General features: G+C 43.7%; 2 protein-coding genes and 1 long non-coding RNA gene across 5 annotated transcripts in view; 2 read left to right on the top strand and 1 right to left on the bottom strand.

Annotated features, from left to right (window-relative positions):
* Window positions 1–4,589: 4,589 nt before the first annotated feature.
* On the bottom strand, window positions 4,590–16,053 carry TWF1 (twinfilin actin binding protein 1). Of its 2 annotated transcripts, none has more exons than XM_084750172.1 (9): window positions 15,898–16,053; window positions 14,381–14,458; window positions 12,343–12,521; window positions 11,426–11,521; window positions 10,344–10,448; window positions 8,663–8,788; window positions 7,867–8,017; window positions 7,616–7,737; window positions 4,590–6,590 (listed from the first exon to the last, which is right to left on the bottom strand). In XM_084750172.1, the coding sequence occupies exons 1-9, from the start codon at window positions 15,920–15,922 to the stop codon at window positions 6,420–6,422; spliced, it is 1,053 nt and encodes a 350-aa protein (XP_084606298.1). In that variant the 5' UTR covers window positions 15,923–16,053; the 3' UTR covers window positions 4,590–6,419. The 2 variants fall into 2 exon arrangements, with proteins under 2 accessions (XP_084606298.1, XP_084606297.1); XM_084750171.1 differs by lacking the exon at window positions 15,898–16,053 and adding an exon at window positions 15,816–15,837.
* A 113-nt stretch (window positions 16,054–16,166) lies between these two features.
* Window positions 16,167–27,475, top strand: LOC311579317. Its single transcript, XR_014773121.1, has 3 exons — window positions 16,167–16,391; window positions 25,644–25,889; window positions 26,163–27,475. It is a non-coding gene; the product is annotated as an uncharacterized lncRNA (long non-coding RNA).
* A 19,573-nt stretch (window positions 27,476–47,048) lies between these two features.
* The window catches only part of TMEM117 (transmembrane protein 117), a 415,577-nt gene continuing 397,365 nt past the window's right edge, over window positions 47,049–65,260 (top strand). Inside the window, exons 1-2 of one of the 2 annotated variants that reach the window (XM_084749248.1) lie at window positions 47,049–47,378; window positions 55,424–55,726. In XM_084749248.1, coding sequence (XP_084605374.1) covers window positions 55,450–55,726 — 277 coding nt within the window. In that variant the 5' untranslated portion in view covers window positions 47,049–47,378; window positions 55,424–55,449. The remainder of the gene's footprint in view (window positions 47,379–55,423; window positions 55,727–65,260) is intronic. The other variant, XM_084749249.1, reaches the window with a different exon arrangement.

Here is a 65,260-nt window from a genome sequence, read left to right as displayed (position 1 = left end):
GATAAGTATAAAAACAAAGCTGAACAGAACCCCAGAGAACTGTGGGGCACAGAGGCACTTGCCAGTAAGTACCACTAGAGTGGAAGGTCCATAGGAGAGACAAGAAAGATGCAAAAACACTGACTGAAGAACTCCCCACAGAGAATTAAAACAGAGCAATAGAAACGGTTCATGAAAAACAACCCACACAGTCCAGAGCCTAACTGTAAGGAGAAGAAACTCCCAGAAACCCACATCTAGGCTTGCTAGCAACCCAGGTGGCTGAACAGGTACCAGTGACCCTCACTCAGTAGGGAGAGCTACTTCTCATCAAAAACTCAGAACTCCTACGTCTGGCATCCCTCAAGTGATGGAAGAACGTCAACTCCAGCAAAGCTTCCTTCAAGACTGAGAAGGAAATAACTACAGTCCCAGATTGATGTTTAAATGGGAAATTTGCAAGGAATAAATCTTCCTGATTGGAAAGCATCATCAGGCTAAAGTAGAAGGACACTGCACAGTGTTCAGAGGTACAGAAAGGAGGCAGCGCTAAGAGAATTGCACCTGCAAGGCACAGGCAATGCTAATGTTTGCTTTTAGCGCCTATTTTATTTGAAGCTTGCACAAAATACTGTATATCTGTGTTACGGGGCACAAAACGTAGAAAATTTCAATTTGTATGATGGCATTGGAACAAAGGACATTTAAGTTAATATCACTCCAAGATTGTCTTATATATCGAGTCACTTTTTTAAAAAAGCATGACCAAGAAAACCAAGGAACCACAAAATTAAAATAATATGATAAAATGTATATTTCAGGGCAGAGATGTGGTTCAGTAGGGGGAGTGCACACAACCCAAGGGTCAGCGTGCAGCACTACATAGCCTAGATGTAGTGTGTAATCACAAATCATAAAGGAATTTTAAACAGCCTAGGATTAAATGAAAATGAAAATACAACATACCAACGACTTACGGTTTTTAAGCCCAATGAATGCAGCACTGAGAGAGAGAGTTTCATAGGGGCAAATGCATATATTTAAAAAGTCAGGACAAGCACTTTCTCTCACGTTTTTCAATCACTTCCCCATGACGAGGCTCCCTTACCAGGCCACCGGTATCAAAACCAGACAAAGGAACAGCAACAAAAAGTTACAGCTGACGGGGCTGGAGAGATGGCTCAGAGGTTAAGAGCACTGATTGCTATTCCAGAGGTCCTGAGTTCAATACCCAGCAACCACATGGTGACTCATAACCATCTATAATGTGATCTGGTGCCCTCTTCTGGCCTGCGCGTGTATATGCAGCCAGAGCACTGTATTCATAAAAAGTAAATAAGTAAATAAATAAGTAAATAAATAAATAAATAAAATTACAGCTGAATGTCCTTGGCAAACACTGATGCAAAATCCTTAGGGTTAATGAGAGCTTTGCTGAAAAAATGCACTTACTACTGAGGCTAAGAACCTAGGTCTGATTCCTGGTATCCACATAGTGGAAGGCGACAAGCTCTCTTGGGTTACACACACACACACACACACACACACACATCTAAGGAACTAAATAGGTAGTTCCTGAAAAGAAGACAGATGGCTAATAACTTTTAAAAACATGTTCAACATCCTTAGTCATCAGGGAAATGAAAATTAAGACTACTTTCTGGTTACAGGAATATGGTGAGGAGTTACAGAGTAGAAATGACTCAAAGAGAGCTGCATCCCCAAAGCTCACCCCCACCCCCGCATAGATGACAGCTCACAAAAGCTGGGAACCTGGAGCAAGCACACTGCACAGCCTGCAGGCAGCTCAACAGGTTGCAGGGTGTCCCTTCCAAGTGACTCAGCTGGTCTAAACCTCTTCCAGGCAGTCTCTGGTCTCAAAGTCTTCTTTGCAGCTTGGCTTTGTCTGAAAGTGACTCTGAATTGTCTTTATTGTTTACTCTTGGGAAGGAATGGGGGGGCTGGGGTCTAGTGATTCTGGTCAATTTCAGGGACTTCCTGAAGATATTTTGAGTGGCTTGCAGGTGTGAGCATGCATTGGTGCATGTGTGGAAGGCAGGGTATTTCAAGAATGGGTCCTTATTTTCAACCTCATTGAGGCAGCTGACACTTGGACTTCTGGGTGATTCTCCTCTCTCTCTCTCTCTCCCATCTTGCCATTGGAGAACCAGAATTACAAATGAGTGCAGCCACATCTGCCTTTTTAGGAGGGTTCCAGCAATTGCACTCAACGTTGCCAGGCTTGTGTGGCTGACTCCTTTGCCTGCTGAGCCATCTCCCAGCCCAGGAACTCTCTTGAACTCATAGCAGGTGTGATTATCTGCAGACAGATGTCCCGCGTAAGAACAGGTCTGTCTACATCATCATGGAAGACACATGGACTCACAGGATCCTACCTCTCCCTAAGAACATAGGATCAGTTAATGGTAACAGAGGGGGCAGGATGCCAAGGCCCCACCTTTTCTAGCCACAGGTAGGGGATTGGGGGAGAAACATCTTTAGTGCTGTAGCCACTGGTAAGGAGCCACTCAAGAACGGGTTTGATCTTAGCTTGGGCTTTACGAGGCTTTGTTACAAAATCAAACTCCCTTCACTTTACTCCCAGCTACGGTGAGGTAAATAACTGGACCATGTGACAAAGGCTGTAGTGTCCTGCCTCTCAAGCTCAGCAACAATGAAGCCTAGTGACTATGGACCAAATACTTTGAAACCCTGAGCTAAAATAAATCTTTTGTAGGGTAACAGGCCAGTGGAAAACTACCCTGTCCCTGGCCTCCCCACAGTTCTGAGACTTGGCAATCACCACCCCTATGACTCAGCCTTAGGGGCCAAACAGTGTTTCAGAGTTAACTGTCAAGCAATATGTCTGGCTGCACTGTACTTTTCCACTAGCTCCCTGCCCACGTTCCACTAGGTCACTGCGCATGCTCCAAAGACCCTATAAAAGCCCATCCCTCTGCCCAACCCTCCGCTGTCTCTTCCCATTCTGAGACAGTCACCGTTCTGCTCTTCTCTCCAGTCAAGCTGTGAGGATTGTTGCATGGTATGCCTCTGTGGTATTCCTGTGCTCTCAACTGCCAGCATACTCTTGTGCCAGAAAAACAAAAACAAAATTTTATCTTTCCCCACTCTTCATCTGTCTCCGATATTTCATTACAAGGACACAACCCTGACTGACACATTCACTGCCTACACAACCCTGACTGACACACTCACTGCCTACACAACCCTGACTGACACACTCACTGCCTACACAACCCTGACTGACACTCACTGCCTAGGTACTATGAGAAAAAAAAAAAAAGGCAAGAAGTAGTCAAGACACACAAACTAGAGGCCAGGGGACACTGAACATGAAGTGAGCCGCACTCGATGAGGAAAAAGGCTCTCACATCTAACAGGTTAGAGTTATCCAGGGAGAGGACAGTCCTGAGGTCATGTGACAGCTGGGAGCCGCCAAGGAGCCAGAGTAGACTGGTAAAGGGAAATAGGACATCTTGAGCCACGTAATGCAGAAGGTACTAGGCAACAGAGACTTAGTTGAGGTCTCGCCACGATCACCACTGTATACTGCCACACAGCTTGTTAGCCACGATGCCATTTAAGGCAGAGTGTTCCCAGCTGTCAATCACACGTGGAGCTCTTTGCTCGCTCCGCCCATTCACTACAGAACCTCGGGATAGAAACCCAGGAGAGAAAGTGAACCCACCACCCTCACACTCACTTCAAAGGAAATGAGTACCTACACTCGGTGCATGCTGTGGGCCAAGTGCCTTAGTTCTCCAAATTTAAAAAAAAAAAGTTCTGCAGGACTTGTTTTAACTGTATTACATTTACTGTGTGGGCATCCATATTGCAGTGTACAAATGCGCGTCAGGGACCACTTGGAACTCTTTCCACATTGTGGGTCCCACAGAGCCAATCTCGTTGGGTTTGGTGGAAAGTGCATTTACCTGCTGAACCATGGAAAGTGCATTTACCTGCTGAACCATCTCACTGGCCTCTTTCTAAATTGGCTCTTTAACCATCTTCCCCCTTTATTTTTGAAATTGCTACCGAAACCATGTAACATGTCCCCGTGTCACACTTTATGAAAAAAAAAAAAGGATTTCATACTGAAGTGCAGAGTGACAGTGTCCCAGTCACTTCCACACAAAGAGCACTGTTGCCAGCTTGGTCTTGACCTTCTAGCCTCCTCTAGAACTGGAAAATAAGCATTTCTTTATGAACCACACCAAGCACGTTGGACACCTGTTGTCCTGGCATGGGGGTGACACAGGGTCTGTGTAGCTAAAGCTGCTCTGGAATGCGCTGGAAGTTTAGGGATGCTCTTGAAGTTTGGGCATGCACCACCCTCAAGGCACTGCTTTTTTAGGGAGGGAACTCAGCAACTTGATGCAGTCTCATTCTTGCTCCATTTCTGCAGGGCATTCTTAATCTCCATTAAGCACTGTCTCCTCATAGCTGTTCTTGCCTAGGTTTCCAAGTACTTAAAAATTGCCGTTGAATTTAAGCAGGCTAATGAAACGATCACACAAGGGTTACCAGGTATTATACTGTGCAAAATTAACCAAACACTTAAAATGTATTATAAAACCACCATACGCGACTCAAAGAGAAAAAATTTTATTGATATAAAATGCACTTATAAAATGTCCACAGAAGACGTAATTTTTCACTGCTATATAAATTTATTGGGAATGTTATTCACATCTATTATCACCTAAGACATACTGTAAACAATGAGTTATGCCCTAAAACAAATGCGTGATTCTCAGCAATCATTGGTTTACTCATTAGTAAGGGTACACAATCACATCTATATGCTGGGATGTGCAATGACGCTGATGTAGTGTAATATTACAAATTCAGAGCAGAACCGCACACGGATGTCTCAGACGTCACCAGTGCTTCTGGATCCGACAGGTAGTGCTCCTCTGTTGGAACATGGCAGCCCCAGGACTCCCCGCAGCACTCTGTGGGCACGTACGTGTGTCTCCGTGTGCTCACGCAGAACTAACGTTTACGTCTAGTAAACAACTGCAATATTACTGTCAATTGTTCTGCATATTTAAATAGGAAAGTCTAAGTATTTGTAAACAAACAAAACACACAAATACTCAAAGCTATTTTTAAAAATCTCCCTAGCCCATAATTCCTGTCATATGGCCTATGTGTGCACACACTGAGTTTCTGAAAGGCGCGTGCATCACCGTAGGTGATAAGGCTTTGCAATGAGTGCTTCAAATTGGATGTCATGAAATGTGCATTACTGACACTTATCTTACGCAGCGTGAAGTTCAGGTCAAGGACTTCCAAACCCTGGGTACCACAGTCCATTCCAAAACTTCCCAGAGGTAAGGCTCTGCAGCAGGGTTAGCAGATTAAATACGAAGTGTTCTACCTCCTCTATTTCAAGTATTAAAAAACTCCGAGGCTCAAAAATCTCTAGTTTGTAACTGAAAATACAAAGCTTCAGAAAACACATATTTTGAGGGAACTTATTAACTGAACCAAGATCCTTAAGCTGAGTAATATCAGAGTTGGCCACCTCCTAAGCACTAGGAGTGGATAATTTTAGATCTGAGTACTTGCTCCCGAATGATAAGACAATTTGCTTTAAGATACATGGTTTCAAAGGGAGGGAATGGAGAAAAGCCTTAGAACTTCTATCACTTTTCTCCTTAGCTGTGTTTCCTTTTAAATGATACTTGCATTTTGTGATTTAAATGATACTAAACATGAACATCTGGCTTCACAGTACTTACAATGAGGGCGACACTTTGGAAACTGACATATCGGGATCTCTGCAAAGACCTTACAAGACTGCGCAGCCTTCCAGGGCCATTAGAAACCCTGCAATCTCTGGTACCTTTAAAGTTTCACAATAAACTGATATTCTGAGATTGCAATGCTTTTAAGAACAAAAGGTCACATAGGAAGCACTGCTGCACAAGCGCCGCTCTTCAGCGCTGCAGACTGTCCCAGGCTGAGCACAGCTCTCAGAGCGAGCAGCCTGCCACCCTTCCCTGGCTCTGTAGCACACTCATCAAGTGTGAGTTGTCCAGGGTTGCTCCACTTCCCTTCAGAGGGAAACTCAGACCTCACACGGAGTACTAAAGCAAGTCCTTAGGCTTTGTGGAACTGGCCCACCTATGTAAAATATTGAAGATTATCTGAAGTGTGGAATCAACACGCTAAGAAAACTGTGTGACAAAACCAAACATTACTATGTTGAAACCTTGTCTAGCTTTAACTAAAAAATAGAAATCATGAGTCTTCTATAGCATTAATTTAAAAAATACATAGAAGTGAAAAGTGCTATTTTCAAAAAGTACAATTTTCCTCCCAACTATATCAACATGGAATGATTTCAGTTCTCCTGTACTAAAAGCTGAAAAATTTTACAAAACTATATTGCAGCATTTAATAAAACACTTTTAATCAGTAGTGGCTTCCGCTTCCGCTGGACCCCTAATCAGTCTTCGGATTCCTCTCTTCCCTGCAGGACCTTTAGGTTTAGCAAAACTCTGCTTATGAGCATGCTGCTTGGGATGCACTTCATCATAAAGAAAATCTGCAGTCAGCTCGTCCCCGTTGTCGATCTCAATCTGCAAAGGAGGACGTCAACAGCGTGAAACAACATAACCAGGGACCAGTCAAAACCTAACACAAGCAGTAAGCCTGAGCGCAGGCACGGCCGCCTACACACAATGTGCCACACGCCTTCTCTCCAAGAGAACGAGCAAAGACCGTGTCTGTGGTGTCTCTTCTGTCCCTTTCAGGGAGACTCTGAAGCAGTTGTTTAAACCCAGTCAGCCAGAGCCACCTTCTAGTTGGCTGCCTCTCGCTGCTTCTAGCTGACGTTTACAAGCAGGAGTGAGCATCACGTCCTCGAGCTGCTCTGCTTCCTAGACTCAAGCACCACACCGGCTCTTTCATCCCCAGGCCACTTGGAATCACTCTAAAACAGGTGTGGGCCAACAACAGCCTACAGGACAAATCTCTAGCCCATCTTAAGAATACTTAACACTTTAAGAGGCTATCAAAGCAACTAAAACATGTGAAGGAGACTCATGTGGCCTGGCAGAACCTAAGACATTGCTGTCTGACGTCTGCAGTGTCGGCTGATCCTCTGTGAAAGGTCCTAGCATGGAGTGAGCGAGCACAGGATTTGGAGTTGCTCTGGGCTCGGACCCAGCACCAGCAGCTGGTAAGAAAATGTCTGTCCTTGTGCTCCTCCTGCATTTAAGAACGCACATGGAGGTCTCACAGCACACCCCACTGTGCAAACCGACAGAAGTGTTCTGTGTGTGCTGCACTCGTAATGTTACACACGGCCATGCACTATTCTCAGTGCTATTAAGAAACTGAATTTTACCTTTTATTCAAGTTTACACTAAAATAACCACATGTGGCTTTTAGCTACCATACTAGACACAGCACAGAGCTACAAGATCTGCCAAGATGGAGCCATGACAGTTCATCCCCAGGCACTCAGCAGGTTCAAAGGACTTAGGATGAGAACAAGAAAATTAAGTATTTTCATTTGTAAACCAAAGAAACTGGAAATGTATCACACACTGTACTGTGTGGATCTTGCAAGACGTTACCCTCGTCAAGCAGCCAAGTCTACCTTTCTGATCACGTCCATCTGCAGCTGTCTTTCCACAATCTCGAGCAGAGGGCTCTTGCAGCTGGAGTACAGCATCCGCTCTCTTATGCTGCACGTGTACCCAGGCATCGAATAAATAAAAACTGTAAGTGAAAACATGAACCATTAGAAGTATCGATTACAGCACGTCTGTAAGACTACCAACCACTCACCTAAACCCCTGGCAAGAGACACATGAACAACTACAGTGCTGAAGACGGTGTGTCACACACCTATGGACTCTAAGTAGTCTCCTTCATGGGAATGCTTATACAGAAAGAAGTGGTAACGCGCTGAGTCCTTGGGAATCCTCTTTGGCAAATCTTTTAGTTCTGTATTTGTTGTGCTGGCCAAAATTATTGTTTCATTTTTTATATCTATCTCCTATTTAAAAAAAAGAAAGAAACAATATTTATTAAACAAGTAAAACAGAAATTAACTTAAACAAGAAATAAGGATAACATACACAGCTGAGGATTATCTGACTTTTTCACAAGTACTTTGCAGTTTAAAAAAGTGAATAAGCTGGCTGGAGAGATGGCTCAGCAGTTAAGAGCACTGGCTGCTCTTCCGAGATCCCGAGTTCAATTCCCAGCAACGACATGGTGGCTCATAACCATCTGTAATGTGATCTGGCGCCCTCCTCTGGCCTGCAGGAGCACATGCAGGCAGAGCACTGTATACATAATAATAAATAAATACATTTAAAAAAAAAAGTGAATAAGGATGCCTTCAAAGGAAACAAAAATAGCCAGGCATGGTTGTGCACGCCTATGATCCCAGCACTCAGGAGGCAGAGGCAGGTGGATCACTGTGACTTTGAGGCCAGCCTGGTCTACAAAGCAAGTCCAGGACAGCCAAGGCTACACAGAGAAACTCTGTCTCAAAAACAAACAAACAAGCAAACAAATAAAATAAAATAAAATAAAATAAGAGATGCAAAACTGTGAAGTTCATTAAAGAGAGGAACTATACAAGCCATAAGTAATCAAAAAGAACAGCCACTTTATGGCTATCTATTTCTCTTACCAATTGCACATAGTTGAGCTGTTTATTACTCAGTTTTTCCAAAGCCTGGAAGGCATCTCGAGAAATAGGAAATGCTACTCCTTGTAGTGTCTGATGCTTTGTGTCCACACCCACATCAGTTTGTACCTAAGCATGACAGATATAATTGACTGGTAAGGCTTTATTTAGTATTCAGCACTGTCCAATGGCTAAAAGAAGAAAACTCCACTTAAAAAAAAATTAAGTCTCATTGACTTTCCCAATATATGACTCAAATTTTTAAAACATTTTTAGCTTAGAAGGCAAATCATTTCTCACACTGGTTTACTGTCCTGCTAGCAGACTGTGACATGCAGAGCGCACGACACACTGTTATGACATATTAGGGAGGATGCTTGACCGAGCAGTTAGGGCTTTGAAGGTGTCCTTAGCTCAGGCTGGCACAGTTCTAGGAGCTACAGTAACTCTTCCAGAGTGTCACCAGACGACCGCTTTAAGTACAGGCTTTTCTCGCTAGAACTTCTGAGCAGTAAACTGCATACAGTAGGCATGGAACTTTCCTCTGTCCTACTGGACATAAAATACAACAGAAACGTCATGCACAGAACTTAGGAAGACATGGGACACAGACAAAACACATGGCGCTACGAGCTACAGCTGTGCACGATCCAGATGTGGGGCTTTCTTTACTAAACAGCGTGTGCAGATGAGAGAGGATATTTCAAGAAAGCTTTTCAATGCGCGTGTTTACGACTTTTCTACTCGATCAATGACAGCTAGTATAGGGTTCCGTTTGCAATATTGCAACAGAAAGTTGAATACAAACTTCACTTAAGGAAAAAAAAAAAGAATGAAGATTCTACAGCATGATACTGGAAAATGACCACATCATAGAACATATGCAAGTGCATACCCCAATTCCATCCTCTGGGTTCTGATTGCAAGGAATAAAGCAAACTATCAAACTTGTTTAAAAAAAAAAGTCATATAAAAAGCCCTACTCAAATAGTGTTAGTTTAAAATGTATATTAGATCCTTTTAACCAATTTAATATATTAAAAGTACTGAGCCATTTCCACAGTGGTCCGGCCTGGCAGGAAGAAGAGTGAACCGTGGTTTGGGACATTTGTTCTCTGTAAAGTTTCAGTAGAAATAGAGCAGTTATAAAAGTCAACTAAGGGGGCTGCAGGAAACTTTAAAATTAGGGCTCCAAATTTCCTGGCTTTGATATGCATAACAAATACTCAACACCCATATATGCTGCCATCCACAGCCACAGATATGAAAACTCACTTGAAAATTGTAAGCATTCTCCAGCATTTACATTTTATTCTCTTTAGTAAACACTATGTTTTAAAGAACTTTTTAATGCAGTTGTATTAGATATAAAACTCTTTGCAATCAATGGGTACCACACTTTTCCCTTTAAAAAGTACTCATGGGGCAGACAGAGCCTCTAGCAGGAAGTCTGTGTTAACAAGTCCATCTTGGGGACAGCCCTTTATGAACCGCTGTTAGTTTAATATGAATGTTTTACTTTTTTTCCTGAAAACACACTTAAGCACACAGGTGTGTTTCTCAAATACACAGACTAAACCTAACCAAGTCAACGCCTCGTTCTCAGTTACCACCGTGTCTATTCAGCTGAGATGGTACTTTGACACACTTGAAACCCTGAAAGCGTCGTTAGGCTGTAACTTACCTCATTAATTTTAATCTGTCGTAATTCTTCCTCAGCTGCAGTCAGCGGGGCAGGGGAAGCCTGGGACAGCAAATACTTTTTATATCCGTGTAATGATACATCTTCCTGGAAGCAAAGAAATAAATATTATGTTCCAGAAATATAACCAAGGTGAGGCTATCCTAGGAAAAACAAAATTATTAATAGAAAAAGTAACTAATAAATAGCAGTAAGAATTTCACTCTCTTACTTTAATCCTCCATTTTGAAGGTCTAAAACTTGAAACAAGTGTCTCTTCTTTTCCTTGTTTATGATCATTAAATTGTTTGTCTAAGCTCAATCAGCCAAATAACAGCCTGATTAAGCCTCAAGCCTCTCGACATCTGAAATTGACTGTCAGTAGGAAACCATCCTGCAGCTCTTATGAGTAATTTATTCAGATTCTGAAGTCTACATTAAAATCCCTCAGGTAGTATCTACAGAAGTATTCATCAAAGAAAAAAGTATTTAAAAAAGGAGTGCTCATGAGCATTTTGCTCTTGGAAGGCTGAGAGTGAGAAACCTGAGAAGCCAGCCCATCATGTCTATCACAGAGGAGAGAAAATACACCTTTAGTGGCTAAAGCAGATCATTTTCTGAAACTGAAATGTAAGCCAGCTGTTCAAAAGTATACCCCAATCATCTTCACTGGTCAATATAGTCACAAATGCATCAATTTAGCACACATGTTAGAGGATAAGTATATTTCAATAGTGATTACTCTCAATGTCAAATAGTTACAAGTGAACTCGTTATTACGCCTCCTGAGTCAAAAAGTACAACAACAATACTTGTCTTACACTTACATACTGAGACACTAACATTTATATGAATTATCATCTTTCACCTTTTTTTTTTAATAAGTATTTTGAGACAGGGTCTCTATATGTAGCCCAGGCTATCCTGGAACTCAGTATGTAGACCAGGCTGGTACCAAACTCTAAGAGTACTGCCTCCCACATTCTGGGAATAAAGGTGTGTGCCACTATGTCTCACTTCACCATTTTTGGTTTGGTTGGGGCTTTTTGTTTTTGAAACACACAAAAAAAATTTAAGTTTTGCACCTTTACTGTTCCAAATACTTCATCTTTAATGTGGCCACCTCCAAATTCTTTTTTCAGAGTTGCTCTTGTGGCTGCATACAACATTTTTTGACGAACCTATACAATTGTGAAAGTTTTACATGTTAACAGTAGTACCATTATAAAAGAAAGCACTGACGCACTAAAGTCTTCTAAACATTAAGCCAATAGGGCTGACACTGAAAACTGTAACATGCGTGTCTAAAATAGTAGTGACCATTAAGGTGGGTTTTAAATTATTTAGCATATTTTTTAAAATACAAAATAAACTTTACAAAGAGTAAAATTAGTTGCAAGAATAAAAATAATTTAAAATACTATTTCAAAACAGGAGGAGGGGGGTAAAATCAATATAAAGTAACCTTTGTAGCAACATTTACGCAAAGCTAGACCAGACATTACTAAGAACCAAATACTCATGGGTCCCTGATGGCAGCTACCATGAGATGAGCAAGCCTAGGAGCTGAACACACACATTCTGCCCTCGAAGAGCTTTAAGTAGCTTTCCTAGATGATACCAACTAACAGAAACAATCTCACGATTCTAAGTAGTGAATCTGCTACTTCTTTCAGAATAAATAATTCCGGAAGAATTAAAAGTGGCTAATCTTTTGAGAATATCTAGACAGCACTAAAAATTAGCTTTTTATAAGAAACCTGAGACTTTTTAAAATATTGGGCAGTATTTACATCCTAACTCCACTTTGTATTCTATTTAGTCTACTCTCAGCTCTTTTTCTTTTTGTTTTCTGAGAAAATTATCTTTCCATGGGAAATGATTGTTGCTTCTTAGCCTTCTTTTAGCCTGAAAAATAATATTTCAGAAAAAAAAATTCTCCCTAGCATTTAATGTTAAAACAAACAACAACAACAAAAACTACAAAAAAAAAATTACTCACATGAGAATGGTCTGGAGACCATGCAATGAATATCCACTCATATCCCTGGGCGTTCTGAGAATCTAACCTGAACAACACATAGCACGGTTGCTTGTCCTCCAGCAGTGGTAAAACAAAGGAATCGTAATCCTGCTCCCAGGAATCTGAAGGCTGACTACAGGACCCAATCACAAGCTGCTCTATGAAAGGAAAATGTTAAACAGTTAACTGTTGTGCAGTATCAAGTGATAATACAATAAAGACAAGAAAAGACAATTATTTCTTAATTACTATTTTCCCATAAAAATTGAAAAGGTGGAAATACACACACACACACTCACACGTCTTTATTTAGTACTCAAAACTATAGTTCTTGGGCTGGAGAAATGGCTCAGTTGTTAAGAGCACTGACTGCTCTTCCAGACGACCCGGGTTCAATTCCCAGCAACCACATGGCAGCTCACAACTGTCTGTAACTCCAATATCTGACACTCTCACACAGAAATACATGCAGGAAAACACCAATGCACATAAAAATAAAAATAAATTTATATATATATATATATATATATATATATATATATATATAAACTGTAGTTCTTGGCATTAATATTTAATTGTAAAGAATTAGGAAACAAGTGTAAGCTCTTACTTTACAAGAACACTGATGATTTAAAACGTTGCCTAAAAGCATAAACTAGAACTGGGAGTTGTCACCTTTTACTGCCACCTTGCAGAACTGAGTAAGATTCGGACGGGTGGTTTCCCTAAGAATTACTTGTTCACATGGTCAGCTGCGTGAGTACTACAGTACCGCATAGCAACAGGGCAAACCAGTGACAGCTTTCATCTTCCCCATGAGAGGACACGCAAACATGTGGCACCACCAAATGAAAACACTATTTTTACTTTTAAATAATCATGGGCTAGCAAAACAATCGCCCCCCCCCCCCCACCCCACAATCCCAGAAATAAAATCAAGAATAAAACAATATGCAGCTTATGTGAACTTAAAAACAACATTATGTGCCATATAGATATTTAGGTAAAGGGGATTATATATAAAGCTCTCTACTGCAACTGCCTTAAGAAAGGATTAGAAAAGCACAGCTGTCAGAAGAAGTTTTTCACAAAAACAGTAACATTTAAAAAGGTCTGGAGCAAACTCTAAAGTACTAACTCAATAATTTTAAAAAATGGGTATTTAATTTTTCATTCTCTGAAATTTCCTAATTTACTATTTTTTTCAAGATAGAAAGAAACTGGAAAATATTTAGGAAATAGAAATTTTCCTCCTTAAGAAGTACTAATTATCTTTCCATTTTGCTTACTGACATTTGCAGTTTTAGCTGCTTTGAAGTATACATTTGTTCCTACCCAATATTGTAAGATTTTCTAACTACTTTCACATTTTAATAAGCAGAAAAACGAGAAACAAAGCTGATTTATTTCCAGTTTATGAAAATATGTTGTTTTTCCAAAATGAAAGGTCTTAGGCTATTTGAGAATGCCAAGAGAATACTTGCAGCACACTCATTTTGGCATGAAGTTATCAGCAGTGACTTCAAGTACATCTGATTCAGATATGGCTGCTCAGCCAGTTTCCCTGCTCACACAATTATTGCTAAGGAGTCAATTTATAATTTGCCATGTTCTTATGATGTTTCCAAACAAGAAAAGGCCTTGCTACTCTAGAATATAGTCAGGAAAAAAAATCAAAATGTTTTTATTTCTAAACACACTTCATTGAATAACTCGCAAGTAATGACTTTTATTTGTTCTAAACAATTGGCTCGTTACTGATTTTCGTTCTAGAAAAGGAAGCCCCGACATTAGACAGGGATTGCAGTGCAGAAAGATACACAGAAGATGAAGCTGCCACACCAGAAACCGTCTGCTGTTTCCCTAGCAGCTGCGCGATGTAAAAGGAAAACACACTGAAAGGCACAATCTGAACTTCCATGATGATCAATAGTTCAAATTACTACTGGCACTTGGAAACATGAAACTGTAACAGCTAGTACTCCACGGCACACAGTAGCTTAGCATGTTAACTAACCGTTTTCAATAGATATTTTCAGAAGTCTGTATTTCCCATTCCTGGCTCGGGCAAAGATCTCTTTAACATCTTCACTTGCTGTGGAGAATGAGAAAGGGTGGAAAAATAGTTTTAAACTTGGAAGTGCTTTATTTCATATTCACATAAAGAAAACATAAATTCAAAAAGTGTGGAATATATAGCACCTTTTGTTACTATTAAACACAGGCACTGACTATGACCAAAAAAAAAAAAAAAAAAAAAAAAAAAAAAAAAAAAGAATACTAACACTTTAAAAGTACAGAAACTCTTAACATTTTAGCTACAGAGTTCGGTAGCAGAAGTAACACTGGGGTCAATACTTTTCGTCAAACCCAGTAATGCACAAATTACTTCATGCTTGAAAATACTGAAAAGCTACTTCTATAGTCCAATTTTAAGTTTGTGATAGCTCCTTCATCATTCATTTCCTATATTCGTCCAAAAAAATAAATAAATAAAAGCTCAAATCCTGGTTTTAAAAACTTTAAAAATGCACTAGGTATTATGTTTATATTTTTCTTGTACCTCTGAAAAAGCTATAATAATCATCGAGCAAATAAACATTTAATAGCCTATCCCCTGTGTACTCATTACTGCTTGTGTTGTTGCTTGCCAGCAGGATTACTGTTTACGACTTGCTATATAAAAGGCTCAAACATGAAACAATGATTTTGACATATTTAAATGTCAAAATTAACACGGGAGGAAAAAAAAATCCCAATGTCTTTAGATCTGAGACTATTTTTGCCCTGCATGTAAGGAAGAACGGTGGTGTCAAAAAAAACCCTTGAACACAAAACAAGTTAATAACTGGTCACCTGGAGGAAAGGCTCGGTTGACTATTACAGGAAGTGCTCTAGTTTATATTAGAACTCGTTAAATAACCCTGGGATACATTATTTGATTCTGAGGAGGTGAGTACTTCCAAGTTGCCTATTTTCAAAAGAAGAAAATAATGGAGGGTAAGATAACACAAGTAAATTGCACATTCAACTGCCTCCTCCGGGTGATCAGGTGTAGCCACACGGAGCAGACTATTCAGCTCCCTGAGGAACATCCAAAGATGGAAAAACACTTCCTACCCAGGGTTTTTCCGAAAGGAAAGCTCGCTCCCATTCGGAGAGAAAACCCTGGGCATCCCGGGGAGGCACCCTACAGCTGAGGGGTTTGTTTGGTTTTCAAATGAACTGAGTGCTAGAACAATCTCTCCTTTGGCGAGTGCTGAGGAAAGTGGCTCGGCTGGCTGGCGGAAGGAACCCGGCCAGCTTCGGGTCTTCCTGCTCCGAGCACCGGAGCCGGGATGCGGCGGGTCGGCCCGTACCGCTCCTTAAGGCTGGGCTCTCCCGCAGCCACTGGCCTGTTACGTGGCGGCCACTGGATAGGGCCGCGAGGGACACGATCGGGACCGACGCACCCAGAGCCGCTCCGACGCCGTCCGGGCCTCCAGCGATCGGGCCCGCCGCCTCCCGGGAGCCCCTGCCCCGTGGCGCCGTTACCTTGGATGCCGGTCTGATGGGACATGGCGGCGGCCAAGGCTTCCCGGCTCCGGCGCAAGGTGCGGCAGCGGCCCCGGCCGGCGGATCCAGGAAGTAGCGGCTCCCCCTGCGCGTCATCTGCCCGCGACCCTCAGCCCCGCCCTCAGCACTAGCCGCCCTGGCTTGCAGCGCATAGGCCCCGCCCATGTGCCCGCCCATGTGTCCTTTCACTGGTTACTCTAAGCTTTCGTCACAATCCCCGCCCCCTACAGGCCTTGGCCCCGCCCTTTCCCGGCAGTATCCCTACTCCTTGAGCCCTGCCCCTCGGCTGCTGAGGATCTGGAGCCAGGCAGCACCTTAAGGCAGCGATGTGTCACGTGTCTGTCATAGCTCAGCGACCCCGCCTCAAAATGCTTAGAGGGGAAGCGAACATTTTTCCAAACATTCGTGTTCTGTGTAAAAGACTTTCTCTTTGCTATAAAGAAAAGGCCACTTTAAGGCGAAAGATAAAACAGGTAAGCATTTGTATAGCCTAAGCAAGATGGGCTTCAAGACCACTTCTGGCCCGTTTAAAAATATCAGACTGTAAAGTCCTCCGACGTTTCCCCTCTGACTTGATTCTCAGCTGTTGACTTTTCAGTTGGTCACTATCACACAAAACCACAGTTCTCACCTCAAAGAGAAAAAAAAATAGTCTATTCTGAAACCAAGTATGTGGCCAATGGGGGGAGGGGCACAAATTCATATGACTTCCCCCCCCCCCCTCCTGTATCGTGTCCCAACTTGGTAAAAGATTTATGGGGAAATCTCTGCTACAGGTTCAGCTATCACCTGAAAATGACATTTTTAAACTTTAAGAGGTAGAAGCTAAGTGGTCTGTACATTCCAAACGGATTTACCTAATTGTTCCAAAGATGGATGTTAGGTAGACAAAGAAGCGGGTAATGAATGGGGTGACCCAAGATAGCTTGGCTTGGGACCTACAACATCACAGTCCTACTACTACAACCAGGTAGTTGCAATCAGTCAGGCAACCTTTTTAACTCTTTAACAGGTGTGGGGTGGCTTCCCCGCCCTCCCTGGAGATTTCAGCTCCTAGCACTTTAAGAAACTCCATTTCTTTCTCTGGTTCCCCAAAGAACTGAGTATAAAACCACCGAACCACTGAGTTGACCTGAGTATTTCTCTGTGGTCAGTTCTTCCACTGAAAATCATTAATAGAGCTTTGGTTTAGGTTAACTGTTTATTGTTTCCAATCAAATGTCTGTTCATAGTTACCGGGACTAAATTCGTACGGAGACAGCATAGTCGGTCACGTTCTTTCTCACTTTAGGCTTTTATCAGCATGCATTTACTACCTGTGGAAGTTAAATTCTATTTTCCATTTTAATGTGGGTTTTCTACTGTTCCTAAGTAGAAAGCTAGGTCTTAGTTTTAAAGCCTTGGACTAACAAATATATAAAATTACAATATGCTAAAATGCAAATGCTATTCAGGCAAACACTATAATGGTAAGCTAACAAAATCTTTCTTTGAGTGTAATGCATTTTAAGTAAGCCACTACTAAATAGACCAGGAACTGTTTCTGGTTGTGGAGACTACAGCAAAGATCGTTATATCCTGGGACTTGAAGTGTAAACTCTGTCTCTTTAACAGATCCTCATATGTGTGAATTAGCCACATACAATCTGAGCTTGGGGACGCCTTTGGTCGGTGTCTCCTTCCCACAAGCTCTTCCTGGCATCGTAGCCTGTCCTGAGTTACCAGTTTTAACTGTGCTGTTGCACAAAGGGAAGATTGTAGAGTTCACTTGCAGGTTTTTAGCTGATTCATGTCCTGTTGATTACAGAAGCTGATTGTTTAAAAAAAAAAAAAACCAATGAGATTGAAAAAAATAGTAACTTTCCCATATCCATGCTTAGAAAGGACCACTGTGTGTTTAGCCTGAGAAGAAGAAAGTCCAAGGAGATTTGGATTCTACCTGTTACACTCCCACCTCTCCATCCCCCAATCCCCCCACCCCACCCAGGAAACCCTCGTTTTTACTTTCTGCAGACACAGTAGTTTATGTAAAATCTGCAAGGGTCTGAGGCCTCAACAGAGCCCTGATACCTCTGCCTCTTTATATAGATGTTGATATTATTTTATTGAGACAGTTTCTCAATGTAGTTCTGGCTATCCTGTAACTCACTATGTAGACAGAAATCCTTCTACCTGTCTCTGGAGTGCTGGGATTAAAGGCATGTGTTAGACTTGGATTGTCAGAGTCTATTCCTGGAAGCCAAAGTGGGAGCCAGAGTCCAGGTTCGATGCAAATGCAAAGGAATGTTATTGAGCTGACGAGACGCGCCAGGGTCCACCAAACTCAGAAGAGTTGGAAGACCTCATTCTGTAAAAGCGGAGGGTTTAAATACCCTTTACAGAAGCAGAACTCGGCAGCCGTGGTTAGTTATCAGGTGATAGGCTAACAATAGGTGACCTTTTAGGTGAGTGGGGGTCTGAGGTAGTAAATTCCAGGTAGGGTAGATGGGGGCAGTAAATTCCCAGGGCAGGGTGGAGATAGAAGTTAAGGGAGAATTTTTAACTCTGGCCTGCAATTCTCAACTTGCTTAACAAAGCTATTGTAATGATGGCTAGCCAAGGCACCTGGAATCTCACTTTGCTTAGCTAACAATGTTACTGTTACAACGGCTTGAGTTCAGGCCACCTGGGATCTTACAGCATGCACCCCCCAGCAAGAGGCCTCTCATAATTTTAGTAATCCAAAGATGGGGCAATTGTGATATTTGTCTTTCTTGAACCTCTTGGGCTTTTTAGTTTTCTGTATTCTAGAAAAAAAAAATTTGCAGCCATTTTAATTAAGACAAAGTCTTAAGATTTAAGCTCATACTTTACTACAAATTGCTTTATTTGTATGTCTTTTGAACATATGCTTCTCTGAAAGTCATGTTGATGTTAGTGGTTGTCTATTATTTCACATTTTTCTCAATATGATGAGCTAGAGTAGCATTCACAACTACACTTTCCAAACTATTTGGAGGCTTACTGTTGAGTCCCATGACATCAGGCTAGATGGAGAACATTTCTCTTTCTTATAACCTTAGACGTGTGTCCAGATGGTCCTTACCACCTGCAGGACTGTGCAGGGAAAATGGGGACTGTCAGAGAGGAAACACCCAATTTTGAAGGGTTACCCTCTACTATCTTTAAATTTTGTAAGATCCTGGAGACATTGCAGGCAGCACGATCGAAGGGACCGAGTCAGCAGAAGTCTCCTGGCTTTAACTTTTTCTAACGCTGTCTGGTGAGGCATGGGACGGGGGACCAACTGCTTGAAAGCCCGTCTTGCAATCAGTATCGTGTGCAAATGGAGGCAGGAAACCATAAAACGTAATGAGTGCCCTCTCTCCTACAAAAAGATAACACTACGGTGGTTATTTCCTTCTTCTGGCCACTTTCCCCATCCTCCACTTCACGTTTAGGCCAGGCTCAATGGCAGAAGGCTTTCAGGCTTTATTGGTCAGATGAGTGAAGGATAGTCACCCATCCATAGGTTCCCCCACATCTCTGTCCTGAAACTGCTTGTGGGCATAACTGTGATTCAAAACCACGACTACCCTTTTTCTTGTCTGTCTGGGCAATGGCTGAAACTTACAACTTGCCTGCCCTGCTGTTTTTCTCTCAAGCTCTTATGAGATGTTCCTTGCACTTCCTTCTCCGTCTATTCTGAAAGACTTTTATCTTTTAGACGGAGAATCTGCAAAGTAGTTTAGTTGGAAAAAAAAAAAGCTTAAATAGTTTCTTGAAGCCTGCGTTTCAAATTCCCAGGAAGGAGAAAATACCTGACTGGCTTTCCATGTTTAAGGTGTCAAAACAGCCGACACTGCTGCTTCACCCAGGCCACTGCCTTCAGTGACAGCAGAGAGGAGAGGAATGCAACAAGAAAACAAGTTTAGGATGTGTAATAGTTGGTGCTTAGAACCAAACATTTAAAGTCACAAGCCCAAATGCATGCGGGGGGTGGGGGGTGGGGGGAGGTTGGGGGACGCTGGTTTTAACTACAAATGAGATATGAGATGTCATGAAATATGAAATATGTGCCACACACATAATATTATATGGAGATGTTTATTATATGAGCATGGGAGAGAAGGAAAGGGGGGATGGGTGCCCTAGAGAGAAAGAAAGTGATAGAGACAGAGGAAGAAAGGAAGAGAGAAAGGTCAGAGGTTAGAGGGAGGGGGAGGGGGTGTGTCCTTTTATATACTGGGCAGGGCCACGTCCGGGGCAGGTAGGCAATGGCATCACACGTAGGCAGACAGGAGCAGAATCATCACAGCTGGACCGTTTAAAAGCTGTATCTACTGTTCAGCGGTAGCTAGCTCACTGGTGGCCAACGGGAGTCCAGCCTCAGGAAAACAAGGCCTCCTGATGACCAAATAACAGAAATCAGACTTTCTTCAAAAAAAGAAAAATCTCCATTTCAACTTTAAAAGTACAAAATAAATAAATAAAAGCAAAAGAACCACTAATGTGGGTCTTAGTTGGCTGTTGACCAATTGGTAGATTTGGACTTTTGACGTTGATCTCCTGCCTGAGCCATTATCAAATAGAGACCGTCTGTAAATTTCCTATACAATAGAAAAAAAAAATAATGTGCACAGTACCGGTATGAGCAATACACACTCACCATTCTCTGGTGGGAAACTTGGGTTTTTCTGTTTGTTTGTCTTGTTTGGTTTTGTTTTAAATAATTCATTTAGTCACTTTACGTCTGGATTGTAGCCCCCTCTTTCTTACCCCCCCCCCCCCAGTTTCCCCCTCCCTCCCTCTTCTCCCATCCCACGTCCCCTATCCTTTAGGGGGGCCCCTACCTAACCAACCAATCCAGCTCCTCCAGTCTCATCGGGAATGAGCAAGTCCTCTTCCCTTGTGGCCTGGAGAGGTAGCCCCACCAGGGGCGGAGTGATCTAAAAGCAGGCAACCCAGTCCACCTCAGAGACAGCCCCTCCCCCAACTAGGGGACACACATGAAGCCTGAGCTGCCCATCTGCTGCATCTGTGGGGGGAGCCTAGTCCAGTCTACTTATGGAAACTTGTTGAAAGAGAATCCTTTCTTGTTTAATGTGTGAAGTAATTATACAATGAATTGTTCCATTATTTACTTTAGGCTTGTTCTTAGCAAAAAACCAATGACGTGGGTTAAAAGCCCCATCCATAGGCAGTGTATGGCCTTGAACAAATTTTTTTTATTTTTTTTAGATATACATTTATATTATTACACATGTATAAAATAAACTACATACAGCAAGAAGAACCATGAAACAATCAGGAATTATGTTAATGTTACATTCATAGTGTTTTGGCTACTTGTTTAATCTCTGTGCTTCTTTTTTGTTCCTACCACACACCAATCTTGATATCTTGGGGTTCTCATAGAAACCAAGTAAGACAGGACGTGTTTGGATGTGTTAGGTGTTCCGCATGTGTTGGGCTTCATGTATGCTAATTAGCATCAGGTCCAGTACAATATATTATGTGTTTAAAAAAAAAAAAAAAGAATGCAAAGCAAAGGGCATATGGGTGAAGTTCAGTTTGCAGGGTGCTCGCTTAGCACACAGAGGCCTTGGGATAAATCCCCAGTACTCACTGGGTTTGGCTGCTTTTATCTGGAATCCCAGCACTTAGGAGATGGAGGTTGAAGGAGCCAAAGTTCAAAGTCCACCCAGCTACACATGAGCTCCAGGCCAGCTTAGGCTAAGTGAGATCTTGTGGAACAAATAAGTAAATAAACAAATAGCACAAACAAATAAACAGGCTGTTTCCAAGCCTCCAGAGCTGATTCCTTAGTGTGCTCCTAACACCACGCTGTCACCGTGTCTTATATAACGTACTCGGACTCATAAGGCACTAAATAATAAAGAATAACTCCTTGAGCCATAAACTGAAGATTAGGCATGAAATAGCTTTTATCATTTGCCTGTAATTATAACTCCCGACAGTCTACAGTACACAGCAAGCGACCATAAACTATTAGAGAAATGGGCTGTGTTCATTCCAATTGGGTCTGCCGTCTCTGAAACAGTCACTGAAAAGAGAGAGAGAGAGAGAGAGAGAGAGAGAGAGAGAGAGAGAGAGAGAGAGAGAGAAGGAGGACTTTGGGTTGAAGATTACCGCTTCAAGCAAATGATAGCCCTTTGTTACTCTCCCCAGGGAAACCCTAATAAATGATAGATACCTCCCTAATGAGAGAAACAGGAGGCACTTGCTTCACGAGAGCCGCTGCTAAGGGTAAATGTGCATATGAGAATCAAAGTACGAGAAAGCAAAGAGCAGCAAGGGGTTGGATGTATTATGTACAGTGGGCTTCGCACCTCAGCAACAGCGGTTTGAATCTCCTCTCATTGCCTGTAGCATTCCTGAGGGGTGGGCAGGGTTGGTTTAAATGGCTAGTGTGAGTATTCCAAACCACTCTGAATGTACAATGCTCTATTTCTGTCTCTTCTAATGTTACTAAATAATAGCGCTCCTCTGTGTTTCAATAGTGTGTGGGGGAGGAAAGGTTCCCTATCAGTTAACTATGGGGAACAGCTGAATGGCCCTATTTTTTTTTTTTTTTTTTGCCTTTAAATATTTTGGGGACCATAACAGACTCCTGGGCCCTTCCATGTGTGAAGAATTTGGGCCTTAGAGTTTGCTATCTCTCTTAGAAATAGTATGGGGAGAAATAGAAAGCCAAATTTGTATAACAGGGTTTTGTTTGTTTGTTTTGTTTTGTTTTAACCAGGTTGTGCCTTAAAAGAATACTTTAGAAACAAAGGACAGATATCAGCGGGAGGGGTGGCGACAATACTCAGAAAGACCGAGAAGTTTACATTGTTTCACATCCATTGTAAGCTGCCTGAGAGCCGGGGCCTTCATATCACGATGTTCATTCCTCACTAAGCTCTTGTAAACAGGGCTTTATATGAACATTGTGACGGGTCTGTGTGTTTTTGGAAGTAGACTAGATCAGTGCAGGGCTTTTGCCTGGGGATGCTCTCGTGAAAGACTTAACAGTTAACAGGTTATGTTAGTAATTAGAACAGTGGTCCAGCATAGTGGTGCCTGGGTGCTAGACACAGAATCAGGAGTTCAAGGCCATCCCTTGGTTACACAGGAAGTGGAAGGCCAGCCTGGGCTACACGAGACTTTTTAACCTCACAAAAACAAACAAACACAAATAACAAAACCTAGGGGCTAGCTCAGTTGCCTGAGTGCTTGCCTGTCATGAAGGACGCCCTGGGTTTGAGCCCTTGAAGCTTGGCAGGTGGTGACTCACAGCTGCCATCCCACATCTGGGAGGTGAAGACAGGAGAGCCCAGATCATCTTCAAGCACACAGCCAGTTTAAGGACAGTCCAGGCTATAGGAGATCCTGTCTCAAGAGAGAAAAGAGAAGAAAAACAACAAGGACAAAAAGCTAAACTTTTGGTGGCACAAACACCCAACCGGAAAGAAACTGGGGTCATTGGTGACTGTGACTTTCCCTACAGACCTGGCCTGTTAGCGTGGCCACCTCTACAACTTATTTTAGCTTCAAGAAAATAACTTCTATTTAAACCATTATTGGTCTGGCCTCTGTTCTCAGAGACAACGGTACTGCGAGGCATTTTGCTTTACTCAGTTATATGTGAGAATTCCTCATTTCACAGCTCTTCAGTGAGTCAAGAGAAAACCGAAGAACGTACAAAGCAGGCTGCTCACTGGGGGAAGCTGTGTCGCACAACCCATCTGGCTTCTGGGTTTTAGGCTATGGTTTGTGAGAATTTGGGCAGCAAAACAAGGGCAGATAGTTGTAGAGGTCAAATAAAAGTTAGTTGGTAGTCCATATTCTCTGCAGAGGATAAGACAGGACAAATCTTTTCTGTAATTGCCAGAAAGAAGAACCAGGGAATGCGCTTTTGCAGAAATGCGGATAAGAGCTGTTAGTTTTAAAAATGCTGTGGGTCCTTCAAAATAGAAACACCCCTCTATCCTCTAGAGGCTTATTTTAAGTTTATTTATTATTAGTTTAAATATTAATTATATATAACAATGGGTTTCACTATGGTGTTTCCATACTGTACATAATGCATTGTCATCAAATCCACTCTCAATACCCTTCCTGTGGTTCCTTTGTCTCCCTAACGGGCTCCCCACTTCTAGTATCATTGATTTCTTTTAAAATTAATCTTTAAGCTTTAATGTGATTCACATCTAAGATAACTGAAAATATTATGTGTATGTATTCTACTCTGAGTTATATTTTCTTAAACATGAATGCACTGCAAGGTTACATAAGAAGTCATAAAGTTTTCATTGTCTTTAAAGGGTTTCAAATCTTCTTTGATGACTACTTTGTGGAAAAAACTGACTAATGTATGGACTGAAATCGACACTTTTCTCAGAATTGACACTGCTGGTTTGTCTACAGCGTCAGATATGGCTCTGGCGTGTGTGTGTGTGTGTGTGTGTGTGTGTGTGTGTGTGTGTGTGTGTGTGTGTGTTTTCAGAGTTCCGGGGGACAGGTCCTAAAGGGTTTTCTCCTTTAGGAGAAACAGCATCTGTCTGCTGTTTCATGTCCATTGTCAGTGACCTAGTATCCATGGAGAATCGGGGTCATTGAAGGGTAGGCTGGGACAAGACCAAAACTTCCACAGAGGCCCATTTGTCCTGCCTTTTGTGTCACCGTGTTCTCTGCAGTGCAACACAGTTTGCTACAAAGCAGTGTTTTTGAATTATGTATTAATTTTTATTTTGTGTGCATTAGTGTTTTGCCAGCGTGTGTGAAGGTGTTGGAACTCTTGGAGCTAGAGGTACAGACAGTTGTGAGCTGCCACGTGGGTGCTGGAAATTGGTCCTCTGGAGAAGCAGCCAGTGCTCTCAACCACTGAGCCGTCTCTCCAGCCCCTTACAAGCACTGGTCATCTCACATTTACTACATTAAGAATAAGTGACAGTATAAAGTATAAAGGTTTAAGGCTGCGGCCCCATACTCTGGAGTTAGAGGGAGGGGAAATATAGTAAGTTTGAGACCAGTCTGCTCTACATAGTGAGACCCAGGCCAGCATAGGCTAGTGTGAAATGCTGCCTCAAAACAAAACAAAATTGAAAAGAGAAAAGAAACAACAACAGAAGTCCTCCCCAGAGAAGAGGAAAGTGAAAACGGTTTACTAGTGCAAAAAAACCCTGAAGCTCTTCGGTGCCCTCAATTACTCCTCTTGCATCGTCTTCACAAGCTCAGATTTGTCTGCGTGCATCTTAGGGTTCGTGTGTGTGAGGAGCCGCTCGCCTTTGAGAATGTTGATTAGTTTTAGTAAACCAATTGAGTTAGAAACCAGGGCTCAAAACGTAGTTCTACATGGTGTTTCCCCCAGCTGCCCTGGAGGTCATGCTCTGACTAGCCAGCAGCCCTCCCCCCACCAGCTCCCCCACCCCCACCCAATCCTGGGTACATTTTCTTCAGGCTCTTTTGAACTGGTTGCTTGCTCCATCAGGACCTTTTCATTTTTTCCCCACAGAACCTTACTTGGCCGTGTAGGTCCATTTTGCTTGTCTGGGTTCATATCACTCCTCAGAGCAGCTCACTTCAAGGTTTTAGATCACTGGCTGATGTCTCTCTCCACACGCTTTTTCACGGAGGAGCAGACATCCAAGTACAGCTCGTTTTCCCTGGCTCCTGTCAGTGAAAGATCCTCTTGAACCTCAGCCTTGGTTCTCCACCTCCCCTAACCCTTTCTTTCTTAGGTGGCCACTGTCAGAGGCCTGGTATTTTCCACTGTGCTATTGTGAACTAGAATAGAAGTGGGGAGATTCCCCAGCGGATCCTGCGGTGGATTCGCACCGTTACACACATTTTGGATGCTGATAAAGGAGATGAAATAAAGAAGTGTTCGCTCTCTGCAGTGCAACGTTTTCTGTTCTACAGAGGCTCAGGTCCGGAACACGAACACACTTGAAGGAATGAAGTAAAGAGACGTTTACGAGAAATGCGTAAGTTCTAAGCAGGTTCCGTCGCACACTTAAGATTTCAGTTTGTGTGCCTTCAGAAGGCAGGAGTTCCCGGTGAGGAAATTTCTAGGCTCCTGATGCCATTTCTGAGGTTGTCTAGTCACGCAATGACGAATGAGAGGTGGAAAACAGGAGAAAGAAGGGGCCATGGTAGCAGGCGGCTTTGTCAGCCCCCTTAGTTTTGGTGCTGTATCATTGCTGGCTTTTTCATTTTTGTTTTGTTTTGTTTTGCTTTTCTATCCACAACACCACCAGGCTTTGACTCTGCCGGCGTCTTACGGTGTGTGTTGCTTTCGTGGCTTCTTCGGGGCATGTCTCAGCAAGGCCAGCTGGTGCTGCATCCTGTTTTTGGTCACCAGACCTCTCTCCCCGCCCCCACCGACAGAACTAACTGCCTCAGGGCCTCCCATGTCCAGCTTACACTGACTTTCCACAAACTGGTGTCACCTGGGAAGAGGGAACGTCAACCGAGGAATTAGACAGGCCTTTGGGCTTGTCTCTGGAGAGTGTCCTTGGTTAATGATTGATGTGGGAGTGCCCAGCCAACTGAGGGCACTGCCACTTTTGGGCAGGTGGTCCTGGGGCTTATAAGGTGAGAGTGCTATAGATAACCACCCAGTAAACAGCACTCCTCTGAGGTTTCTGCTGCAGGTCCCACTTCCAGGTTCCTGCCTGGCTTCCCTGAGTGATGAAGTATTACCTGGAAGTCGAAGATAAAGCACACACCCCAGCTGAATGCTTTTGGTCAGTGTTTTATCACAGCAACAAAACCCAAACTAGGACACCAGGTAACCGGAAGCCAACCCAGTAAACTAATTCACAGCAAGGTACTTGCTTACTGATTCATCAAACTTTGATTACATGGCCCAGGCCCTGTGCTGGAAGTGAAGGCTTGATTGCAGTTGTTTTGATATATTATTAATGTTCAGGGAGTGACCTTGGCTCTGGGTTCACATACTCCTGGGTTCAAATCTCACCCTGTCACTTGCAAGATGTAGGTTTCAGGAGAAAAAAAAAGTGCTTACTTCTTTTAGAAACCTCAGCTTCTTTCTTTACAAAATAGGGACCCAAATGAATTGTTACACAAGTTTGGGGGTGGGGTCTGTGTGAGTTGGGTTTCTTATTGCTGCAATGAAACGCCATGGCCAAAAAGCTAGTGGGGGAGCAAAAGGGTTTATTCAGCTTACACTTCCACATTGCTGTTCATCACCAAAGGAAGTCAGGACAGGAACCCAAAAGGGCAGGAACCTGGAGGCAGGAGCTGATGCAGAGGCCATGGAAGGTGCTGCTTACTGGCTGGCTCCTCACGGGTTGTTCACTCTGCTTGCTTATAGAACCCAGGACCACCTGCCAAGGGATGACAAATCCCACCATGGGCTTGGCCCTTCCTCATCAATCACTAATTAAGAAAATGTCTTACAGCTAGATCTCATGGAGGCATTTTCTAAATTAAGGCTCCTTCCTCTCTCACGACTCTAGCTTGTGTCACACAAACCAGCCAGTACAAGGTCTTACATAATCATTGTAAATAGATATCATTTGCCTATTTCTATATTATGTTTATTTTATATATTATATGCTATATGTATACTAGATACTGTGTTAAATGCCTGTTACTGTATTGTGTTTATCCTTTACATGAATGATTTATGTGGACTTTTAATCCCCTAAGTTTGGATACAAACTGTTAGTGGTTTAGGAGTGAAGGATTTTAAGCCTTGTGACAGGCCTGTTCCAAGATATTTAGGGATTCCAGGAAGTCTGAGTTGCCTCAGTTCTGACAACAGAACACAGTACTGTCCGTGTCTGAGGAACCGAAGCAGAGCAGACTGCTGCAGGGAGAGGGGGTGTTATGGGCTGTGCAGAGGGACCTTTTCAGATGAGGCAGCCCAGCTATAAAGTTAAAAGTAGGTCACTTGGTAGGTGTCAGGTAGCATGCGAGGTGTAGAGCCCAGAGCCATAAACAGTAACAGGATGTGAAAAAAAAAAAAGCTACAGTAGCCATACACCAAAGGAGCGCCTTTCCACATGTGCTGGACTAAGAAAGCAAATCAAAACTGTCGGCTGTGCCATCAGTGTTTTGTCACACTTGCACACGTGCAACGAAACGATACCGCTAGCCATCAGCAGCGCTATTCTGAATACAGAAGACCGCGGTAGAGAAGCCAGAGAGCAGGACGGTGGGTGTACCAGAATTGGAAGGCAAAGAAACAGATCGTGTGTGGGGGGTGGGTGGGTGTGAAGTTCCCGGATGTTCTGTCTGCCTCCCGAGTTTGTGATGCACTTTCCAGATGGTCGTGGCTTCCAATTTCGGGGTGCCCAAGTTTGGAACGCTCCAAGCGGAGCATCTGCTTGTTTGCATGTCCTGTTCTGATCGCGAACCCCTGACCAAGGTCGTCCTTATGTGTTTTCAATACTCGGTACTTTGGATGGGATGTCTCCTGTTATAGTTTCCTTTGCTTGGAAGAAAGTTTTAAATGCCTAAATGTAATTGGGAGGATTCTAAGATCAAAGCCCGCACCTATCACTTCAGGTGGCATTTAAGCAATGAGCTGGGGTTTCCCAGATGACTGGGAAGATGACACAATGGAAGGGGTGTGCACAATACCGTTTGGATTGCAAGGTGTCTCCTTTGCTATACTCAATGTCTCTTCGTTCTTTTCTTTTCTTTTCTTTTAAAGATTTATTTATTATGCATACAACATCCTACCTGCATGTGCGCCTGCCTACCAGAAGAGGGCACCAGATCCCATGATAGATGGCTGTGAGCCACATGTGGTTGCTGGGAATTGAACTCAGGACCTCTGGAAGAGCAGACAGTGCTCTTAACCTCTGAGCTATCTCTCCAGCCTCCTCTTCATTCTTTTCTAATCCATGGCTGTTTCTGGCTACTTTACTTACCTTTCTTCCACTAACTGTGCAAGTTTGGAAAGGTGGCTGGCGTAAGAGTTGTAGCTGAGCTTTCGGCTTTTGGCACCAAGGAGGCTTCGGGGCAACTTTCTTCTGTTGTCCCGAATCCGGTTTCATCTGACACCAGGCGCCTCCAGCATGCTGCCCAAGTTTGACCCCCAAGGAGATTAAAGTCATGCACTGGAGGAGAGGTGGGCGCCACATCTGCCTTGGCCCCCAAGATTGGTCCTCTCGGTCTGTTTGCAAAAAAGGTCGGTGATGACATTGCCAAGGCTACTGGTGACTGGAAAGGTCTGAGGATTGATTACAGTGAAACTGACCATCCAGAACAGATAGGCCCAGATTGAGGCAGTGCCCTCTGCCTCTACCCTCAAGGAGCCACAGAGAGACAGGAAGAAGCAGAACATTAAACACAGCGGACACATCACTTTTGATGAGATTGTCAACATTGCCAGGCAGATGCAGCAGCGGTCTTTAGCTAGAAAGCTTTCTGGAACAATTAAGGAGATCCTGGGCACTGCTGAGTCTGTGGGCTGCATGGCCGCCACCCTCATGACATCATAGGTGACATCAACAATGGTGCAGTGGAATACCCAGCTAGTTAAGCAACGAGGAAATATGTCAATAAAAGACCATGGGGCAACTGAAAGAACAAGGGTTTTGATCAGCTCCACATTTGGAATGTACCATCAAACAGACAAGCAAACTGTAGGCTTTGACCTTTTTCAAACCTACTTTAGTTGGGGTTCTTTAATGCTTACACCTCCCTTCCAACCCACCCACCCCAGATAGGAGAGAAAAGAAGTTAATGGGAACAGGAGAAGTAAACCTTCTTAGATTCAGTTCCTTGGAACAATTCCACTCTTCACTGTCAGGTTTCCAGCAAACCTGTTAAACAGCAGAGCAGCAATTCAGCAAAGGTGACTGAAACTGCAGCGGCCAGAACTGAGAGCGGCAGCCAGAACCCAGAACCTCAAACCATTCTCTGAAATGTTTCTTTCTAGGAGCATCTCGAAGTGGAGTGATGAAAGGAAATGATGCCCAAACCAAAAAGCCCAGCCTCTGGTTGTGTGTGTGTGTGTGTGTGTGTGTGTGTGTGTGTGTGTGTGTGTGTGTGTTCTCAGAGTCTGTACTAGGATGTTGATCAATTGACAAAGACCATGTCCCCACAAAAGGCAGTTCTTCTCCTAGTGGACAAACACCATTGTCCTTTCACAAGTCCATTTCCAGCAAACATCGCACACCCTCACACAAATCTGTTTCACATCCCACACTTGGGATCAGAACAGAAACATGTTTACATCCACCACAGAAAACAAAACAAGACTCAGCCATTCTATTTCCAGATTTCACTTGGACGGATGTGCTTCGAGCAGAACCATCCGGATTGCCCTGGGTTTGTAACATCAGCATTGCTCTATGATGCTTATCCTTGACTCAGGCATAAGATAGAGGTCCTCAAAGGGAAGTGTCAGTGTTGTTCTGGTTGGTCATTGCTGAAGACAGCAGGAAAGACTTCAGGTTGTCCCATCGCTGGTGAGGTAGAACTTCAGGGTAGAAGGTGTGACTTCGTGTCATCTTCCTGTGAGACAGGAAGGGGCCTGGAAGGGGATATGTGCTTTGAAGTTGGCCTCCAATGACTTGCTTCTCCTAAGAATCGCTATTCTGTGTATCAATCCATTAGCACACGGTTGAAGTCAGTGTCCTCGTGATCAGAATCAGGCCACCTCCCAACAGTGCCACCAGCTGGTGACCAAGCAAGCCTTTAACACAGGAACCTTAGTGGGGTGATGTTTCTGTGTAACCGATAGCATTTTTAAGTTATTAAAAAAAAACACCAAAAAACTGGGGTCCAAACTATGATGTAATGTCTGCATTGATTTTTCTGGCATCTGATATGTTGATTCTATGCAGAATGGTTTGATTAAAAATTTATCTAACCCCAAGTCCACTGTGTGTTTAAGATAAATTGCAGTGATTTGGAAACTGAGTTCTGTGCAGAAGAACCAGACCTCCCAGCTTCCAGGGCCACTCTGGAGTCCTCCGCATTCTGAACAGGTTCAGATGCTGTGATAAGGCCCATGTCCAGATGAATATAAATATAGCTTCTAATACACTCTTCTTAAAATATGCAGAGGTACAGCTGAACAAAAGACTGGTTTTTAAACGACTAGGGAAAGCACATTGACCACAAACTGGACCTAGGAAACTACCCTGGAAAGAAATCTTTCCAGGCCTCTGTTGAAGGCCTTGGCTGCACCTGAAGGGACAAGATGTCGTGGCTCAGTGGCTAAGAGCACTGTCTGCTCTTCCAGAGGTCCTGAGTTCAATTCCCAGCAACCACATGGAGGCTCACAATCATCTATACTGGAATGTGGTGCCCTCTTCTGGCACCCAGTTGCACATGCAGGTAGAGCCTTCCTACATAAAATAAATAAATCTTCAAGGAAACAGATTTCGGCTGGGAAGAGCCATACTTTTAAAACGCACTGCCAGCATGTCATTAGATGGGGGGGGGGGGGGGATAAAAGTGAGGGTGACATGAGGAATACACACATCCATTTAATTCCACTTGGAATCATCCTGACTTGACAGGAGCAAAGTTTAAAATTTATAGTCCTAAGTGACTCGAATGAGTTTAGGTTTTTATAAAATTAGCAGGTACTAAGAGGATCTCCCAGTCCTGAAAGCAGTGGGCGTGGTTTAAGTATCTTCAGGTCAACTGACAAGAAATTACACCATTTCTTTGAGTTAAAAAAAATCATCTTTTTCATAACAATTGAGTTGTAATCTGAATAAATTAATAAAAATTTTTTAAAAGTCATCTTTTTCAAGCCCTAAGTCATGTTAATGGATGAACATAGTTGTCCCAGGGTATTTTGGGAGAGACTGTTGCATCCTGGATTCCACTCATCGATGCTGACAAGTAAAGCTTCAGTGTCCTCTAAGATCAGAATTGGACTGAGGTATAGTTTCCTGTTCCTTATTTGCTGCTCTTGGCTCTATGAGTGCAAGTGTAAGAGTCTTTTTCTTAGAGACGTTAATTTTATGAGCTAAATTTAGAGCCACTTCTCAGTTTGTCTTGAGTGAAGTTGCTAATTTCTAAAAAGGAACACAGGCAGAAACTTTGTGTCCACTTTCATTTTTATTTTACTTATCTTACTTGAGAAATACATTTGTTTGTTTGTTTTTTTACCAAAGGAGTCTATGTATCCACTTAATATTTCAAAAGTACAGGGTAGAAGGTTTCAATGTAGCAGTTAGCAGACTCTCAACTGAACCTTTATTGTGTTGTTGAAAAACAAAAACAAAAACAAAAACAAACTTTTTTCTATCTGCACTTGAAAATTGGCAGGTAAAGCTACACAAATAGATTGTGCTTCTATACATTTATGTATGGCTAGTCCTAAGTGTTTCTGTGAATATCAAATTCCCCATAGGAACAGAAAGTCCATAAAAGGAAATGCTGTGGGCATTTTTTATTCCATTTCCTGAAAATAAAAGAAAATTTTAAACCCTTTTCCTTTTTTTTTTCCTTTTTTTTGTTTTTGTTTTTGTTAATTTATGTGATCTCTAACCGTATCTCCGTTGCCAACCTCATGGGCTTACTTTTGTTTTCAAATTCTGTATGTTCTCTTAATCACAATGTTTAAAGATATTTGTATAATTTTGGCCCACAGTTTGATATACTTTTAATCCAGGGACAGAGTTGTCCCATGACGTTTTAAAAGGTCTTCAGTCTTCCTAAGGCCTCTCTTCCCGTCTCATTTCTCTCCGTAACTTTCCTTTTTTCTTGCTGTCTGTTCCTTCTATTTGAAAATACTTCTGAGTGGGGAACCACAGCACCAAAAGTTACAGTTTCCCTACTTCTCTGCGATGTGCTCCCAAAGCTAAATCAGGAGTCCAAGGAGTAGAGGCAACCTTATGCCAAGGCAGCCAATGAGGTCACTAAATAGCTCTAGGGGGGGTGGAGTTGAGGGTGGGAGTGGGGATTAAAGAAACCAGTTTGTGATCTAATAATCTGACTCCTAGTGAGTCCCAGACAGTCTGTGGACTTTACCTTGCTTTTTCGCTCCTTGACTTTGCCAAAAGGGGAAAAGAAAGGGTCTCATCTGTCTCCTCCTGTCTCCGAGTATTTGTTTCCACCTGTCTCCGAGTGGTTTCCTGTAGACTTTTCTGATTTCAGTTCTAAAGCTAGATCAGTGACAGACCCTACTGTAAGATGAACTTCCCTATCTTGTTTCTCAGAATGGCATCGCATTTCCTCTTATAATATTACAGAAGGGATGGCTGACCAAACAGCATTGATTTCCCCCCATTAAAATAGCCTGGATTATAGGAGGTTAAATAGCACGTGACTGGGGAGGCTGATTTTGAATTCTACAGAAGAATTGTATTCAGTATTATCATCATATTTTGGTCTTTTGCCATATTTTCCAAATAAGTGCAGTTGAATTATTGTGTTAAAATTATGCAAACATAAGAAAACATTATTTATTCATTTCTCATGTTTTCAAGAGAACCCGGCTTTCTGTGTCTTACAGCACATAGTTACAGGCTTGTGTTTCAGGCAGAATGAACATACCAGTGTGGACAGGTGTGCAGCAAGCACTCTTTTGTTCTACAGCTATGTAATTTCATGTATCTCACCAGCTTTATTGTTCTCATAGACTATGAGGAGCCAAAAACGGCTCAAACACACACAAAGATAAAAAAGTTAAATCTTCACCAGACTATCTTTCTACAATCGGTATACATGCACAAAACAAATCAAATGTCTATTTATTATCACCTGGCATAAATTATATAGAGCTACAGAATTTTGGAGGTTAAGTTAGCTTAATTTTCCTTCTGTCCAATACCCTTATTATTCACAGGACAAGTTGAGGGACATCTAGGTTGTTTCCAGATTCTGGCTATTATGAATCAGGCTGCTATGAAAATAGAGAAGCAAGTGTCCCTTGTTGGATGTTGGAGCTGTGGGTGGGTCTTGAGGTAGAGCTATTCCCAGGCTTCCAAGAAAGTGGGGCAGACGTTCTTAACATGTGGTCAAAAGACTAAATTCATGCTAGAGAATTATGTCAGCAGTATTTCCATGATTGCTTCTCTGCCCCTTTTCTATAGTCTTGTTAGACAACTTCATCTACAGGAACACCAATATTTCCTTTTACAAAGGGTGAGGAAGAGGCCTCAGGAAGATGGGAAAGGGGGGCAAGACAAAGGAATAGGGGTCAAGAAAGGCTATCATGTGTTTTCTCTTGTCCAGAGTGTAGACTTAAAGATATACATACTGTATATATAAATATAATGCGTTACATTTTGTATATTTTATATTACATATACACAATATGTGGCAAGAATGCAGAAAGGGGGGTATTTAGATAGAGCAGGAGGAGGGATGGAAGAAGGCAGTGGGATTGGCAAATAAGAGAAAGATACAAGATAAACACTATGAAAATGTTATAATTAAATCTGTTATTCTGTATGTTAACTAAAGACAGTAATTCCCTCTACCTATTATTCTCCAACTTTAATGTACATATGAATCACCAGGGGTGTGTTAAAATGAAGGTTACTGAGCGTGCCAGAAGAGGGTCTGAGTCACTAGTGGAATCCTGGGGTGTTAACACCCCACCTTGGTTTACTGTAACACAGATGGTGTGGAGACGGCACTGTGAGAAACACTGACTCATTACGTTGCTGATGCTGGTTTGTCTGTATTTCAGTCCCAGTTTCTTGCCCAAGTTAGAGATCTGTATGTACAACCACTTCTTGGAAATTAGCATCACCACTGTATCTCTAACTTGCTATTGCCTTCACTCAAATTTATTATTTTCCTCAAAGCCAGCGTGTAAGGTTTATATGTGTGTGCTGGTTAGGGTTTTTTTTTTCTTCTGTCAAGTTGACACACAAGCTTGAGTCATCTGGAGAAAGAGAGTTTCAGTTGAGAGACTGCCTCTGTAAGATGGGCCTGTGACCAAGTCTGTCAGACATTTTCTTGATTGACGTAGAGGGCCCCCATTGCTGGCCAGGTGCCTAGTATAAGTTTTGGTTTCTTTAAAAACTCAGTTATGTTATGTAATATGGTTTTGTTTTAATCCCAAGTATGACATATAGGACTGCATTAGTTTATCCACAGCTTATAATTGCCTCATGGGGCTCGGAGAGGGGTGTGGTCTTTGCCAGCTGTAGTTAATGGAATGAGGACTTGGAGAGGGTATAAATATCAGAACCTGGAGAGAGCCAAAAGCTTGTAGAGAGAAGAAGACTGCTGCTCCCTGTGCTGTTGCTGTAGCTGGTTTGCTGGACTGCTGGATACCCTGACAACTGAGACTGGTATTGCCCCCAAAGAACCCAATGACCCTAGCTAGCAAGAACTAAATCTAAAAAGAACTCCACCCTCTCCCCGCCATTAACCTTCTTTCTCTCCTATTTAGTGTTGGGTGTTGGAAGGTATTAGGAGGAATAATGGGTGGAGAAGGGAGATAGAGGCATAATAAATCCAAATAAACTAGTTTTAAAAATAGGTGCAAATAGGTGGTTCTGGGGTGTATAAGAATACAAACTGAACAAGCCAAGGGAAACACACCAGAAATCAATTGGTGTTCCTCAGGGCCTGGGCTCCAGTTTCTGTTTCCAGGTTCCTACTTGACTTCCTGCCTTGGCTTCCCTCAGTTATGTTCTGTGATCTCAGGGATGGACTGTGATATGGATGTGTGTAAACCAAGCAAATCTTTTCCTTCCCAAGTTGCTTTTAGTTATAGTTTTTAATCTCAGCCATAAAAAGCAAATGGGGAAATACATACATATACATATGTATGTATGTATGTATATATATATATTTAGCACAGGGAATCCTATAGTGCTGTCCTCAAACTCTATGTATATAAAAGTATCATTGAAGTCCTGATTCCCCCGCCTCTGCCTCTCAAGTACTGGGATTAGAGACCTGCACCTCCATGCTGAGTTTCCTCAATTCTGGAGACAGAACCCAAGGAGTTATTCATTCTAGGCAAGCATTTTTATCAACAGAATTGCATCTCCAGCCTGTAGGCATACTTTAAAAATCCATTTTTGTTTTGATTTCTTATGTCCTTTTCTCCATTCTCCACCCAATCCTTTCCAACACCCCAACACCAGGTAGGAGAGAAAGAAGGTTACTGGGGGAAGGGCTTTGCTCTCTTTTTTTGTTTGTTTTTGTTTTGTTTTTTTTCTCCTTTATTAATTTATTCTTGTTACATCTCAATGGTTATCCCATCGCTTGTATCCTCCCATTCTTCCCTCCCTCCCATTTTCCCCTTATTCCCCTCCCCTATGACTGTTCCTGAGGGGGATTACCTCCCCCTGTATATGCTCATAGGGTATCAAGTCTCTTCTTGGTAACCTGCTGTCCTTCCTCTGAGTGCCACCAGGTCTCCCCCTCCAGATGGCTGAGAAACACTTAAAGAAATGCTCAACCTCCTTAATCATCAGGGAAATGCAAATCAAAACAACTCTGAGATTTCATCTTACACCCATCAGAATGGCTAAGATCAAAAATTCAAGCGACACCACATGCTGGCGAGGATGTGGGGAGAGAGGGCTTTGCTCTCTTTAGCTACTTCCTGCTGGTTAGGGTTGTTGGGTTCCTTGGGGCGAGTCCAGTCTTCATTTCAGGACATATCCAACTTCTTCTTATCACACTTCACCGACAGCAACCAGGAGCAGCAGGAGGAGCAGCAGCCTCCTTCTTTCTGAGAGCCCCCAGTTTCTCGCTCTCCAGAGTCCTCAGAATTAAACTATCTGCAGGTGTCAAAGAGCCCCTCTCAGTGCCTGCATGCGAGGCAAATAGTTTGCTGCTGTGGACAATCTGAATCAGCCCCATATCCTACATCTGGGACTAAAACAAAACATGTTTACATAACATAACTGAGTTTTTAAAGACACCAAAACTTCCAGCACGCTAGCCTGTAGCGGGCATTTGCTACTCTGTGGGTTCTTCTTTCTTCCACCCTCTCCATCCCTTTTCTTCCACCCTTTCAACTCCCTAACACTAGATAAGAGAAAAAAGAGTAGAGAGGAAAGGAAAGGGATCTCTGAATAAAGCCAGGTGCTGGAAAGAGGGTGACATTACTGTTAGACTACTTCCTGCCAATTGGGGGTGTTGAGTTTCTTGGGGGCAAGTTTCATCTTTGTCATCAGGATATCTAATTTCTTTATGTTGTTTCTTCTTTGTGAAAAACTACTTAACAAACCATGACCGACAACAACTGACAACAACTAAAAACAACCAACCAACAACCTCCACCACCTCTCAGGGCCCTAACAAATATACCCTCTAAAAAGCTTCCAGAATTCCAAATGTTATACAATCACAGAAACTATCTGCAGCCCCTGCCAGAGCACAATGACACCTGTTTTTGTGCTACTTTGTGGGCCCTTACACACACACACACACACACACACACACACACACACACACACACACACACAGAGAGAGAGAGAGAGAGAGAGAGAGAGAGAGACAGACAGACAGACAGACAGACAGACAGACAGACAGACACAGAGATCTGAATCTAATTTCTTTCCCAACCATTCCTCCCAGTTTCTAGTCCAGCCCCTTCAACTGTCTGTCCCAATCGTTCCTCCCGCAATTCTACAGCAGTCTGCTCAAACAGTCCCTTCTCCCAACTTCCCCAATCCTAGCAGCTCCAAACCGTCATGACAGTTCTAGCCTATCTGCTCAGCTCAGCTTCTCCTGGCTCAACTATCCCCTAACAATGCACCAATTGCTTTCTCTTCTCACTCTTCAATCTCTCTCAGCCTCTGCTGGATTTTTAAAAAAATCAACACTTAAGGTCATAGGGTCAAGTAGTTCTGAATAAGAATCTCTTGTGTGTGTGTGTGTGTGTGTGTGTGTGTGTGTGTGTGTGTGTGTGTGTGTGTACAAGGATAAGAATTCTTAAAGGGTTGGTTGAGTAGTAACTGCAGATCCAAATCACACTATAGCACGAGGCAAATCATAGTCATCTGCTGTGAAGCAGACCCATATTCCCACATCTGGCATTAAAACAAAAGCATATTCTTACAGTATGTCTGTGTTTTTAAAAGAAACCAAAACTCCAAAACTCTCACTATAGTAGCTCTTGTATTCTTTGTGCCATTGAAACATTACATCAGCTTAGCTTCCCAAGCAAAAGTCTATCCTGGAACTATTATTGATGGGCGTGGACTAGGATTCAGGACACATAGAGGATGTGGTAGGCACCAGCATGCCTACTGAGTGGCTTTTTAACTCTCCAAGTCCTGAATGACCTGCTCAGCCATTGTGCTTGGGCATTCTAAGTGAACCCTGAGCTTCTGGGGAAAGAAGAAGCTCACCCTGGGCCAGACACTGCTGGGCTTGTATTTGTTCACTATTTGCTTGAAGCTGCTGGACTCCTCCAGTGTAGTGTTTGGCAGTTCACGACCACCTGTGTCTTGGTGTGGAAGCTTGGTTAACATTGAAATCGTTGTCATCCAGAACCCCAACCTAGCTCCACAACCTAAGGGGGAAAAAAAGAAGGAAGAAACCCTTCCACAATGCAGTAGCAAAATAAATGAGATTTGGACAAGATTAGGTAAGTTATAAAACACAAATTATATTGCTCATTAATCAAATGACTTCTCCCATGAACTTTTACTCGTTGTGCGTGAGAGCATAATATTTGCATGGGAGATGCTATGCCTATTTATCAATATAAATATAGTGTATTAAACAGTGTCCCGCACCCCACCCCAAAGCCATGCCTACCCAGAAACTTAGAACGAGATGCTATTAGGAAATCAGGCTTTGCTGGTGTGAAGGCAGTTATGTGCCACAGAACACCCTCTCAGTCCCACCAGATGGTTTCACCTAGTGACATCCTAGCCATTTTCATTTGTGTAAATGGCACACTCTAAGGTACTCACACCACGATGGTGTTGCCTGTGAATAGCTGAGCACAATGGTTGGGCATCTTGGTGAATGCGAAGCCAAAATGAGCAGGGTCAGGTCATGAAAAGGGTAGGGAAGGACTTCTTACAGGCCGCCGGCAAGGACATCTGGGGGCTGATTTTTAAAGTAATTCCCTCCTCAGAGGAAGTACAGGGATTTTGTTGAAAGAATCAAGGCACATTCAGGCGCAGGTTGGCCGATTCCTAAGCTTGTTCAGTTAAGGGAGTGCATTTATATAGCTATCCATTTGTAAGTCGTAAGAACAGGGTTCTAGACACATTTGGGGGGCGGGGATGGAGCACAAATTTGAAAGGTTAAAGCTATGGACAGGAAGTTTCTGGGTATGCTCAACTTACGTGATAGTGTTAGCTGGAAGGAGAGGAACGGACTCGGTGGAAGTGTGTTAAATAGAGATTTGCCTTCTGAAGTTTCCTGCCAAAGTCAGCGGTTTGTGGTTGTTTGTCATGGTGTCCTGGAAGAGTAAGTAAGCAATAAGAGTGTGTAAGAGTAGGCGGCATTGGCTAGCGTGTTAAAGAAGATGTGTGGGCTGCAAAAACAACTGTCTATACCACTTTGAAATTAAATATCACGATGACTAACAACACGTGCATGCTCATCGTGAACTTGTCATTACTTCCATTTGGAACTCGTCTTTTTCAGAGGCAAGGTCTCACTGTGTAATCCAGGCTGGCCCGAAACTCACGGCAATGCTCCTGCCTCCCAAGTGCTCAGATGATCAGAGCGCCACAATGAGTGGTTGACACTCATCTCTCTAATGACATCCTAAAACACTAAAAAATGAACCGCCCAGGCCTTTCAACTCCATAGCTGTAATGGGGAAGGGGTCCCAGTGAACCCTAAGAGCTGGGAAAAGGTATCAGAAGAGGCTGCCTTGTTTCTTCTTTGAAATGTGAGGAGAGAGGATGGCGCCCCTCAATAGGGATAGAGAGATGGACTCTTCTAGACAATGGGAAGAGGACAAGGATCGCTGTTTTTCACTTCATGGCTACAGCAAAGATGACTATTGTCTTCAAATGCATGCATAGATAGTGTTCACCTCTTTTTCTCTATTTAAACTCCTGGTGCCAGTTATTTGTCTTGTTTTTCATTTCAATCCTCCATTCTGCCTCCTGTCTCTCATCTCTTAATGCTAAAACACCCAGACAGAAGAAATACGTTCTCCTTCTGGCTTTTCCTACTCCTCAAAATAATATATTTCATTACTCCCCATGTATCCCCGGGTCTTAGAACAGCCTCCAACATTGCTGCTGCTTGTGGCTTTTCCTCTTCCCCACCCCGCCCCTTTGCCTTCCCTCTTCCTTATATTGCTGGCTCCTTCAGCACACACTTAAGTCTTCTGGGTGATGGGCATTGTTTCTGCTGTCCCTTGTTGCCCAGAACTTGTTCTTCCTCCTTATTTTTGCATGTAAGTTCTCCCTAGTTTTCAGCACTTCGATTAAGGGCCCACCCCCATCATCTAGCTGTCTATGGCAATTCCTAAAGACAGTTTTATTTCTCAGTTCCAAAATCTTTCTATTTCTTGGTGGTGAAAATATCTTTGGCATTGGTCGAGCCATCTCTGCCTAGTACTTATTACCATCATAAGCTAAGTCTGGTCTGCTATTGAATGTGAGCTCCCTGGGGAAGTGCATGTTTGTCTTGGAAACCTCTGTGCCTTGTTTTCTGATTGGCTGGTTGCTTTAGATATGATTATTGATTGGACAACATACTTGATACTTTTCAGAAGGAAGAGCACGATTTGACAGCAGATATTTTTGTAGTTTTGTGTTGCCTCAAATCAAAGCTTCCTTCACTTTTTTGTTGGATCTACCAAACTTCTCTAAGGAGGAGCTATTAGAAAGAAATGATTTTATGGGGGAGGGTGGGAGGGAAAGAACATCTGTATTAAGAAACTAAACTAGAAAGGTTTCTCTAGGAATTGAGAACCCTGAAACTGCTCAGAGGCATGTTTTCCTTTTTAAACCAGCAGTCCCCATGCCTGTGCAAAAAAAAAAAAAAAAAAAAAAAAAAAAGCCATCCCAAGCAAGCACTGGACCCTGGAGATGAGACAGGAGCCAGTTATTGGGGTTGACGAGGACTGAGAAGGGGGCACAGAAGGCAGGAGGAGGTAGTAACAGCACTGTCCCTCTCTGTCACTGAAGGACTGAGGAATGAAAGACCCTCCAAGGAGGCTGTTGCATTTATTCAGACTCTGTAGGAAGTTCAGCAAGTGTAGGCAATACCAGCCACAAAGCTGGTGACAGCTCTACTTCTGGCAGGATGGTGGGTCATTGTTTGCATGACTCTTGTTTTAAAGACTGTTCGGAAGAGTCTCTTTGCCTTGCTCTTTTTGTGCTCGAGGGATGCGTGAGTCAGCTCTTTGGTTGAAGGAAGTCTGCAGGACCTGCAGGGTATAAAGGAGGAGAAGGGCGGAAATTATAAGAACGGCAACTTTATAGGCAACTCAGTAAGCATCAGACCACATTCTAAGTATAAAATAGTTTTAATATTTACTTATGGTTTTAAAGAGACAGGGTCCCACGTATGCCAGACTGGCCTCAAATTCACTATGTGTCCAAGGATAAGGTGAACTTTCTGATCCTCCTGTGTATGTCCTGAGCTCTGGGATCACAGGTGTGCATTACGACACTTGGTCTCTGTGGTGCTGGAGATGGAAGCCAGACATCCAAACAAACTGCACCCCCAGTTAGCAGTCACCGTTAACTCCTCGAACACTTTACAAAGCAGGCGCATCAGAGTATACACGGAGGTTCATTTCCTCACTACCACATCTAGACTACTTGACAAAATCAAGACTGCAGAGCACAGGCTGTCATAGTCTGTAGACACGTCACAACTACCATCCAAGAGAAATTCATGACATCTGTGTTCAGTAAGAATGGGTGTTTACATGGGTGAGAAGGATCCTGGGAGTCCAGGCACTGCCCTTGAATTACCAGAGGCAGGTTATAGAGCATTCTGGGTTGCTTTCCACTACTGTGATAAACACCACGACCAAATGCAACTCGGAGAGGTACGGGTCTATTTTGGCTTATGTCTTACAGTCCATCGTGAAGGGAAGTCAGGGCAGGAAGTCAAGGAAGAAACCTGGAGGCAGGTGCTGAAGCAGAGGCCATGGAAGAGTGCTGCTTGTTGGCTTCCTCCCACGGTTTGCTCGGCCAGCTTTCTCATATACTCTAGGACCACCTGCTTAGGGATGGCACTCCTGCATCTCACATCCACCAATCAAGAAAATGCCGCATGGACTTTTTCCTACAGGCCAATCTGACAGAGGCATTCCCTCAATTGAAGTTCCTCTTCCTAGACACTGTAGCCTGTGCTAACATGACAAAAAACAACCTCCCCCCGCCCCCCCAAAGAAGAAACACCCTAAACCAGAATATAAACATGTTCAAATTTCTATTCTTGCCTATTTAGCAATAAAGAATTTAAGCATTGTATATTCAGAGTGTATGGTTACTACTGCCCAGACTGACCTCTAGGAAGTTAAAGATAGTTTTCACAGTGATCTGTAGTCACAGATGCAAGTGTCTGTGATTGGCTCTGGGGACAAAGATTACAGATGCTTACAGCCATGGTTTCCTCTTGATTTAAAAGTTTTGTGTCTCTGAAGAGACACCATGGCCACAGCAACCCTTATAAAGGAAAACATTTAACTGAGGCTGGCTTACAGTTTAGAGGTTTAGCCCATTACTGTCATGGCACGAGGCATGGCGGCACGCAGGCAGACATGGTGCTGGAGAAGGAGCTGAGAGGTCTACATCAGGATCCACAGGCAGCAGGGAGAGAATGTGGACCACCAGGCCTCCTTTGAGCTTCTGAAACCTCAGCACCTGCTCCCAGTGACCCACTCCCTCCGATAAGGCCACGCTCCTAATAGTGCCACTCCCTGTGAGCCTCCAGGGACCATTTTCATCCAAACCAACCCAGGGCATTTAGCCCACTATCTGCTCTCAATCAAAACTTCTACCAATGATTGGAAAACATACCGACCCTGCCTTTTTCTTAAAGCAAGCAAGCCACCAGTAAATTGTATTCTTCGGCCACCAGGACATGAAAAGTGAATGGGAAAACACAGTGCGTTAACTCATTTCTGATTTTTAAACTCAAAAATAGGAATTTTACTTTAAGACATGCTTTTGTTAATTTTATTATTTGACAATTCCATAATGTGTATATGCATTTTGGTCACTCTTCTCTCCTCTCTCCTATCCTCTCTTGTCCCCTTCAACCTCTCTTGTTGGCCACCAATCACTTCCCCAGGCCCAGGACTTTTGTTGCTTTGTGGCCCACTTAGTTTGCACAGGGCATTTGTGTGTCCCCTGGATTGGAACTATCCACTGGAGCCGAGTGGCGTCATCACTGGGTGTCAAGTGAAGGCAACGACTTCCCTTCTCCTTAAATCTATCAGCAAATAGCACACACACACACACACACACACACACACACACACACACTACACACACACACTCACACACAACACACACACACAATACATACTCACACAATACATACTCACACATACACTCACACACATACACACTCAAACACATACACACACACATATACGTACTCTCTCACACACATAGACACAAACTCACACACAATGCATACTTACACAATACAAACACACATACACACACACTCAAACACATACTCACACACATACACACACTCACACACATACATACTCTCTCACACAGACACATACTCACACACAATGCATACTTACACAATACAAACACACATACACACACACTCAAACACATACTCACACACATACACACACTCACACACATACATACTCTCTCACACAGACACATACTCACACACAATGCATACTTACACATATACGTACTCTCACACACGTACACAATTTTAAAGGGGTGTGTTATTGGATTGTCCGGCATAGTTGACGGCTAGGTAGTCCAATAGTGGCCATCTGCATAGTGGAAAAACTGAGAGACTGGCAGTTTTTGAAGCCTAAGGACAAATGACGTAGCCCTGGCACAGGCCTGAAAACCTGGACACTCCTTGCAAACTTTGCAGTGTGGAGGCAAAGCTGATGGAGCTGGAGGCTGAGGCCCATGGGCGATGGCAGCAACAGCAGACTCTCTGTCTTGTTCAGAAAGAGTAGAGCTTGCACACACAGGCTGGCTTCTACCTTTGTCACTTTTATCAGGCCCTGCCCACCTTTTGGATGTTGTCACCCACATCCAAGGAAGGTCTTTCCCCCTTTGTTACTGTCCCATATGCCAATGTGTTTGGAATCCTCACAGACTTACCCAGGAGTGTTCTCTCTGGGGCATCTCTCAGTCCTGTCAGTTCTCAATGAAACTTTGCCATCATGCTGATTAAACAGTGCCTGTCCTTACCTGACTCTGTCTTCAACTGTGACCAACTTACTAAACTCATAGTTAAAATATCTGGTGCTGTTTAGACTGGAATTTGGTTGGCGGCATGGGTGCTCCGAAGCCCTGCCATCTTGGATTCTCTTGTAAACCCCTGGTTGTTGCCTTTGCAACCCATTGCTGGCCATCTCTGCTGGAAGGCCTACTCTGTGGTCTCCTTGGCTGTGAGCCTTAGCCTTTACTGTCTGAGCAGTCTCTCCAGCCCATCCCTATTTAACAGTCACCACTTACACTGCATCAATAGTTTTAACTCTGAGGAAAGATTCATAGGACATTAAGTCAAGGACAATGTGTGCAGAAAACTTTGAACCCCTACCTAGATCTAGCCAATGGACAGGACATTCTCCACCGTTGAGTGGAGAGTGGGGTCTGACTTTCACACGAACTCTGGTGCCCCATATTTGACCACGTCCCCTAGATGGGGAGGCCTGGTGGCACTCAGAGGAAGGATAGCAGGCTACCAAGAAGAGACTTGATACCTTATGAGCATATACAGGGGGAGGAGGTCCCCCTCAGTCACAGTCATAGGGGAAGGGAGTAAGGGGAAAATGGGAGGGAGGGAGGAATGGGAGGATACAAGGGATGGGATAACAATTGAGATGTAATATGAATAAATTAATAAAATATATTTTAAAAAGTTGGGAAACTGGCTTTCATTGACCATCGACTGTGTACCCAATGCTAGCGGTATTTTATGCACACTAGGTCATGTAAAGCTCTGACATGTCTATAGAGCAGGGACTGGCCTGGAATCCGATTGAATAGGGAGGCCTGTGGTCTAAGTTTTCAGTAGGATTTGTTCTTAAATAGGCTATTATATCTGTGTCAAGTTTGAACACTTCAGCATTTCAGTGGTAAAGAAAGGAAAAACAAGGGATTCCTGTTGAAGCAGTTTGCCTCAGGCTACCTCTAGCAAGTGGCCGCATCAGAGTTCCCATCAGCATTCCGCATCCCAGGTCTTACCGTGGAACCCGGAAAGATGGGAAGGCTGTGTGAGAGGCTGGCGTGTGGACTCACAAAGCCACCTAGCCCCGGACCCTTTCTGCTCCTTGCTCCCCTCATCCTGCTCTTGTGAGACCTGAAGGGAACTGCTTGGCTCTGTTCACTATCGGCGAACACTCATAGCTGTCACATGCGTTCCCTGAGCCTGGTATACAATAAGCTGACCTTTAACCTCTCTAAGTCACCCACTAAGACCCAAGCATAAATGCTATCGTGCCAGGTCTTCAAATAAGGCTGACCTGGAGTACCATGGTGGCTGTCCAAGTGGAGCCCCTAAGCTTCTGGGTGGGGGGGGGAGGTGAAGAAGGGCACACTCACACTACAGACATCTCAGGCCTGTTCCTTCACACAGGCTGGCTGGAGGTCAGAACCTCGGACATCTCAAGAGCACACAGGAAATGCTTTCCAAGAGTTTTTTTTTTTCATGTTATTTACTAAACAAGGAACTGTCTAAAAGTAGGGTGACAAGCTCCATGCAACTGAGGCCAGACGAAGCCATTATTTTCAAGTTTTGACTTCCTGAACAGTCTTTGAAGTGGGTACCCAGGAAAATGCAGCACACAGAATGCACGCAAGACAGGTACACTGTTTCATAATTGTTTGGTGGTGCTGTTGGGAATTATAACAATAAAAGTACAGTAGAAACGAATGATTCATCTGTGAAGTTAATCCCCAACTCACTGAACGATTCCTGGAGTTCATTAGGTGCTGAGGAGGCGATGGTAAGATTTTGTCTCTGCTCCCAAGCAGTTCAAAGTATGGTGTGGGGCGAAGAGGTGAAGATGAATTGAAAAAAAAATGTAAAAAGCAAATATTTTAGTAAAATGTACACAATGCTGACAAAGGGCACACTCGAGGAAATTTGTAGAAGCACCACCAGAGATGGGCTAAGCTACAATTTCCAGAAAATAAACTATGACCAATGTCAACTGCAAAGACGGCAGGCGGGATAGCAGTGCCCATAGAATTAGCTTTTCACTCCGTTTCAAAATCTGCAGACGTCTCAGCTGCCTCTCCTTACTAAAGCTCGTTTCTGAATTCTCAGTGCAGCCAGGGAAAGGGCTGCCCCTGCCTTCCTAAATTTGCTACCATTGAAACGCAAGACTTTTCTCCTTTTCCATCTCACTGTACAAAATGTGATCACTCCCATTAGCATGGGCTGTGAGTACGCAGTGCTAGCTATCAGCACGCTGAGTGTAGCAACCTTTAACATATCAAAGCAGCCAGCAAGCCAAGGAAGGTAGCAGCTGCAGTTAGGGGTGGAGTAAGTAGCAGACATACATGACTGAACAGGGGCTCCTCAGGCCAGGTCAGGGGGTCCTCCTACACATGCTGCGGAGGACTATATACTCACACCAAACAACAAGTGTCAGATATGTGCTTATGTGTATCTATGTGCATGTATGCATGAGTGTGCGTGTGCTTACATATTTGTGCAATGTATGCGCCAGTGTATACTTGTATGCGTGTTTATAGTGTGTACGTATGTATTTACGCACAGATAACTATATATGCATATATACACATATTCATTTACCTATCTATATGTGCACATATATATCTATGTGTATATATCTATATGCATATCTGTATATATACACAAACACACCTATACGCAATACACTAATATATACGCAAAATATACATATTATATATAATATATGTACAGAGAGAGAGAGAGAGAGAGAGAGAGAGAGAGAGAGAGAGAGAGAGAATCCGAAGGCAGGTGTGAGAGTCTCCTGCCCACCCCTGGGCTCCTATCCCCACCCCCACTCTTCCACATCCGTACACAGCAGTAGGGATGCTGTGTGACCAAGGCCGCCTTAGAAAGTTAGCGGTCCTCGCCGCTGCCAGCAGGTTCCACGCAGGGTGCAGCTGATGGGGTTCCCGCAGGCCAAGGCCGGGAGGCGGACTCCTTAGGCCGCGGCAGCACCCCTGCCCTGCCCTGCCCGGTCCGGTCCGGCTCCGCAGAGGCGCGGCGGGCGGGCGGGGCGGCATGTGCCCGGCGCGGTCCGGGGCCGACTCTGCGGCGCGGCGGGAGCAGCGAGGGCGCCCGGCGTAGGCGGCGGCGTGGGCCGCGGTATTTATAGCCGGGTGACAGCAGCGCGCCGCGGCCCGTGTCGCCGCTCGTCCTGCGTCCGCCGCCACGGTGGCCCAGCCGCGCGCCCTCCGGTGAGTACGCGGCCCGCAGCCCTCCGCCCGCAGCCCCAGTCGCGCCGGCAGGCCGGAGCCGGGCAGCCCCGCGGGCTGGGGACGCGGGAGCCAGGCAGGCGGGGACCCAGCCAGCCGGGATCCAGGGGAGGGGCCGCGGGCATCCGGAACTTTCCCCGCTCCACCGATCCGGGGCGCAGGGACCCAAGCCCCTGGCTGCTGGTTAAAGGAACAGGTTGCATTTCATAGGTGTCCTTTCAGGAAGGGAGTAGGAAGGCCTGTGTGTTCGCCAACTCTGTCGTGACAGAATTGACAACTAGTTTTTCCATTTCTATTTTGAAAAATACCACAGGCCCGCGAGTGTGTTTGACCCGTGAGAGAACATCTTGGCTGCTATGATTCATTCTGCCCTCTGTGGAACATCGGTGTGTGTGTGTGTGTGTGTGTGTGTGTGTGTGTGTGTGTGTGTGTGTGTGTTACTTACCTTGATACTAGTGCGTGGACATAAAGGAAAAAGTGTGTTGAAGTATGTAAAATATGAGGTGCCCCCACCTCAGTCTAGGAAGCTTTTATGGGGTGATTTGTTTTCTGAAGTTAGTTCTAATTTACAGAATATAGTGGTAAAATCTATGTAAAAATTATTTCTATCATGTTGATTTTTTTTAAAGTCATGGATATAATATCATCTTCTTATTCCCTCAATCTTTATAGTTTAAGAGCAATTGGGGATTTTGACTCAGACGTTCTTCATTCCCTCTCCCACTCTTCCATCTAATTCTTGTGATAAAACAAAACAAAACAAACAAACAAACGAACAAAAAAGACCAGTGCTCATCAGTTTTATTTAATTTTCTCTTAACTGCCAGTCATTTAAAAGATAACTCCAGGCATGAATGAACTTTAACCCACTGCATATTGCTGTCTTGGAGTATGATTGTGACAAGCAAATGCCACCGAAGGGCCGTTGATGCACTTTAAAAGTGTCTAATGGTGGTCTTCACTTTATAACTCAATAGGGCTTTCCCCCAATTTGCCATTTCATCGAGATGCCGTCTTTCTGGAAGACCTTCAGACTAACTTGGCTTTTGGATTCTGGCTTTAAAAAAAAAAAAAACTTGCTTTGATTGATGCCCCAAAGATTGCAGGATAAAAACAGAGGAGGAAAATTACCAAAACTTCGATACAATGTGAAGAGAACGGATATGACTTATGGATGTGATCCTGTAAATTAGCTAGGTGCCACAGATACTGTCCCGGTCCTTAGGCAGAGCCACTTAGGTGGCTGCATCGATTGCTTTAGAAGGTTGCATTTTTATTTAAAAGGCTATGTGGTCTTTGGGCTGGACTGAAAGCAAGCTCCTCGGTTGTACACTGTGCTTGGTGTTTACGTCATAAAGCCTATCAGGAGTGCTGTGTTACACAAAGTGCTTTCCCCTATACCTTCCCTCTGCTTGTTTGGTTTTGAGGTGAAAGGGATGGAGCCGGAACCTTGTTTGTCAAGGATTGCTTCCACCCCCAGCCCTTCTAATACTTGTCCATTTATCTATCAATTTGAGATAATGGCCTATGTTTATCTTGAGGCCTATCCTTACCTAAGTCTGGTCCAGGAAATACATATGGATTTGGTTTACTCGTTTTTTCTTCCACCTCACCTTTTATGGAGCTGGATATTCCGGTATAGTCAGCTTTCTCTGGAGAGGAATCTTCTTTTTCTCCCTACAACACTGGTCTGTTGTCCCGCCATCCTGTCTGTGTATTCATCTGTTCACTATCAGAGATGTTGCCTGGGGGAGTACGTTGAGGTCTTCACTGGGTACCTCTCTCCTTCATAGATGGGATCATAGTGTTAATTAGGGTCTACACAAATGCAGGTGTGCTCCTTTATGCCTGTCGGTGGCGTCAACACGACCTTGGGCAGATCCTGCCCCATTGAATCTCTGCGTCCTTACTACATGGTTGATGTAAGGACTAACAGATAGTGTGTGAAGAGTGCTTTCCAAGAGCCCAACACATATAAGTCACCCAAAACCAAAATGTCAATAGTAATGTATTTTCTCTATCCCCCGATGTTCTGTTTACTTCAGGAAATATGTTGACCAGCTCAGAAAATGGCAGTTTCGTTCTAGACTTCTGCCTAGACCGTCCCTCCTGACAGCCAGTCCACCAGTAAACCTCACTGCTTCTGTTTTATATGTGTCTAGAAGCAGAGCTTTGTGACCTGCCCAGACCTCTGCCTGTCTCTCACCTGGGCATTTGTTTTCCTCATTGGTTCCCCTGCTTCCTCCCCCCCCTGCAGAGTGCTTGGAACAGCAGTCACTGTGGCCCTGCTGACACCAAGGAATAGCATCAGGCTCCCTCACTCTGCCTGACCCTGCCTGGCCTCTTTCTCACTCTCTGATGCTCTGCACTTCCTGGAGCACACTAGGTCTGGACCCCCTTCTCGGAGGCGTTCAATGTCCCATATCAGCTTTCTCTGCTTTACTTTGCTCCGTTAGTTCTTTTTCCTTTTTTTTTCTTTTTTTAAGAAAAATGCTGTCTTCTTAAGTGTTTAATGTTTGTCCCTTACAAGGAAACCATCAGAGCCTTGAAAATAAGCCCTTCGATCCATGGCCCAGTATTGTTGGAACGGGAACTTGGCATGTTTCTATCACTCAAATCTAGTAGCCGTTCATCATCTACCTGTTCATCCATCCATCCATCCATCCATCCATCCATCCATCTGTCCATTCATTCATTCATTCATGCATCCACCATCCATCATCTGTTCATCTATTCACCATCCACCTGTCTGTCTGCCTGTCTGTCTATCCATCCACCATCATCCATCACCATCTACCCATCCATCCATCGATCAGTCTGTCTGTTCATTCATTCATTCATTTATTCATTCATTCATCATCCACCCACTCGCCTCCATCTATCTATCCATCCTCCATCCACCCACCATCATCCATCACCTATTCATCTATTCCCCATCCATCCGTCTGTCCATCTGTCTATCCGTCCACCATCATCCATCCATCCATCCATCCATCAGTAAATGATTATTCAGTACTGACATGTACAAGTAACTTCAGCACATGGGCACCTGAGAGTGAGAGATGTCAAACAAATGGCAGACAAATGCTATTCTAGAATTAAATCCAGACTCCACCCCTTTCTCTGTAGATGGTGTCAGTCTTCTTTTCTGAAGCCCTTGACCTCATGTTCTCTACTCAGTGACTATAGAACAGCACTTTCTTTACAAACTCCTTTGGGATGTCAGCTTTTGGTAAGCTATGAGACAGCTTAGTTATTTGGTATAAATCCACATCTCTTTAGCTGGAGATGTTCTAGAAGCTGACGGGTGATCAATTTTAGCCTGTAGTTACTAACATTGTGGTTACAGCTGCTGTGTGTAAGACCAAACGCTTCCATGGCTTTAGTGGTGGCATTGCCCCACTGTCGTTATGGATGAGAGAATTAAGAGGCAGGGAGTTTTCTCCTTCTGAGAGTTAGAACGAACATCAGTGGAGAATTCTCAAAGCACCGCCAGGTCAACTCAGCTACTTACGCTGAAGTTCCAAAACAAAGGACAAGAATTAACAATCCCACGGTCCTCCATTCTTTCTGATGATGCTACCAATAGTCATGTAGCCTAGTAACAGTGGGCTTATCATCCTGGAAGTATTGCGAATCCTTTAGAAAACTTCCTAACCTGCACGTAAAGGGGCAAAGCTTTGTGTAGGGAAAACAGTGTAAAGCACTGGGGCTGGTTGGTCCACGTGTGTATCATACTGCTGACGAGCCTTACCATTTTATCACTGGTACTAAACCCTCAGTTTCGCCATCGGTGTTTGTGAAATGAGAAAAAAGAGTGCTTTCCTTGCCGGGCAGCTATTCAATCTATTAGAGGTGATTGCAAAGCTCATCAATACAGAGTCCGGTGTCCAGTAGGGACTCAGTCAATGTTGCTCCTTTGCGATGGTGATGCTAATGCAGAGCCGGTGCTGGTGGCAAGGGCTGTGAGTGGCTGTCAGTACTGCCAGGGGCAGTGCCATCATTGCAAGCTTAGGACTGGTTGACTGCCTTTTCTCTTTTCCTTAGCAGATGTTTACTCTCACATGGCTTTGTCTTTCTGAGCCTTCTTAGATAAGGAGAGCCCTTCTGTTTCCGAGTGTCCCACTGAGTTTATTCAGTAGACATCTATTGATTGCTCAGCATTGCGCTCTGCCCTGGAAGGACATAGCCTCTTATGATCCAAGGAGGGTCGAGTGAAGAAGAGAAGCATATAAGTGGACCATTTCACTACGACTTTCTGAGAGTAAAGATGAAGTAATTCTCACATATAATTGTGGGGTTAGAATTAACAAACAAACAAAAATATTTGCCAACTCTGTGATTTTCATTGGAAAACCTCAATCCTAGATTCTTAACTACAGGGTCAACCAATGAACCCATGGCCTGTGAAGATGTTTAATATAGGCTGCAAAGGTAGGAACAGTTTTGGCAGTCTAAATCCTATCAGGGAATCTAAAAAACCAGAAAGCGGGGCTGCAAGGACTTGACAAACTTCTGACATTGTTGTGCCTAAAGTCACAGAATAGGCATAAACAAAGACTCCCAAGTAACTGTGTGAGGGCTTGAGAGCTGGGAAAGATCACTTTAACTTCTGAGGATAAGAAAACAATAAATCTATACTGATGCTTCTCACAGAAAAGATCAAATGATCAATATCAAGGTCCTGCTGCATTTGGCTGGGATCGAAGTCCCCGAGCTGTTGGAGGAGGCAGCCAGTGGATGGGGAACATGACAAAATCGCTTACTGTGGGACCAATCTCCAGCACTGGTGCACGAGGAAGGCCGAGCAAGGCCTGGGCATTACAATTCTGACTTTCTTCTTTGTTGGGTCTGGGCGGGCGGCAAGTGCTTGGAGTTTTTCGTGTCCTTATCTGTAACACGATAGTGACAGGAACATATGCAGCATCACTTGGGATTAGCTGAGATCAGGCACTGGTGTAGGGTTCCTGTTCAGCACTGTCGTTCTGTCTCCCGGAATAGTGTAAGTGCTGGGTAGCAGCTGCTGCTGCTGTCTCCAAAAATTTCTGAATGCGCTCATTTAACCCGGGCACGTGGACATTGTATTGCTCACGAAGCAAGATTCTGAAGTAAAAAAAAAACCAAAACAAAACAAAACAAAAACAAAATCAAACCAACAAACCCACAGCAATTCAAGTCAAAGAGTATTTCACCTTTAAGAAAGGAGTCAAGGGCCTGTGTCTGTTTCCTCCCTTCTTAGCCCACATGCACTCCCTGTCCTGTGCACCCGCAGTGAGGGAGGAGGGAGTGGTGGCAACCCCATCAGCAGCACCAGTGCTAAGAGAGGAGCATAGTCAGTTAGAGGAGAGACGTAAGGGACACCTGCATCGGTGTGTCTGTGTTGCTAGGCATGTAGGAGAGCCCATTAAGACTCAGGGTCTTTGGGATGAGGTTTTTTGGAGATTTCTCTATAGTGGTGCTTTCTGGACACTTGCAGGGGCTCTGCGTAAATTTTTGTCAGCGGTGAGGTCGTTCCAGTATTGGGTATGATGGACATTCATTTTACTCATTTTTTTCTGCTTCCTTTGCTTTTTCTCTTTGGTCCCCAGATCATGTGCAAGTCACTATTCTTAGGCAGTTAGAGCCACAGACCCTGGGAACAAATGTTTCTGAGCACTCATGAAAATCTTCCAAGACTTGACATGGCTTAGCCGGCTTGTGAATCAAAGATGCAGAAACTGTTGGTTTGGGTGAATTCTATGGCCAATCCATGTGTGTGTTAACTTTGCTTTAAAAAAACAAAACAAAACACAGTTGTACCAATTCTTCATTAACTTAGATTATGGCTTTAATTGAAGTTCATGAGCCAGGAGTATTGAATGGGGTTTTGGGGCCTTGGTGACTGTTCTCATATCTTCCATTGGCTTTGAGTCGCTTTTAGGTTGTGTGTCATCTTTATACTTTCAGCGAGGGGTAAATGAAAACCTTAATCAATGGCTTCCCACCATCTACTGCCTTCTCCAAGTGTTCAGGATCTGTGAAGGACTCTTGAATTCGCCCCTCCCCCATATATTACAGAATTTATGCCATTGTCTTAAGAGACAAGTGTACCTCTAGGAAGTACGCAAGGCTCTACATCCTGGGAGCTGGACCCTAGCTCCTCTCTGCAAGATGGGGAGTGTAGCTGAAGCTGACCTGGCTGCTGTAGCCTGTGGCTGTCAGACTCCGAGACTCAGAATACAGCTCTCTTGCATGGTGACTCACAAACTCTGAGAGTCTCAATTCCCCTCCCCTTCCTGCCCCCCCCCCCCCGCCACCGCTGTGAAATGAAGGGGTGGGAATGGTAACCCCAGCACTCAGAGGGTTGTTGTGACCCCAAACTGACACAGTAATGTTACGTACAGACATCTAGCACACAGCTGTGTGGATGCTGCAGGCTCTTTCCTCCCTTCCTACTTTTTAAAAAATCTCCTTGGATTTATTTAAAAAAAAAAAAAACAAAAAACAAAAACAAACCAACAACTGTGAAACAAGAATAATGAACTAGCAGATGGAAGTCAAGTTGTCCTGTATTTTTTCTGTTATTTAATATGTAAACAGTTGTAATCGCTGAAGAAACAGTTACTATTGCTGACTCAGCTGACAAAACACGCACCATAGCTTTAGCCATAGGCTCCTTTCACAAGACGCAGTAGATTTAGGCAGGCCCAACGTGGGGAGTGGCAGTGTAGGGGATTTGTGGGGCAGCTCTTAAGAAGGGGGACTTCTTGAGCAGGACTGAGGATCTGGGCATTCACATGTTAAGAAGAAGGGCATGTGCATGCTCTGACTATTGCTGTGGGCATGAGTTTGCAATGCCCTTTTGTGCCTTTGCGAGAGCCTGCCACTGCCTAGAAGGAGCACCCCGGCCATCTCCACCCGGGGAATCATCCTACTTATCAGGCTGGTACTTGGACTTGGCCATGTGTTTTTTTTTCTGTGACGTCTTCCCATTTTCTCGTCACTCTCCAGAAGCAGAGTGGTCCAGCCCTGCCTCCCCGCTACCGTGCCCCCCCCTCCCCCAGGAACATGATCAGTATAGACTTGGGTATATTAAATCCTCCTTGAGGTTCTTTAACCAGACTGTAAAGAGTTGTTAAGGGAATTTTCTGCCCATATGCCCATTTGACAATGTCTAGAAATAGATGTGGAAGCGTATCCTGTATCCATCAAATGACGTCATCACCGCCATGCAGAAAGGGACTTGGAGCAGGGTGTTTGGTGATAAGCGTTCAGTTTGCATTGCTTGAGCTCTTAAACGGCTTTGCAGCATTGTCATAAGGTAAAATGTCTAAAAACATTATGAAGATTGTGTGCTCTGTTCCCCATCTTCTTCAGTGTAGTCATTAGCTCACTTTTTAAAAATAGAATCTCATGTAGCCCAGGCTGGCCTCTAATTTGCTACTAACTTGGGCTGGCCTTGAACTCCTAAAACTCCTGCTTTTGCTTCTCAGGTGTTGGGATTACAGGTGTGTGCCACCATGCCTGGCCATGACCTCAGTTTTGGACAGTGGTCTTTCCTCCCTTGTCCCTTCCTGTCTCTTCTTTTATTATCTGCTCGCTAGTCCTCAAGTGATAGGAGATAAAACCAAACTGGGTGGTGGTGGCTCACGCCTTTAATGCCAGCCCATGGGAGGCTGAGGCAGGCAGGTCTCTTCTCTGAGTTTGAGGTCAGCCTGGTCTACAGAGTGAATTCCAGGACAGCCAGGGAAACCTGGAGAGAGAGAGAGAGAGAGAGAGAGAGAGAGAGAGAGAGAGAGAGAGAGAGAGAGAGAGAGAGAGAGAGAGAGAGAGAAGAAAAGAGAAGAGAAGACAAAACAAAACAAAAGGTGGTAGAATGAGGTGAGGACAGAGTTAACTTTCTTCAACCTGAGACTTGTCCTGGTGCCACAGGCAGGAACAGGAGTGATATTTCCCTCACATCTTCTTGTGGAACTTCTGAATAGTTCTGAACAGTGGAGAAACTGCTTGTCTTCCGGCTTTAACTCTCTGTATCTTTCTTTACGTAGGCCAAGCAGCATCGAAGGCCTGAAGGATGGGTAAAGACTTCCGCTACTATTTCCAGCATCCTTGGTCTCGCATGATCGTGGCTTACCTGGTCATCTTCTTTAATTTCTTGATATTCGCGGAGGACCCAGTTTCTCACAGCCAGACAGAAGCCAATGTTATTGTTGTTGGAAACTGCTTTTCATTTGTAACAAATAAATACCCTAGAGGAGTTGGCTGGAGGATTTTGAAGGTGCTTCTATGGCTACTGGCCATTCTCACAGGACTGATCGCTGGCAAGTTTCTGTTCCATCAGCGCTTATTTGGTAAGTACCGTGCCGTGTGCTGCCATGCTGCTGCCTCTTGACTCCAATCTCCAAGACAGAACTCTCCATTCCGGCACACTCCAGGCCCAGATGTTTGCAGTTTGTCCTCTAGCCCCAGTCTCTCCTGAGCTGTTGTAGCTTAGGCAGATTCTTAACATCAACACAAGGCAGATGATGTTTATTTGGAACCTGTACAGTATAATATACAAAGTAACAATTTAGTATTAAGGAATTTCTCGGTAATAAATATCAGAAAAATTAGTTTAAGTTAAAAAGTAACGAGTTATGTGTTAGAGCAGCTGTTCTTAACTTCCTTAATGCTGCCACACTTTAATACAGTTCCTCAGGTTGTGGTGACCCCCAGCCACAAAATTATTTTGTTGCTACTTTATAACTATAATTTTGCTACTGTTATGACATGTAATGTAAATAGGGGATATGCAGGCTGATGTGTGACCTCCAAAGGGGTCATGACCTGCAGGTTGCAAACTGCTGTGCTAAAGGGATGGCTCTGCAGCTAAGAGCGCTGGCTCCTCTCCCAGAAGTCCTGAGCTCAGTGTCCAGTACCCACATGGCAATTCACAACCCTTTATAACTGTAGTCCCATGGGATCCAATGTTCTCTTCTGTTGTGCAGATATATATGCACATAACCCTCCCATATACATAGAATACATAAATACATCTTTAAAAATGACTAAACAATTACAAGGATACTGGAGCATTTCACAGAGACCAAGGAGGAAATTCACTTTGGGCTCTGGGGGTTGAAAGGAATTAGGCCTAGAGCTCTGTCAGGCTGAGATTCAGCAGCCATTTACTCAGTCAGACTAGCCCTGCCCAAGTTCAGAGACTCCTGGGAAGAGACTGGCTTTGATCCAGCAGGGTATGGCTCACACTGCTGATCTACTTGAGGTTGGTCCAGAGGTAGAGCTCCTTATCCCACAGAGATTTGATTATCACACACCAGACACAGATACTAGGGTAGAACGGATAACAGGCAAAGTCCCTGCTCTCATGAATACTTCCCTTCTGGTAGGAGAGAGGTAAACAAGCGAATGTACAACACTCACTAAGCTGGTGTGTTGGGAGGGTGAAATCAGATATGAGTGCTGCAGATGGCTTAGCCACCGAGAGACTTTAATAAAAGCGTATTGTACTAGCGTGATAAGGAGTTGGATAATAAAAGCATATTGTCCTCAGCAACGATAACAGTTAAAGTTGGGCATTTTGGGAGTGATTTACACAGAGCAAACATATTTACAGAGCAAATAAATACGACTGCGTCTCCGAAGGTCTCTCTTAGTCTTGGCCTTAGAATGTGGGAAGAAATCCTAGACTTCCAGGGTGCGAGGGCAGAGACCCCTGTCCCTTAGATGCAGGCCTGGATGAAGATGATGCTCAAGTTGTGTATCGAGGGTGGAGGAGCAATGAAGTGAGCCAACCCCCCGTCTGAGAACCTTACTATGAAGAACAAACATAAAGGTACTTTAATAATAAGGAACTTTAAGGCGTGTGGTCAAGGTTTGGAACACTGGGTAGAGGCAGGTCAGTGGGCCTGTGGACAGGTTGCTCTTTATCACGGAGAGCCATCGGGGATGACCACTTCCAAATGCGAATGAATGTGCCAATCTGGATCAAGCCGCATTTCCTCTTTGGGAACTCAGTCACCCAGAACCGTAGGCTTGAAAATGTGCCACACATTGCTCAGCCTTGCATTTTGCAAAAAAAAAAAAAAAAACCAAACGCCCCTGTAAAGTGGAATGTGGCTGGGCAGGAAGGGAGCTAACAGTCTTGCGAAGAGCTTCAACTGGGTGAAAACCAAGCATTCCCAGAGGTCAGGCAAAATGGAAAGGGAAAAGGCTTGTGGGTGCAGTTGAATGACAGTCACTCCATAGTGGTTCCAGGGTGTGGTTTCAGAGTTCCACACGCCTGTGGTCTGGAGGCCAGGTCATTGACACAGAAGACACAAAGGAACATGGCGCGGTGTGGAGTAATCATGTGTGTAAATGTGAGGTGAGAGGCTCAGTTTCCAAATTAGGGAGTGCTGGAGAGGGAAGTCAGTCGGTTTCCTTACAAGCAATGGCTGGAGGTACTTGTAAGCCATTTGGGGAATTTTTTAAAAAAATGCAGCAGTTATGGCAAGTGGGTCAGAATATTATGGCTGGAGAAAAGCATCTGAATGGACGATTGAGAACCATCTAGCTATCTAAATAACGGCTTCATAATGAGGGTAGGCGGTTTGGTTTTGTAATCGCCACATTTTTGCCTAGCCAGTCTCTTATGAGTTCTTATCTCTTATACGAAAACCAGATTCCAATCATGGCCTGCAGGTCAATTCTCCTGTTAGTGTAAGTAGTTTAGCTCTGGGAAAGCTTTCTAGCTTTCCGGTGGTATGCTGAGTACGAACTATTTTAAAACAACGCAAAGTGCATCTTAACTTCTCTGCTTACGATAGAGAAGATTTTACTGTCAATTTTATTGCTTCAGTTTGACAATTTCCTTTTCCCCTTCTTTACTTATAATTGCTGAAATGACGAATCTTAAAGAAGGAGAAACTACGTTGCACGTTTCGAGAGTGAGACAGGTGGACTCCTGGGCCAGCTTCCTGACGAACTCCAAACCCTTGCTCACTGTCCTCTCTTCATCTCTTTTCCTTGGCTCATGAACTCTAGTCATTCCTCTTAGCCCCCCCCCACCCCCCCCACCCCCCCACCCCCCCACCCCCCCACCCCGGTGGAGGATGGAGTGATTTTTACTATGTTGCTAGTTGCTAAGTAACTCCTAGCAACTACAAGATGGCATCCAAGGGTCTTGATGACTCCTCCAGCCCGACTCTCGGCTTTCCCTGGTGTACACCGTATTGCCCCCAACCTGCTGTGTCCCTACTATCCCCCATTACATAGCCCTCCAGTGTGACTATGGTATCTTCTGACACCTCGGCCAACTTCTCTCCTCTTCAAGTCCCAGCTTTTGAGCTGCTTTCTGAAGCATCCTGAACAGTTCCAGCTTTTTTTCTCTCTCTCTCTACATGAGACTACATGCTGCAGAGCAGTGTGGCAGGATGCCCTCACCTGATAGCCTGCAGCATTGTGGGAAAGAATCCAAGCTTTAGTGCAAGCACAAATGTTCTTATTGGCTTGATAAGTGATAAATGTTTCGGTCTTGGTTCCCAGATAGCTAGCCTTTATACATAATTCATTTTTAGAAAGCTATATTTAAGCCTTTAATGATGTAAGTGAGGGTAGAAGCCCATGGCAGTTGATGTTGCTGATGGTGTCTGCATGCTGAGGGGACGGATGCTAAATGACAAACACAGAGCTTCACGCTACAGAAATACCAGGATGGTTTATGCCTCATTCAGGATATATTCCTGATATAGAATAATTTGTGACATCAGAGAAGCAGTTTCACTTTTTGTAATTCTCCAGTAACAATGCCAGACGTAGATATGAAATAAAATACCATGTCCCCTGCAGTTCATTCTAAGTCTCTCATATGCTTTATTGTCTCTTAGTAAACTTCAGAAGAACAACAGGATACTGTCAGTTTGCATCCAAAGTGAGGCTACTGGAGTGATCCTGGGAGCGCCCTTTTAAAGGGTTTAGCGGGTATCCATTTATTTACGTGGGAGCTACAATGTTACAATTGCAGTTTTACCTCGATGTAGGAAGCCGCATGGTTTCTGTGTTGAGGCAGGGTCTTGCTTTGTGGCCCAGGGTGGCCTTGAACGCTCAGTCTTCCTGCCCCAGCTAACGGGAGCCAGATTACACGCTTCACCATGCTAGCAGGTGCAGGTGATTGAGGAACGCATTCAGAAGAATGTCTTCAGTTCAAGACTAGTTTTTGGTGAATATTGTAGAACAATTTATCAGAAAGGGAGCTCTATTGAATCATCAGTTTGCACTCTCTGATGTCTCTGTTTCCTGTTTGCTTGGCTGAGTCTAGTGTTTTGTTTTGTTTTGTTTTGAGACAGAGTTTCTCTGTGTAGCCTTGGCTGTCCTGGACTCGCTTTGTAGACCAGGCCGGCCTTGAACTCACAGCAATCCACCTGCTTCTGCCTCCTGAGTGCTGGGATTAAAGGCGTGCGCCACACTGCCTGGCTTAGTTTTTTTTTTTTTAAATATTAATTCAAATACTATGTTCTAGCATGACTGATTTTCTACTCATGGATAGAGAAATTGTGAGAATAATATTTATATAAGATGGAAATTTAACCTTTTAGGTTTATTAAATAATTAAATTTTTTTCTAAATATGAAGTGAAAAATTTCCCAACTAGTACATGGGTCAGGAAGTCAAGGAAAAGAGGGGCAATCTAGTTTGCTTTCCTTCTGTGAGCCCTGTTACCCTCACTGAACTCTGAAATTCCATGGGACCCAGGCAGGGGCAGTGGAAAGCATCACCTGCTTTGGCTGTCTGCAATAATGAAGATTTCAAGGTCTACACAGAATTCTCTCTACAAAATGCTAGGATTTCGTTGCCGTACATTTTAGTAAGTGGTTTATTCTTTCTTCTGTTTGTGCAGGCAGTGTTGAATGGTGAAGTGGCAAATGCGTACGTGGATTTTTCTCTTTTTGAGTCGTAAGCTTTCATCAAAGGACAGAACATAATATTTAAGCACAAGAGCAAGTTTATAATACAATATTCCCTGACTGTCCTCCTTTTAAAAAGATAACATCTTTGTTAATTCTTTCAGAGTTTCACACAATGTGTTTTGCTTATACTCACTCCCACTCCACCCTAAATCCTTCAGGGTTCACTCCCACCTCCCGTCCCTTTCTGCCTTCACTTCCTTTTGCTTTTTACATATGTGTGGAGCCTGGTTCATGAGAGAGAGCTCCTATGAGGGAAAGCAAAAAGGCTTAAGCAACTTTACCAGTAAATGGATCGAGAATTTCAAGATCGCAACAAATGAATTCGCAAATAGATTCTTTCCTACTACGTCTTCTGTCTTGTATTTTCGTTTTCTGACATATTTAAAGGGGCTCTGTCCAGTTCAACTTTGCTTTCTTATACTGCTCCTTTAACAGATTGTCATATGACCGCTGCCTGAAAGAGCCCCGCCCCACTCTCTTTCTTTCCTTCTTCTTCTTTTGTGTGTGTGTGTGTGTGTGTGTGTGTGTGTGTGTGTTATTGTTGTTTTTGGTTTTTTTTGTTTTTGTTTTGTTTTGTTTATTTGAGTGATGGTTTCTCTATGTAACAACCTTGGCTGCCCTGGATGTGCTTTGTAGACCAGGCTGGCCTCTAACTCACAGAGATCCACCTGCCTCTGCCTCCCGAGTGCTGGTATTAAAGGCATGTGCCACCACTGGACAGCTCATATCTTTCTTTCTTTCTTTCTTTTTTTTTCAAGACAGGGTTTTTCTGTGTGGCCTTGACCATCCTGGACTCACTTTGTAGACCAGGCTGGCTTCGAACTCACAGTGATCCGCCTGCCTCTGCTTCCCGAGTACTGGGATTAAAAGCATGTGCCACCACCGCCCGGCTCATCTCATGTCTTTCAACAAGAAGAATGTTCTGTGTATTTATGGAAGACAGGACCAAGTCAGAGTTGGAAGAGGCTGAAGGCCGGCAGACTCAGAAAGTGACTCTAAGTCTGTGTCTTAGTCAGGGTTACTACTGTTGTGATGAAACACCATGACCAGAAAACTTGGGGAGGACAGGGTTTACTCACCTTACACATCCACAGCACCGTTCAGCATGGAAAGACTTCAGGATAGGAACTCAAACAGGGCAGGAACCAGGGGGCATGAGCTGATGCAGAAGCCATGGGGGAGGGGGCTGCTTACTGGCTTGCTCATTATGGCTTCTTCAGCCTGTTTTCTTATAGAAGCCAGGACCACCAGGCCAAGGAGGTACTCCCTATAATGGGCTGGGCCTTTCCCCATCAGTCATCTATTTAAAAATGCCTTACGGCAGATCTTACAGAGGTATTTTCTCAACTGAGGCTCCCTCCATTCAGATAACGCTAGTCTGTGTCAAGTTGACATAAAACTAGCCAGCACAGCCTGCTGATATTGCCCAGCCCTCAACAAAATTTATATAGCTACTTATATTATTCTTTCATTAATGTCTAATCTTCAAGTTATATCATAAGCTCTACGACAGGTGATATTTTTCGTCTAATCCTAGGTGTCTAAACAGTTCTTGACACACAGTACTCAATAAATTTAAAGGACCGGATAAAGATTTCATCATTCATACATTGATTTTTGCTGATGTTGCATTTTTTCTTGTAAACTATAGAAAGGTATTCATTTGTTCATTCATAAAATATGAGATAGGGAATTTAAAATCTGGTTAAAGAGATGAGATACATAGGCATGAAAAATTAAATACTCTGATAATGAAAGGGGAAGGCATATCAAATATCAAATGAATAGTCTACACTGAGTGCTGAGCGAATTCAGGAGGGAGGTCACAGTGGCTTAGGAAGGTGAGAGGAAGTCTTCCCGCCCATGTGGGTACTCAACCAAGACTAAAAGCAAGAGTGGGGTTAGGTAGAACTGTTGCAAAGGTTTCCTTACAGAAGTCAGGCCCTGGGGTAAATGCTGGGAGAAAAGGAGGTAAGAAAAATTCAAAAGCCGGGCACTCAGGGAGGCAGAGGCTGTGAGTTGGAGGCCAACCTGGTCTACAAAGCAAGTTCAGGACAGCCAAGGCTACACAGAGAAACCCTTTCTCGAAAAACAAAAACAAACAATCAAACAAAAAGAACAATTCAGGTTTTACAATATGTCTGTGGTGTAAGGGAGAAACAGGGCTCGTCTGGAATGAGGTGGTGAGAGGCTTGTATCAAGAAAGAGCAGGAGAGAGTGCAAAGGTTGCTTGGGTCTAAGTTCTTTGGTGTTTTAATGTCAGTGTTGTAACTGTAGACTTTTATGGTCCTTGAGTGTTGCGAAACTCTGAAGAAAAGTATGAAATGATGACATAGTTACTGCTGAGGTAGAGTGGGAGGCGAGTAGTAAAAGAGTGAGGAGTGAGGGAAACATGAGGGCCCTTCAGCAGCCACCTTCCTTAGTGAGGAGCTGAGAGGGCTCAGTCCACTGTGCAGCAGGGAGGGAGTGAAGGGAAGTGAAGCATGATGGGAAGAGCTGAGGATGTGAGGCTTCCGGACCTGATGGGTAGCAAGGCAGCCTGAGAGGGGTGCCTGGCAGTCTGAGGGAGGGGAGAGGCAGAGGTTCAGCTGTGCGGGGAGCATACAGGCAGAGGCCATGTGCCATGAAGTCTATGCTGCGCGTCTCGCCGACATTAACCTGGGCCATTGCTCTTCCTCCAAAATGTGAGGGCTCTTTCTTTCTTTCTTTCTTTCTTTCTTTCTTTCTTTCTCTCTCTCTCTCTCTCTCTCTCTTTCTTTCTTTCTTTCTTTCTTTCTTAATTTAGTACATGTTGCTGTATTGAGCATGTCACCCTGTTAAATAACCCACTGTCAAACATGTTAGTGTGAATAGCAGCTGGACATCTGTTTGTGTAGATATCACATGGGCTGGAGAAACAAGGACTAAACCCAGCCTTCCTGTGAGTTGGGCTTAGTTTTTGCTGACAGCAGGGTCTTGCTGACACATTTATACAAACAGCCCCGAGTTTCAGAGCCACAGACACTGGACTGTGGATCTCTGATTACAGTTAAGAACCTTCATTCGTATCCTGTTTTCTCTAGGATATCTAAGCTTTGTTCAAAACATCATGGGTTTTTTTTTTTAAAGAGTTGTGATAACAAAGGGCTGGTTTCTAGACTGCTAAAGAGAATGGAGACTAGATGGCTGTAAAAGGTGAAAACAATATTGTGTTTATGTGATGTAAACTCAGTGGCCTATGCGTGTGTGCGTGCGTGTGTGTGTGTGTGTGTGTGTGTGCGCGCGCGCGCGCGTGCGCGCACGCACGAGTGCTTTTGATTATTTTATTTTTAAACAGTAAGTTTATTTTGGAGGAAGGGAGTAATTTTAATATATCATGAGACTTTTAAGAGTGAGTCTAGTCTTTTTCTTATATTATTTTAATAAAATTATAGTCTTTTCTTATTGTAACAATCAATGAGAGAGTGACAACAATATTTTGCCAGTTAGTGAATTCAATAATCCCAATTGCCTGCTTGTTTCTACTGCATAGTTTTAATTCTATTTTGAGATTTTTCCTTGTATTTTGAATTAGACAGTTGCCTTTACTTTGACAGGAAAGATTCAGACAATCTAGAAAATGTGAGCAAAATAGTCATGGTGATATGGGACTATTAAGACAAAAAAAAATCAAGTACTTCGGAAAAAAACCACATTATTTCAATACAGTGGTATGGGTATGGGTTGAATTGCTTTGTATTAATTTGAGATCTGAACAGTTTGCTGATAATAAATGAATAATAAATGGTCCTTAGGTGTACCATGCATGGTACTTAGCAGTACATATAGGAAAATATACTCACGACTGCTCAGCAGAAATATAGACAATTGGTGGTTTTTAGTATTGTATGACCGAGAGGATGAGGATTTCCTTCTACAGGAGTCATTTGACCTGTGTGTCCATGTCTGCATCATCTGCATATCTGTAAGTGATGCTTACACTATCAGTAGCTTTAAACTTTGTCCCTTCAAAGTACCATTAAGTATTTTACAGTTGAGACAATGGTTCCATAAATGTATCATCATCATCATCATCTTCTTCATTCTCACCAAGTCCATCCTGAGTGTTTATTTCTTCATGTCTGGAAGTGCCTAAATTGTCACTATTCAGTCACAGTCCACTGAGTAAATACTTTTGGAGCCAGAGATGACTGAAGACTTTGCTGAATAGTTTGACCTGTCCTTCCGATAGGAGAAGCAACACTTTCATGTACAGATACATAGATGTATGAAAGACCTAGGGGAAGCAAACTGAAAAAAATATTGATAATTGGTGTTTTTAAAAAATCAGTAGAATATTATTCTTCATAGGGAAGTTTGGTGTATGAGAGCAGACCTCACTTGTAGAGCACTTTCCCAGCAAGCATGTGGCCTTGGGTTTGATGCTCAGTGCTGCCAAAAGGATGATTGGACTGTGGAGCCCTCTACAGAAGTGCCCATGACCTCATGGTGTCCTTTCTCTCAGAGAGCAGGAAGAGAAAGTGAGACTGCAAGTCCCCCTGTCTGCATCCTCTGCCTACTTGTGAGGTGCCTCTATTAGCTTGTAGTCAGCCACACATCCACTAGCACTAAAAGGCAATCAGCTGCAACCTTCAGGGTAGTGTCTGTCAGTCTGCTGCTCTCCAGTCCCCTAAAACAGAGATCACAAACTGTCTCAAGGGCTTAAAACGCTGACTCAGATAGAGCATTGTCACACAGGAGCATTAGCCAGGCAAGCTTTCTAGGTACTGGTTTGTTTTGTTTGCTTTGTGGTGTTTGTTTGTTTGTTTGTTTGTTTGCTGTTCTTGGTACAGATGAATCATCCAAGGTCAGGGGGTTCTTTCCTTTTCAATGTCAAATGAAATCGCAGCAGGCAACTGCCCCCCCCACACACACCCAGGGAGGGGAAAAGCAGCTCATTGTTAGTGAGGTGGACCTGGC

The sequence above is a fragment of the Acomys minous genome (assembly GCF_964271855.1).
Source record: "Acomys minous genome assembly, chromosome: 12".
NCBI classification, from domain to species: Eukaryota; Metazoa; Chordata; class Mammalia; order Rodentia; family Muridae; genus Acomys; species Acomys minous.
The sequence above is the reverse complement of the archived record's forward strand: the minus strand, read 5'-3'. Positions and strand labels throughout refer to the sequence as shown.

Coding starts and splice junctions, on each gene's coding strand:
- TWF1 (XM_084750172.1), bottom strand. CDS start 15,922: ATGTCCCATCAGACCGGCATCCAAG. Junction 8,789..10,343: donor GACAGATTAAAATTAATGAG/GTAAGTTACAGC, acceptor TGTCATGCTTAG/GTACAAACTGATGTGGGTGT. Junction 7,738..7,866: donor AGACTACTTAGAGTCCATAG/GTGTGTGACACA, acceptor TTTCACTTACAG/TTTTTATTTATTCGATGCCT.